Here is a 72,089-nt window from a genome sequence, read left to right as displayed (position 1 = left end):
CAAATTGTGGCAGCAATTTCCATTAAAGGGTTTTTAATTACCACATGGATCGTGCCAAAAAATGATTGCAAAATATGGATAGTTTGATTTCTGTTTCATGTCTCCAGGGTGAATCGTAAGATTAGATTCTGGAATTATTACCTTTGAAAAAGAGTAACTGTCATACGCGAACTAACCCTGGATGCTTGCAGTGCTAGTGATATTTTGACTGGCTAAGAAAAATGGCTGCTGGGACCTTAAAAGTCTAATGTCTTTTATTTTAGTAGATAGAGGGACTTTCTTCTCGTGTGCCAGTTCCATTCTCTTGCAGAAGCCACTTTTTGGAGTCTTTGCTGTAGCAAGATGCAGCCTTCCTCTGAGATGTCTGGTATTTCACTGCCTCACTTTACAAGAAAAATGTAACACATTACACTTTCAAGAGAAGGTAGTCTTCACCCTAGACTGAAGACACATGCATATCAGCAGGGAGGCAGCTGAAATTTCCCAGAAACCAATCCCTATATATTGTCTCCTCCTCCAGTATATAGTCATGGGCAAATACAGCTGGGAAGCTGAGGTATTTTTAAAATTGCATCTTTAAAACTTTTATTGTTCAAAACAGGACTTCATGGAGACTTCTGCGTCTCTTACCACTGGATGAGTCATGGCTCTGTTTTTGTTTTTTTGTTTTTTTTTTTTCAGTGGGAGAATTTTGATTTACTGAGATGTTTTACTCTGTCACAAAACTTTTGAAATGCTAGGGATGTAAATTTAAGGATTATATTGTCAGGGTTTTGTCATTTAGCCTTAGGTTGGGTCCTGTTAAAAGGTTTTAAATGCTTCACATCTGCTGTGCCACAGCAGAGGAAAACAGAACCATGCCTGGAATATAAAGTGTAGTTACAGTTAGAAAAGTGACTGTGTGAAAAAGGCATGTTCTCAGTCAACAGATCTGTTCTCTATGTGTATTACCACTTTGCTATGCATGTTTCACTTGCAAGAGTAGTCTGTCATTACTTTTCAGTCCTTTTGCCAGTGGAGTGCCAGTGGGGCTATGAGAGAGCAAAATATACGCTATCCTGTCTCTCATGTCATAAATGAAGTTGTTAGTGAAATCCCAGTTGCAAAATCTTTGTTACTGGCTATGGAGAGGAGACATGAGCCAGCCTAACTTACAGAGACATGGCCAAGAGCGTAATACTGGTTAACCTTGCTTCCGTCTCCATTCCCCCCCCACATACCCAAAATGAAACAAAACAAAACAAACCCCAGCCCAAAACCAAGCACATATACCATCTTTTTGGTTTCAAACTGGATAAATTTGATCTCATTGAAAACAGTAAACATGAAACCCTACTGTAACATATTTACGGAGTGATATATTCAGAAGATGACTGCACTTAAATAAAATAGGTTCAAAGACTAGTAATCAAAAACAAATACGGTCAATTCATCTTCCAGAAGGGGAAAAAAAAAAAAAAAAAGGTAGCTGAAGCTTGCATTTTAGGGGTTGAATGGATACTCGTATGTAAGCAGTGGTAAATAGATAAATAAGCTGCTATGAATGAATATGAAGTGGAAAAAATAGTATTAGAACAAAAACTGTACATGAGCTAAAAGCCTGAAGCAAATTATTTTCTGTTGGCATCCATTGTTCGTATTATTACTGTCCTAGGAAAACTAAGCAGAGAGCTTCTCCTCTCCTCTTTTCTCCTCCTTGGGCTGCCTTAAGAGTTCATAGAATAGTAGTGAACAAATCATAATGCCAGAATTCAGCCATAGCACTTTTCCACTGCTTCAAATGGCCAGCCAAGCTGGGGTTGCAAACTACTTTTTCATAAGGCATTTTTCTCATATGCATAGTTCTGACCTGCTCTGTCTGACTGAGTAGGGTGAGTGGGTACACATTTCTGCAGTCCCAAATGTAAGTAGGTGTGCTCCTTTTGGGGCTGTCCACAGTTACTGATGTCAGGTAAGGATTTAGTCCCTTGCATTCCTGTGAACTGTGAGCTGTAGCAGAGGTGACGTGTAGGAGGGTGAAAATTCTCTCTGGAAATTTCCAAGTGAATTTCCACATGTGGAAAGGCTGGAAGAGGCTGTAAATCAGAGAAACTTGCATTCACTTAAGCACTTTTAAACTTTCTTCTAAATCCATTTCTATATCCTATTAGGTGATAAAATTCAAAAGCCTCTTCCTTATGCTGACATGCTACTAGTTTATCAACAAGTGCATTTTGGAGTGGATGGGGAAGGGAGACTTACTAGCAAATTTGATTAATAACTTTCATCTTTCTTGCTTTAGAAATTATTGCTCTTTCAGTCGCCATGTGTTCTTTCCTACAATATTTCACTTGCACTTGTTCTGCTTTCTTCCTGGGATGGGAATCTCAGTGGAAACTACCATGCCATGTAAATAATATACACATGACAGTCTATTATTTTGTGTGGTTATTAATCCCTGTGGAGTTGAGAGCTTTCTGATTTCCCTTAATGTAAAATCCATAAGCATGTTCCCATAGAGAAAAAAAAGTCATGCTTTTCAAACTTATATTTCATAACACTTAGAAAATATCTTCCCTGAGATTGCCTGAGAAATTCTAAGAATCTTAAAAGCTTGCTGATAAACCTTGAAATGCAGATTAGGATTCAGACATACAGGCTTAACTTTTCAGCTTTGTAAACCATACTAAGAGAGATTTAAAAAACACATGAAACCCTATTGTTTCTAAGTTTATTGTGAATTAATGAAGGCTTGAAGAAATCAGCTTTAATTGGAGATATCCCCAAAACAATTGTACTTCTCAGCAACATGTAAATACCAAGGTGGGAATAGGACTCAAGTCATCCTGGAGTACAAAAGAGGAGTTCCCAAGGCCTCATATCTGCTCATAGACTTACTAGGCTTACCAGTTCTTCACAAGAAAAGTAGACTTGTTAAATCTTCACAAAGCTGCCATGCTAGAAATGTGTGTGTGTGTACAATCAGAGTTTACCTGGACTTGGAGTTTTCCTGAAAAGAGGTCTAAGTCACATTTCTTTTACTGTCCATACACAAAATAGTATTTTCAAATCACTGTAATTTTGCCAAATCAAAATAAAATGGTACTGATCAAAGGACTTCACTGTGGGCTCTTTTCAGTCCAGTTTCCTAATTTATAGCTTCTTCTAGAAAAACTTACCGTTATAAGAAGGAAATGAGTTTGTTGTGGTTTTATTTATTTTTTTCTTCTTGTAGGGTGGAATTTTCCTGTTTCCCCCTATATTTCTTCTCCTCTCTCTTTTTGTCTGCAGTGGCTGAACTGTTCAGGCTAAAAAAAATTTCAGAGGCTAAGAAAATAAAATCCTAAGTGATAGCTGTCTGAGAAATCAGAAAATAAGAAGCTATGCCATTGACTTCCATTACCAGTTTTCAGACATTTCCCTTTTCTGTAGTTTAAGAATCATAAAGAACATTTTCCACGACCATTATTAGTTAAGGTTGACAATATCTTCCTGGAAAAAGTAACCTGGGAGAAGCACAACGAGAAGACTAAAAAACAGAAAACTACACAGCCCAATAACAGTCATTGAAAAAAAAAAAAAAAAAAAAGCATGACTTGCATAAGGTTGAACAGTAAATATGCAGGATGTGCAACTTTTCTACTTCATATACTAGTACCCCTTAATTCTTCATTTGCAAACATAGAGGTGATTGTTGGGAGGCCTGGGTCCCCCTATGTCTCTCTTGTCCCATGCAGCCCCATGCCCTGTATTTTCTGCAGCTAGGGAGAAGTGGGCAGGGCATGGGGTGCAAAACGCAGAGTGCTCAGCAGCCTTGTTGCTTCAATTCCAAAGAAGCAGTTAATTTAGACAATGAAATGGACATCGGAGACTGACAGCTCTCCTGCTCCCCCAGAGGCTATTCCCGAGGCAGTCACAAGGTTCTCTTGTGGGTACCTGCCCTGTTCTCCTGTGTCCAACACACAGGTAAATAGACTCGGGGCTATTGTATCATCAGGACTTGACAGGCTACCCTGAACATACCTGGCAATCTGTTCAGTGCCACATCTACAGCATGCTGAATCCAACACAAGAAAATAAGCTGGGAAGCTGAACACCAAACACATTCTCGGACTTCAAGACCAGGAGACAAACACCTGGGTGCAAGAAGCGTCCCATTTCCCAGAAATAACAGTGTGAAAGCCATGTCCAAGCTGCTGGCCATGGTCTTTGTAAACACTGCACTTTGCATCCCTGAGTTTCACAAAGATCACACAGTAGCCAACACCACAATAAATCTTAAATACCAAATAAATGTGTGGTTTACCTCCCAAGGTCTCTCCCCTAGTCTTATTATCACCAACAATTGGGCTAGTGTTATAAAAACAGTCAATGTTGGCTAAGTCACTTGAGTGCCATTAAGAAAAATGTTTCCCTCCCTGGATTATAACTGAAAGGGTTTGGGAGATTTGAGTACTTATTTATTTTTATTAAAATTGTGGTAAAATTATAAATGACCCTTAAGGTAGCAGTAGCTCCTATGTGATAGCATGTAAGCCATTAGCTGTGAACAAACAAAAAGGAGACTGAAAAAGTTTTAGAAGAGTACTTACTGTTCTCGTTGATCAGGCTTTTAAATGTCTGCTTGTTTGTTTGGATTTCTTTCACATTGTTTAACCTATCTTATGAGGAGGTAGATGATTTTGAAAATACCATCGTAACACCTGCTCTAGTATAAGTGTATGTGCCTTGCCTATGGACACATACTCACTTTTCTATTGGCAGAAACAGTATGAATTCTGCACTGACCTTCTGGAATTTTGCAATTTTCTTGTCCACAGCATGAGATCTTCAGGAAAGCTTCCTTGGGGAATATTTTTCCCTATTCTCCTTCCCTCCTTTTCTACTTCGGATACCATCTGGTAAATTGAATTTTGGTAATTTTGCGTGGCCACTCTTCTCATACTCTCAGTTTATACTCTCAGTGTTTTTGATTCCAACATTCCCATGTTCTCCAATGCTCATGCAAGCAGGCTGGAGTTATTCTTTTTTTATTGGGTTACTAAGCACACCACTGAGGATGTTTACCAAGGAAGGAAAGCCTGACATGAACCTAATACATGAAGAGAGAACTGGTCCCAGATTTTTTAAGAGAGTCTGGAGGGGTTTATATGCCAGAATTTCATCTCTGGTGAACAATGCACTGAGCTTTAATTGATTCCTGCACAGTGTCTTAGACTGATGAAAGGGACACTTCCCAAAGAAAAGCAACCATCAAAGCTTTCACATATGTATGCATAAACGGCCTTGGCGTGATTGCAGTGAAACTTCAGATCCTGCCCCAGTTCCATGTTGAACTCCAATTAACTGTTTTTTACCAAATCCCATCTCCCATGATAATCATGACATCAGTCAGCTACACCCTGATTAATATTCCTTACCTCAAACTGTATCTGAAACAGGTTTTGAGTAACACAGGGAAAAAGTCCAGTTTCATCCTCAAGTAATATTGAAATCCTTTATTAGTGACTTAAAGCAGATTTGTGGAAAGCTAAATTTTAGCTTTTAGGCTGCAGTGGATGCCTTCTTACTGAACTGGATAGAAATGAATTGCCCTATATTCACTTTTTTTTTTTTTAATGAGAGACAAGGGCTTAATAAATGTGTTTTATCTCTGCTGTGTTATAACTGGCCGCCCATAAGACTGTGGTCTGATTAATATGTATTACAGCATCTTCTGACCCACCCCCTCACTGTTCTAGATTTCTGATTTTTATTTTAATTTGCTTACCCTTTTGAGGAGATAAGAACTACGTACCTGGTCTGTCTGTATCTGTCAGTCTTCAAATCTCTCCACTTCTTCCTCCCCCATCTTTCACCCTTCCTGCTACACTTTTGGACATTTAACTCCTGGTCACATCTAGCCAGACTGGGCAGAAGAATAATGGTCTCAAAGATGGGTCTGTCCGTGCAGATATGTGAGCATGATCAGCTGAACTGGGCAGCAAGCCCTGAAAGAAGTTACAGTGAGGATGAAGAAGGAGGAGCAGGCACTGGAACCACTGTCTGGCAGGGCTTTCAGGCCCTGGTACCACTCTGGAAAAGCAGCAGGACATGCCATCTGTGATGGGTAGGACACACTGTTTAGGATGTGAATGAGAAAATGGTAGGGAAGTGGGTGAATGCAGGGGAGGAGCTTCAAGGAAATGAAAGGGATATATCTGTAGAAAGCAGGTTCCATTAGTTCAGATGCATGAGAATGACTTAAAAGTATCTCTCAAATTGAATTCAGTCATAAGTACTTCAAAGAAATATTTTTTCCAAGCCATTCAATTGCTGTTTCTTCCCTTTGTGCACTGATATCTTTCTTTTCATTAATTTTCATTTACCCATATGAAGGTTATTAGCATAATCAAGTACTGTTGCTCAGTGTTTCCATCTCACTCCTATGTTTTACTGTCAACAAGAAAGATAGTAGAATTCAAAACAGATCAGTTTTTTGGGGATTAATAATCTATTAATTTATGTTTATGTCCGTGTCTTTATTCTTCAAATCTACAATAGGAAGAGATTTTCATCCAGGACAAATTTTCATGGTGCCATTATACTTAAGTTAATGATTGTACACTCTGGATGTGAGGGTATTGTCAATTGTGAAACCGTCTCCCTTACTGATGACCACTTATTCATCGGGTGTTAGTTTACCAGAATGACTGGAATCTGATGTTCACTTTAATGCAGAAATTTATTTCTCTATCTGAACCTTTCAGAACTTCATGTCATTTCTAGTAAAATGGCATCTTTTTTCTTAGAATCATAGAATTGTAGCATACTTTGGCCTGGATGGGACCTTAAAGATCATCTAATTCCAACCCCTCTGCTATGGGCAGGGACACCTTCCACTAGACCAGGTTGTGCAGATTGTTCTTTCTTTTCTGGTAGAAGTCTTAATGATTTTACTTTCTTGTACATTATGAAGTATTTTATGCAGGGAAAATAAAATAAAATAAAATAAAATAAAATAAAATAAAATAAAATAAAATAAAATACCTCAAAGAGCATCATTGCTCTATTTCCTAATATAGGCATGGTACAAGTTATTTAACTAGAAAAGAAAAGGAAAGGAAAGAAAATGAAAAAAAAAAAAAGAGGAAAGAAAAGGAAAGGAAAGAAAAGACAAATTCCTTAGCTGCAACAAGTGACTTTTTGTTTTCTTTTTTACTGAGTGACTGTACTAGTTTTAAGGTTCAGTACTGAATAGACTTAGAAAAATCTCAGTGTTCCAAATGGCTATCAGTAAGCAACCTAAGTTTTAAATGCAGGCTAGTGTGACATTGAGTCATACTTGGGGTACCCAGTTCAAAGCATTCTCAAAGAAGCAGGTTTTTTGGAAGGTATTTTCTCTTAGAAGTTCTCTGTCCTCTGCAAATTAAGCACAAGGCACTAGCTCTTTTGAAAATTAAACCAGTGTTTCCAGTTGCAGCTAGAAGCAGAATTCTCAAAAAGTTCACAAAAGAGCTAGCATTTGTAAGATTTGTTTTGCTGGATGTTGCAGGATCAGGATGTTCTATCTCCTCATAAAAAACTGATTTTGGGGAGTTTTTTCCAAAGTAAGCTTTTAATTCCAAGATTTTGATTTATTTATTTTTTCCCACGTGTATGCTAACCTTTGTGTGAGGTAACGGAGAAACTGCAAGAAAAAAAACAAAAACAAACAAACAACAACAACAAAAAAACACCATATCATTCATTAGGTAGCTACTTCCAGAGTAGATAGGTCATCCTCATTGCTGGAGCCCTACTTTAATGCAGTGGAGCACTGTTTTATTCTGTGCAACGTGATTGTGTGGTGTTTATTCAATCCCTGTGTGTCCACATGAGTTTGACGCTAATCGGCTGTAATTGCATAATTCACAGATGAGTACTGAGAAATCCTCTACTTGTCTAGCAAAGACCTTCTGCATTGCTGGGCTCTGTAGTTTCAGGCCATCATTCTTGCTGTCCTCGGTCTTTCACAATCCCATCAGTTTGGCAAATGCCCAAAACGTATTTAGTCATGAACTCATTACTGATACAACAGGCAACACAGTGCATGAAACACCATGCTGCCCACAGCATTCCTAAATAATATGTTCTGGAATGCTTATCTTAAATTCCATCTTGTTATTACTTTGGCACATTTAAATAAGTGGACTTGTCAACAAATAACAATCAGAAGCAATGGGCAACGTTTCATTCATGTTATGTCATTGCCCTCCAGATTTCATTTTCTATATGTGAAAAGCATTCCATTCCTAGGGAAATAAGAAAGATGGAAGAGATAATGTATTTTTATTATCATTTGACAGCAATTTATGTTTTTTGATGACTAAAGGAGGCAGTGATACCAATCTAACACAGCAGGATTATGATAGTCAAGACCAGTAGTTTCTACCCCGTATATCACCTATGAGTCACTGCCTGATCTTATCCAAGTTGCTGCTTGCCACCACTTCCTTGACCCCAACTTGTCAGAACCACTTACAAAATCAGCAAGAGGTGGCCCTCCAGGATTTCAGAGGCAAAAATTAAGAAGCTCTCATGGAAAGTATGTTTATGATGTCTCCGTGCTTTTTTGTATTCTTTTGTAAAGTATAGAAAACAATCTTTACTCGCGTAACTGTTTTGAAGCCCCTGTTGTTAACTGAAAGAGTTACTGAAACAGAATGTCTGTAATAAGAACTGATGTGCTCTTCAAATACGCTGCTAAACAAGCAGGGTGTTGAAAGTGCTTATTTTCTTTGTGTGTGAAAAGCAGCAGAAATGTATATTGCAAACTGTGACCGTGACATTTTAATATGATTTAGAGATTTAAAGATGTAAGTGAGATTAAAGATCTAAGATTTAAAGTGAGCCTTCGTAATATTTTATGCTTTAGGAAGCAGCTATTCCAGTCATAGGATCTGTGTGTGTGGGAAGAGTGTGGGAGGGGCTGTGTGCACAGCTGAGGGCCTTCTGCAAAGAGCAAGAGCTTTTTCTTGGTTTGCAGGGTTTTAAAGAATACAGTGTGGTTTTAAGTTTTTGGGTTTGAATCCATACAGGAACGTCTACTTTGGGCACTGGGAAAGGCACTAGAAGAGTTAAGTATAACTTTGAATATGGTATGGTGAAAGAGAAGGCATGAGTGGGTAGTAGATAAGGCAGAGGCAATACTGCTGATGGTGTGTGATGTGGAGTGTCATCAGTTATAAGATAAATAAATAAAACAGGCACTCTGTGAGCTATCCCTCTTGTTCTGTGATTAGGAGTTATCTCCAAGTGCAAAAATATTAGAAGCAGGGACTATTCTGGTATATCTAAATAGATGCTATATCGTGATACCTCCAAATAAACTCTTCAGAAATAAAAAATAGTATAATTAAATAATTTATTGTTATGAGGTGCTGTTGCTGCTCACAGAGGCAGTCACCTGCTTTGTGTTGGAGTTTAAGTGTTCCTATGTTGCTGTACTTGAGATTTTGCTTCCAAGTGATAGCAATTTTGCTTCACTGAATCTCTATTTATGGCCAGTCCACTGCTGAAAGGAAGATTGACATTTTCAGCTATGCTGGGTATTTCCCATTGTAACAGCCTACTGTTTCCATAGAAATTCTTCAAAGTGTTTTAATAGAATGTGGGTAAAAAAAGGAGTTTTGTTGACACATTTATTCTGCCAGGTTTTTAACAATCTTATTGATGTCTCTTCAATATTCCCGTCTTTTGAAAAACAAGAACAAAAATGCAGAAAACGTACATGCTGTTTTCAGTATGTATGGCACATTCACCATCCATTTCCAGGACCCTCAAGTTCATTTTTTCCCTTCTCTTTTTTCTTCTCCCCACCACCACTTCACCCCACCATCATTCTGTCCCTGAAAGCCCTCTTCTACATAAAATTAGCACTACAGTGGTGACAGAAAGCCCTTAAATGAGATACTGAACATGTTATGATTCATCAGAAACTCTCTATGCCTCTGAATCAAGTTACTTACTAAATGGTGGCTGCGTTATGGGCAGAGTGAGATGTGAGTAACCCATGCCACGCATTGTCAGAACTTTTGGAGCCCGCTGGAGATACCCACGTTGAGCTGAATACATTTTGTTTTAGGGGGGTGTTGATTTAAATGTTGGATGATTCACTGCCTCCTGCTGTCTCCTGCAGTGTGGGCATAATACTCGTACATTTGAATGCAGGGCTTTTTAATGTTTCATTTGATGTCCATCCTCCTCCTCTTTGCCACCGCACGATACCAGTTACCTTGTGAAATGTTCCAGCTACTCTGTTTCATACTTGCTCCTAGTCAGGCTCCAAAGTTGTACTCCAGCCTTCCAGGGAGTCATAATTCTAGCCTTGGGCATCTTTGCTATTCCCGTAAGTTATTATTACATATATCCATGTGAATCCTTCTCTTGCCTTGCCTGGGTTTGCTCAGTTCACACACACACACGCACGCACACACACCACACACAAAAAAAAAAAAAAAAAAAAAAAAAAAGGATTAGCTGTTTGTTCCTGTCTAATATGAACAGAAATAGATAATGCTGGCAATGACACATATTAACTTCCTTTACAATTAAGAGTTCTGACTTTTAAAAGTAAGTTTTTGGTGAGTCTGGTGAGACTTTTTTAAAAGCAATCAGCAGACCTAGTTCTTAACCACAGCAACAAAATTACTGAGTGACTTTGAAGTGTTCATAAACCTGAAAGGTAATTTGAGTTCTCCTAGCCCAGAGTGAGTGGGTTCTCATTTTTTTTATCCATTATGTAACTTGAGAGAGTTCAAGCTGGTAACCTGCTAAGCACAAATTCCTTGGTCTGCCAGGCCATACAATGTGAAGCCCTACAGCCAGTGAAACAGGAGGAGGGAGATTCCTTAACAAAGCATGTATTTGTTTGCCCTAAAACACCTTATCTAAACAAAATGTTTTTCTGATTTCTGACTGCCTTCAATCACTGAGCATTCTACACATTTTAAGATGAGTTTCTGGGTGTCTCAGTATAGGTATTTAGTGTCTGTATAGATATTTCCTGTAGGTCCTGGGTTGTATCCCCCAGCTCTTTGCCAATGTCTCAGAAAATATGTTGCATTTGAACATTACTGAATGCCTTACGCATCTGAATCCCATCCCTTATTACTCTTTAGCCAATATAAAGTTTCCCTCACTAAACACTTTCTAAATTAGATAAATGCAGGGCTCCTTCACTGGAACTTCAAATGACTCATGGCATGAAGCTGCTTCTGGTGCTTGGATTCCATTTTCCCTGGAGTGAATAAGACCCTTTTTATAGCGTGGGTATCACAGGATCACAAATGCTTTGGATCCTGAACACTTCTTTGACTATCCTGTGTGATTTTCAGTGTTATCAGAATTAATTGGTGCAATTAGAACATAAATCCTTCTGGCCAGAGAGATTGGCCTCTGGCTATCAGTTGCTAAATTCTGTACAGTGTATGTCAGAGACCAAAACTGCAGCTGACGGCCAGTGATGAGGAGTGCCCTGTGCATGTCCCTGGAAAGAGAGGATTTTAATGTCTTTCTGTAACTTGACTAAGGTGTAGCAATTGCCGGGGGAATTCCACAGTGGTTACAAGCTGCAAGACAGTATGCAGTCATTGTGTAAATAGCACCTTCATAGCATTCATTGAGGGTTTTCTCCACATGGCTTGCTTTGGGTGCTCAGCAACAACAAATAAATGTATGGACTGCTGTTTAATTGCTAGTAAACTAAATAGATTTCTGGGGAGGACAAATGGGAGAAAGCACAAAGTAAGAAAGAAAAAAAAAACCACTTGGGGGATAATTGGGAGTAGAAAGTCAATGGAAGAGACTGATGCAGTTCTAGAGAAGGATAAATATGCTGTGATTTCTTATCAGGAAAATCCAGCAAATCTATGCAACGTTTACACTAAGAAAACTGAGAAGCAAATTATTAGGTAAATGATAAGCGACTGTAGTATTGCACCTCTATTCTTGTTAAAGTAGTTGCTACCCATTTATATATTAACCAGCACAATCTTGTCTTGTACATGAACCCAGGCATGCAGCCTTTTTAAGCTCTTAATATCACAAACAATGGTCAATGAATGGCAGCAAATAAATGGTACTGTATGCATGGGTGGTTATGAGAGCCTTCAAAAACCCATCTAGGGTCTTCTGAGTTCTCTTATAGTTTTCCTGCCGCTAAAATTCTTTGCTTAGGAGATAGAAACAGCTCATTAAATTAAATGCAGCTTCGTCAAGATGTGACAGAGTGTAATGAAGTTAATAGTGATTCGGATTAAGGAAATTTTGATACTGATATTTTTGCTCTGACTGTTGGCATATATCAAATGACTGGATAATTCCTTTGCAATGAAAAATGGATCATTTTGTCTAGCATACTGTAACGTTATGCAAATAGATCAAGTGCAGCAGCAGTACAAACTTTTTTATTCCCTCTTGTTACATCTGGCCTGTGCTGAATTAGGAAATGTTGAATTCAAAGAAGAGGGAATAAGGTACTCCTGGGTCACAGATTTTTGTAACAGCTTAGCCATTAAGTGCATACCTAATAAAGAAGTGGTATTATTTCTTGTCAGGTTTTCTGCATTTAGTCAGAACAGCATGGTGTGCAAATTTTGCTGTCTTTTGCTGTTTAAGCAAAATTAAGCTTACGTTTAGTATCAAAGTGTGAAGTTGGTTCAGCTGAACTACAAACACCACGATACTTACACAAGTCTAATGCCTCCTAACACACACTGTGAATCTGAATGTGCCATTAATTTTGCTACGCCTCAGTTAATGTTGCTGTAGAAGTTACACTATAATGCTTACCAGCATGATTACTGAAAAGTGTTTTTATTTCTCAAGTGAAAACACACAATAGAAATGTGGAGGATTGTAGAATTGTACAAAAATATTGGGAGAGGAGAGCGTATTGATTTATCTGTGTTGCCTGGGGAAATAAGATTTTGCACAATTTCAAATGATCTATCCAGAAATGAATAGAAAAAAATAAAGCCTGACTCCAAAAAGCCTGCAGATGAAGGCTGTAATTCAGAAGCTCTGATGAGTGTCAGTAGTGAGTATACTGTGAAAGTGCAAAACTTTCAGGCCTCTACTCTCCTATTCACAGTGTGGGCACTCAAGCTCGGTTGAAGCTATTCCCCACAGAAGGGGAGAAGAATGGATCCAACCACTAACTGAGATAATTAGATCCTTCCCTACACTATTTTATTGACTTACACATTTGACTGACCACATAAATAAGTTTTGCCAAATATGAAAAAATGGCTTCGCCTGTGAATTTGGTGGTTAGCTAAACCATACTGACTTACGGCTAAATGCAGCATATACATTTTCCTATGTGGAACACCACAAAATTCTGAGGGCCTTGCATGAAACAACTGTGATTTAGGCATGCTGCACTCTGCCACCCAAATCAAAGGCGCTGGAGCTGCAGCACTGTTTAAAACAAGCAGATAGGCATGTTAAGTACATCATCTGTGTGCCATGCTAAGAATGGCAATGCTGCAGCTCTATTAGGTGAGGTGAGGACTCAGCAGCTAGAAGGAATATAGGTTAAAAAAATCCTTTGGGGAGGGAGGAGCGTGAGAGAGACCAAAAATATAGGAACCAGGAAATTGTACTGCTTTCTGAAGGAAAGAATACCTGTGTTTGCATAGAACAGGTCGATAGTTGACTTCCAAATTAATCATCCTCTGTTTTATCCTCAAACAGCACAGTAAGAGATCAATTACATATTCACAGCTGTAAGGGATGTGAATCCTGTACCGGAAGGAATGGAGAGAAACACAGGATGAGTTCTGTTCCTAAGAAACCATAGCACTGAAGAGATACCCAACCCTGTAGTACTGGTGTCACTCTTCCAGGAGTGGCAAGGGGTTCCTGGATGGCTGGGGACTGAAGTCCTTGCTGCTAAGAGCTTAGTGTTTGAGAAAGGGTTTGGAAATGGACCAGTAAACTTTGTGTTTGAAATAATACTTAACTGAGTACTGTTCATTGAAATGGAGGCACTCCCGCCACCCTAGGTGTCTCTTCCTATGCTGGGCAGTGCTGGAAAGGCTGCTGGGGGCAGGGGAAAGGCTATGGTTATCCGTTCCCAAAGGGCACTGTCTCTTCAGAGACACCACCTGTAAGATCCTCCAAGGAGTTTATTGCTTTCAGATGCTGTTGCTCACTCTTTAGCACAACTCTGTCCCTTACAGATGTGATTAAGTCCTTATCAAACTTTGTATACTACAAGGGGCCAATACTATTTTAAGAACCTTTTCCCTTTTGTTGAATCCCAGGCTCTACACATGCCTCGGTCTGGCTGCAGGGACTCTGTGGCCTTCTCTGACTGCAAACCAGCTTCAGGTGCTTAACTCTCTTAATCGTCTCTTTACTCTTCTGAGATCGGTATAACTAAAGTTAGCAGCAAGCAGTTATTTTAAATAGATCTGACATGGAGAGCAGCACAAGTTGCAGCAGATTATATTCTCCACGTTTATTGTGGGCTACTGCAAATACATTAGCTTTCCACTATTAGTATCAAATACATATTTGTGCTTTACCTGTTTTGCTTGCCTTGGAGTGGCTGATTTATGTGTTTTAAACAGTTAGTGTAAACAAATGTAGTACACGAGACCTTTTCCACTACTAGTGAAACCCCTCCCAAGTCCATCTGTCCTTTGCAATCATTCCAAGTCACAGAAAGGGATATGTATACTTTTTTTTGTTTGTTTGTTTTTGTTGGTGGTGGTGTTTTTTGTTGTTTGTTTTTTTTTTGGGGGGGGGGGCTTTGTTTTAAGATTATATTTTACCCATTAAATTATACTGGAAAATCTTAGTTTTGTATAAATCATCAAGTTTGAATAATTTTTTAACTTCTTCCCTAAAATTTAAAAATGAGGAAAAAAAGGCTTTATGTACAGTTGCACTGTTACACAGTTTTCTGAAGAACATCTGAAGTGGACATCATAAGGTAATGCAGTGCTTCTTGAGCTGAATTAATTTGTGGGAAGAATAAGGAAATAAACAAGAACTGAAAATTGGGCAACACCTCCTTTTTTTTTTCAGTAACTCGTGATATCAAAAAAGCAGAACAACAAATTCATTTTTACTCCCTTCATCATCTTCTTTTCCTCCCCCTCTAAATTTGCCCCCTCCCTGGCAATTAAAAAAAAAAAAAAGAGTTTTTTAGGTATGTATAATTCAACAAGTGAGCAAGCTTATATTTATATTGTTATCTTTATATTGTAAGAGTTATACTTGTTTGGGAAACAGGGAAAACTTTGCACTCAGATGATTCCCAGTTCCATTCTGAAATTTATAATTTAAATAGCAAAACCTCCTCAGTATTTCAAATATTTTAATCAGAGAGTTGCAGCTGTGATGAAATGTTTATTGAAAATGTGGGCCTTTTTCCCATCGAAATTTTAATGCTGATGAAAAGCTTTGCCACTTTTTTTCAACAGATCTAATGGCATTTTATTTAAAATGAAATGAAACAGCAAATTCATGACTACTTGATGGATTGTTAAAAATAAATTAATGGGTTATCTCAGCTGTTTGGGATTTTGAAGTTCAGGTTTTTTTTCTTCTGCGTGTGTGTGTGTTTAGCATGAGCATAGTAGATCCCTGTTAAGGCCATGCTTTAGCACAGAACTAGTGACATTTGGGGGATGAAATCTGGGCACCATTTAAATTAATACAATTTTGTCATTTCTGTGGATGAGACAGCATTCTTAAATACATTCTTCCACAACTAAGTAGTGTAGTGTCCTCATGTGATACTACAGTATTGGCTCTTTACCACCTACAGAGTGGCGTTTCAATACTTAAATATGAATTAACTTGCAGTTTATTCTTACTGTATGTTCAAACATGCAGTGTAGAAGGTCTATGTAAGACATAATTATTGATAACAATTTAGACCAACTGAATTGAAATACTGTATGTTTTTGGAGAGGTTTTTGACATTTCTTTATGTCTAAATAACATGCTAGGAAATACAGTCACTTTTCCCTGCAGATAAATGATAGAAGTGCAAATAACAATGTTGGGAATTGTTTTAAACAAGTGTTTACAGTATACTCCTTGTTCTGCAAATCTCTACTTAATATGATTTTAGTGATACTTCTAGCTTCACTTTTTTCACATAATGCTATAATTGAACAAAGCTTGGAAATGTAGAGGGAGCATTAGAAGCATTATATAAATAATTAAAGAGATGAATAGAGAAGAGGGAAAGAACACTTTAAAGTCTCCAAGGGGAGGGGGGGGAATCCACAGTCAGTTTAATTTTTAAGGTGAGGTATTCATCTGTTCTTAATTTATCCACATTAATACAACCTTCCCTATTCAGCTCATCAACTCCTGATGAATAATACATGAATAAATATTGCTACCTATATACTCTGTGAATGCAGAAGTAGTTTATAATTCCCCAGAAAGGTTTTATTAATAGTACAGTGTTAACCTCCTTGGTTTGAGTCATAATTAATTGTTACTGTATATTTGTGAAACCCAAGGGAATGAAGACAAGAGGAGGCAGAAGACAGGGGAAAAAATGGAGTTAGTTGCATTAGAAGAATAAATTCTTTTTAGTTTGAGCAGGAAGCTGATAATACTTGCTAATGTAGTCATTCTTTAAAATAATCTTTCAGATGATTCAGTTAGAAATCTTCATTTTGCTCTAGCAATTAACAGAAACCACACGAATTTCTGGATGAATGTCCAGTGGAAAGAGATTTATAATATCCAGAAACCTCTGTGATGGCACACTAAGTTTTCCATTGATTGGTTTCAGCCCTAGTATTCCCTTTTCATTTTTAAAGTATATTTAGTATTAGGGAGGGGCTAGAGAGTGGGTGAGTTTGACATATTATCCATTTGTTGCTTCACAACTTATTAAACAGAAAGATGTCAGTTTAAAATAAATAAATAAATAAATCTCATCCATAACATTAAGTTGTGTCATACACACCCCATTAACCTTATGCTTCAGGCTGTCTCCAAAAAGTCTTCATAGAAACATGGGCACAGGAGGTCTGTAAGAGGACCAAGAGTGCAACCTGAATATGCAAAATATCAGTCCAAGTACCTGTATTTCCTGCATCAGTGTGCAGACTTTGTGGGTGATAAAACCTAGGGGGAGCTCTGGCAGTGAAGCAAAGGGAATTCTCCTCTGAGTATAGCTGCATGGATTGGGCAGGGGAAAAATTCCAGTAAACAGTGGAAAGCACCAGTAAATAAATACTAATGTAATGCTCTGAACTCTTCTGAACCCTGACAGTGGCAATTCATTCCCAAAGAATACCTATTTGTCATTCCACCCACTGCTGTGCTATAGCCAACACTGAAAACATATTAGGAAAGTGTATGTAATGTTCAAGGCATCTTCAGAAGTAGGAAAATCCAGACTGGGTTGCTCAACCACCTTTTCTACCAAAACACCAGCTGGAGAGGAGCTCCTAATTATTTGGAACTCAATGTGCTAGTATGAGCTTGAACAGATGAAGACTACACCGAGCCAAACTGCCCTTTCACACCACCTTTATGCTGGTGTAACATCACTGACTTAAACACCATTTAGCGACAGATGAGTGGGTCTGCACACCCGCACATGGTGCACAAAAGGAAATAAAAACTTCTCCTTTAAAGTGGTATGTGGGAACTGTTGTGGGCAGGGGAAGGAAGGGAAACACAATATGTAAGGTGTTTAGAAAAAAGAAAGCAAGCTCAGAGGGGAGGAGGAAGGCAGCTCACGAGTGTGAGAGTACTCCCATGTCAAGAGACCTCCATGCGTGGTGTGTGTTTCTTACTACCTGGTGCCTGTAGTATGCAGCAAACACAGAAAAGTACTGTCAGTATTCGCGGTCGGTGATTTATCATTCCTGTGCTATGTTATGTCCAGGTTAAGCTGCATGAGCACCAAAAGCACATACTGTAAGTAATTACATTTGCTCAGGAAGATGCAGAGGTTTTGGCAGGCACTTTAAAATTAACACAGATACTTGGACTTTTGAGGGGTACAGACTCATTTTGCTCTTTGTGAGAGCAACACTCACCCTATTATCTCTCAATGCTGTGAAGTGATTTTTGCAAGACTTTTCATGGAATCTATTTGAGGAAATAGGAATTAAAAATATATCTTTCATGAATCGTTCCACTTTTCCTTTAGCCCACTCTAGCGCAGAGCTCACTGGATTGTACCACTTCACTAGAGTAGTATAGCTCTAGGCAAAATCTCAAGTCAGAGAATATGTATATTACCCCTGAAGCTCCTAATAATAATGTTGTAACATAACTTATCAGTCTTCATATTTTCAGCCAGAAAAGCTGAATCAGACCACTTCATTAGCAGAACACAATCGTGAACCTCTGAAGTGTAAATTAAATCTCTCCTTGCTGTCTTTATCTGGCTCAGCAAGCTACAGAAGGAGTGTTATCAAACCATTTCTTTACTCTGCAGAGCAGCACTACTCTTTGGAAGATCTCCAGCAGATGCAGAAACAGGCCCTTGGGGCATGACTCTCTGCAGCTCTTGCTGCTTTCCTCCAAGTGACGTGGTGTCAGAAGAGGGGACCTTGCATAGGCAGAGTTGGTTTGCCTCTATGCAAATGCCTCTAAGTTCCCCTGGGAAGAAGTCCTCTCTCCTCCAAGATGCTTAGGAATGAAAGCCCTAGTTCATTCCATCTTGTTGTTAAATCCCTGCCCCATCAATGGGAAGCTGAAAGAATGGACAGCAAACAGTAGACATGAGATGTTATTGTGGGCTTTTTTTTTTTTTTCAGGCACTGTAAATAAAAATACAGCAATACAATCTCAGTGCTATAAGCCTGACAGCATTGTTTAGTGTATTTGTTGAGTTACATGGAAATGGTATAGACAATGCATTGAATATCCTATTCAGGGCTTAGACTTTGATCTATGGGGAGCTTATATTCCCATGTATGCCAAGAAAAATATATTCTGATACATAGGTCTGCAAGGAAGCTTGTACTATCAAACAGGCAATAGCATGTCATGTATTTCAGTTTGTAAAACTGGCATTTTTAATAAAAGATGTCACTTTAATTTAGAGCTTAAGCAGAGGACATACACAAATATTTTCCAATTCATTAGGCCACAGGCCCAAAGCATGAAAATAAATTCTTCTGATGAGTCCTGTCACCACATTGTAATTCCAACACTGCCATTTTCTGAAATTAAGCAGACCAGTGCCACCCTTTGCTCTACTAATGTAGCTCCAGATGCTTCCCGAGAGTTTCCCAGGGCTGGCTGTGAAGCCGCAACCTAGTGGGAACCATCACACAGGAGGCGCATAGGGGAATGTAAGGGGTGCTTTGCCCTGAGTAACTGGTTTGAGATAAGTTATGAGCTCATGAATCAAGAAAACAAGCTATTTTCAGTTCATGCTCTCTGCCAGGTTATCTTCTAGATGCCCACTGATATAAACAGAATTATTCTGCTTTTATAGCACTGGAACAAGGGCAAGGTTTAAAAATCTGAATATAAGATGTGGAAACCACCTCAATGTAAGGATCAAAAAAGAAGAAACTCACAAAATAAGTGCTGCAGCTTCTTTGTATTTAGGAGGGAGGAGTTCTATCATGTGCTGCCTGTTGGAGGGGTTTCCCTTCTTTATTGTGCCAACTGGCAAACTTCTGTGTCAGTTTTCAATATTACTACCAAAAAGCAGTTGGCAGTTGTAATCCTTTTGTTTAGAAAATTGTGATCCACTGTAGAACAAAAGATTTACGTCATCTGCAAAAGCATGTCAGTTTGTAGAAAGTGCATGGAGTTTGTTTTTTGTTGTTGTTGACATTTTCCTTTCAGCCATTCGTATTTATAAAGATGCAAAATCTCTTTGTGCAGCTTGCCTGGTGATTGCACTCAGGTTAGACATTTAAAACCAAATATTGCTAAGCTCTAGCACAGATGCTTAACGGTAGCTGAAGATTATCTCATGTGTGATGCAAAGTGGTAACAGGGGTGGGCACATACTTTCTGCATTTTTCCTCTGTTTTTATGAAACAATGGATTGTGAATTGGAAAACACTTTGTCTAGCATAAATTGTGCAATAAATGGGTCACCTAAGCAAAATGGAACACACAGCTCCAAACAACAAAGATTAAGAATATTTTTGCTGTTTTTCAGATCGAGCTAATAATTATACAATGAATGGTGTCTTTGTTTCAGCCTCTTATAGATACAGCGTCTGCTTGCAAGTATTTGGGAAAATTAGACTTTTTATTTTATTTCTGCCAATATACTAGGTCAAAAGGGAAACACATATGATGCAGAACTGAGCAGTCATCCTCCTTTCTACTGTCCAGCTGCCTTGACCTTGGTGTCAGTTCAGTCATTTTCTAGTAATATTGATAGAAATGCTTCTTATTTCATATTAAGAAAGGAACTTAAATGAAGTGGAAATAAAAAATTTTGATGCAACAATTAAAGTGTCCCGGAGAGTCAATTTGGTATTAACATTCTTCCAGTGGACTTGTACTGCATCCATAAAAATAATGCCATTTTACACATTGTTTTTTCATTTACTGTATTTTAGCAATCAATAATATAAAAAAAGACTTTGCAAAAATCTGAAAATTTGAGTGTATGTTGCAAGTAAATTCTCTCCCCTGCTTAGGAAATGAAAGTAAGCTTATATATAGGAGTATTGTTTCCCACTATCTTTTAGTAAAAACAGTTCAGATCTGGTTATTGGTAAGAATTTTCAGAACAACAGTGATAGGAGTAGTTTTTTCTTTGTTCCACTCAAGGGAGATTTTTTCTAAGGGTTTGTCGCAAAAGTTTTTTAACCGTCTCCTTAATTTCAGTGCCGTTGCATTAGAGACATGAGCAACAAGGCTGTGTTCCAGTAGTTACTATAGTAGTTACTATAGTAGTTGCTATATTAAATAATGCATTTAGCATCCTCATAATTACTTTGACTTGTCCTCTGACATACAGGTCTAAGTACAAACACTACCCCCACTAGATCCATCAGAAAATATTGAAAATTCAATCAATCAGAATATGTTAGCTAGCGCACGGTAGAATAGTCACTCAACTTTACACTAGTTAGTCTGGTATTATTATTAGTTACCTGTTGATACAGAAGCAATTCCCTATGGCTCCTGGTTAGCAGGATTCTTATGTGCATGCCCAATTCTTGTCATCTGTATTCTCATCAATATTACGGAAAGTATACAAATGTTTAAAGCTTTGCACTTTGAATGCTGAGTCAGATCTGTACACCATAAACAAGTGGAAGTATTTACACTGAAGGTAATAAGAAGTAGATGAGAATTCAAGGTACAACGATATTTTTCCCACCAGTGATATGTTGGGGATCCAGATTTGTCTTAACTGTGTGTGACCTGAATATGCCTATATTTTTTATTTTGTTCAACTCTTTTGCAAAAGACTTGGTTAGCTGTGCTAATATATTTTTTTTTGTGGGAACAGTTCAAAGGAAGGAGATCTTCTTTAATTATTCCCTTTTAGAGCAGTAAATAGTTACTTCCATCACGGAATGAGGAATGTCTGGTTTTGGTTGGTTATATTTTTCTAGCCCTTGGCCAACATACAACCTCAAATATGCATATGTATTATGTAGAGTGATTAAAGTTTACTTGGTAGAAAGCATGAGTTATATACTCAGTTTTGCCACAAAAAACAATTCCTTTCTTCCAAATGAATGTCCACATTTCCGCTATGCCGATCTGGCTAAAAAGGCACATGATTTCCTATAATTTATGCATTTTGATGTTTGTTTGTTGTTTTTTTTTTTTCTTTCATCTTTCTTTGATAGTTTGTGGAGAAGCTTTGCCATTTTCTAATTTTAAAGACTTCCTGGGATAAACTAATGGGATGCAAAAAGGAAGTTTGTCTTATGCACTAGCCAAAAATAAACATAATTGGAAGTTTGTGGAAGGACATCTTGTTGGTCTGAGTCTGGATCCGGATTTGTAGTTGTTGTTAATGTGGTGGTGTCTCCTGCAGCGTCAGGAAAGTAGGTGGAATGGGACAGGTGGTGTAGCTAATTGCCTTCATGTTTATCATGTCTTGCATGAGGTTTTTTTATATCAAGACTCAGGATCGTTAGGAGTTTGGCAAGAGTGTTTTGTGGGAAGAATAGCCTAGAACGAATACCACTGTAATAAGCACTGCATAAAATCTAAAGATAAGCAGAAGAGAGAGCTTACGATGGCAAAACGCACTATTTATATCAGCTTAAATTTCTGAACTCATAGTTTGCAGAACTGAGAGCAGTAGTTACTATCTGTCTGCGATCTGCTTGGGTCACTGAAATCGTGTACCCACAGTCTGCGTGCAGACAAAATTGTCATTGCCTTTTATCTAATAGACAGTAGAATGGAAATTTTAGGCCACCACAGTTTAGTTTGCTTGCTTATATTCACTGAGGTGATTTCCCACCATGTGATATGAAGTGGTTGGTCATTTCAGATCCTTTTTAACCTCCTTTCATTGTCGCTAATAAATAAAGCGGTGATTCACTCATATTGAGGACTTCATCTTCAAAGATTTTGCGCATTTCAAAGTTGTTTCTCAGCTCTCTTTCTCTCTCTTTAGGCAATCAATATAGATGATTTGAAATCAAATCATCTTCTAGATGTTGCAGATGCATTTGGGAATCCCCAGAGTAACAAAATCTGGCAGAACTTAACTTTAGAGCCTTCTTCCCTACCCAGGTGCCCACACATGCACCTCCTCCCATGAGCCTCCACCAAATATCTGCTTGTGCCACAATTTGGCAACAAATATTCATTCTACAGTTTCTGCTAGGAATGTACTGTTTAAACTTTTTTCTAATGGGTGGGTTATGGTTTCCCATTTTTATGAAAGCCACTGTATGGCCATGGTTCTGAAGAAGAACATTGCTTAGATCATACCATTTTTTTGAAGAACATTTTGAAGTACTTCTCAAGTACTTGCTCATTCAGTTTTAAGGTTACATTAGCAGAATATGAAGTATCATACAGTTAAGCTGAATATTTTATCCCCTGAACTGCTTGTTATTTGGAAATATTTAGGAAGTAGGGGTCTGGTTCTCTCTGTTCTTCTACTTCTTCACTCTCTCCACAGTCCCCCAATCTCCTCTTCTAGTTCTGGTTTTGACTAATCATTTCTCTTGAAGACCTTAGTTTGGACTCCCTTTCTCCCTTTTTTTTCTTTTCCTTCCTTTTTTGAATCTTAGCTTTTGTGCTTCTGACACATGTTCTATTAATAACCATCTACTTCATTTCATATTTTTTTAATGAAATCCATCTTGCACTACTATACAGGAGTATCCAGCACTTGTGACATTTTGACTTATTGAGATAATGAGCAGTAACAGAGGTACTTGAAGAAACAGCCCCAAGGAAGATAACTGGAAATAGGAGCAAAAACATGCAATGAACTGAACAACTGACCATCCTCCCCACCCACTGCCCCCAACCTGAGCATTTAGACAGGGAGAAGCAGAGCTAATTCAAAACTGCAGTTGAACAAATAATCTGTGGAAGATAAAAAGCAGCCCTTTGAAGTTATAAAATGTAACTTATGTTCTCTTGTTGTCCTTTTCTGGCTGTCTTGGAGGCAATTCTCGTCTCTGTTCATTAGAAATGGCCAGTCTGTATATTTTGGTATATGAATTACTGGCAGCTATGTCTTATATAGTTATTTAACTGGAGAAAAAGGTTAACTGGGTAATTGAATGTAATAAAATTCTCCAGTGATAGTAAACACAGTGGCCCATAGGCCCCAGCTAAGAGGAAGAATTGACCTTAAAAGCTGTTTTACAGTGTTGGCATAAGAGTGTGGTCTAGCAGATGCTGGGCTCTGCTTCTCATGTTCAGAGGAGGAGAAACAATAAAGCATCGTGTTATCTGGTGTGAAAATAGTCTAATCCAATTTAACTCAGAATAGTTTGATCCTAGTGAACAGAAGTCAGGTCAGATCAATCTGAGACCAAAAATTTTTTTCACAAACCCACCTCAAAATATTAAAGCTGCCTTTGCCCTCACAAGGGTATTTTAAGGATTAATGTCCTGTCAGCACTTTGAAAATGTAAAGTGCTAAGTATATATTATTATAACCCTTTCCATTTATTACTTTTATTGATGGTCTCATGGTTTCCATGACTCTATGTTGATTTGCACGGGATTTTCCTGCAGTGTGCATTTCATCTCATGAAGAGTAAAAAAAACAAATAGTTCTTTTTAGGCCTTGTGCCTTGTTGGATATCCTCCAGTTACTGGGGGACTTGTTTATGACCCACTATCTCTGTGCCGTGAAAGCCTTACTGCAATACATTATGCAGCTGTTTGTTTTCAACTTTGTTTTCTCAACTGTATAAGCCTCTGCTGCTACTGAGATCAGCATGCTGCTTCTGACTGACTCCTAAGAGGTGCCTGAGCAAAAAGCAGGCTCTTACCACCCACTAAACTCCCCAAGTTTTTTACAGTAGGTGCCTTTTTCTGATAGCTGCTTCAGTGCGTTCAAGGAGTGGGGCTGAAGCCAGGTCTGTCAATCTCTGGCAATCAGGGAATATCTTGCTTGCTGAAGTTCAGTCCAGTTTTTTCTGCCTCTTCTGGCACTGGCCTTACAGCCAGACCTCCTGGTGGCTGAGATTTCTGAGGAAAATTCCAAACTTTATTTCAAAATTTTAGATTTACAGTTTGGCTCAGTAACACATCTGTCTAATTCCCAGCCAAGTCCCCAGGCGGCATTTACTTTTGGAGCAATTTGCCTCCTCAGCTCTGCTTTCCTGCAGGCTTCAGGGATCAAGTTAGTCCAAAAAAAGCCAAAGACATATGAAACCACGTGTGCCTTTTGCTTCCTCCTCTGTTGAGAGTCTCAGCAGGCAGGTCGGCCCTGGTCTGTCAACAGTATTCCTGTGGCTGACAACCTCGGCCAGGTGGGTTTTGCTTGGCCCCCATCTCTTCTTAAGAAAAGACATAAAGAGGGTTGGAAGCCATGGCTGCAGGACAGCTAGCCTCTCTCTCACACAGATGGCCACATGACAGGGCACAAGCACTGCAGGTTGTGCCCAAACACTTGGTTGAATTGCAGCACACTGCACAGTTACCAAAGCTGTCTTGTCTGCTTATCACACCTCCGACAACATCTTGAGGATCTCCATCACCTGCCATGCTTCTAGCTGTACCCCTCCCTATGCTCACCCTCACAGTCCCAGGGATCATAGGGGTGGACAAAGACAGAACATGTTGCAAAAGGTCTTGGAGCTGTCATCTCGTGTAACTTTTCAAATTCCTGGGTGAATCATACCTAGAGTGACACCTCCAGGGGAAACAGAGTCTCACCTTTCTCTCATGAAATACAGGGGTTTCCGTATCATAGAGAACAGTGAATGAACGTAGTTTGGACAGACCTCTGCAGTTTCACCTAGTCCAACCTCCTCTTCAAAGCAGGGCTAACATGGCTAACATGGAAGTTAGGTATGGTTTCTGAAGAATGACTCCAGGTGACATTTGAATATCCTCAAAGACACAGATTTCCCAAGCTCTCTGGGCAATTGCACTTCACACTGCACCACCTCATGATGAAGAATTACTTTTTAAAACCAGGCAAAACTTGCTGGATTGTGTAACCCTTGTCTCTTGTCCTTTTGCTTTGCATCTCTGAAAAGCATCTGACTTCATCTTGTCTATAACGATTCATTAGCTACTGTCCATCCCTGTTTCTTCCGTCCCCTTAGGATGTCCTTTCCACAGTTAATCAAAAAAAAAAAAAAAAAAAGCCCTGTGGATCAATCCTCAACATTTTTCTAGAGCTTCTCAGCTTAGTTTTGGTCTGATGTTCAGCTTGAAATAACAAAGAGAGGAGGAAAGAAAAACAAAATGCTTATGATGCAGTCAACAATGTACAACGTTTTGTTTAGCACCTTTGTGTAATAAAGCAGGAGAGATCAACATTGAAACAGCAAGCCCACAGATATGCTGATTCCTGTAGACAGATAGCTCTCCATTTCTACCAAAGCAATTCCTTCTCTTAGTAGGAGAAAAACCAGCTGTCCAAACTGGAGATAGGTGTAAAATATTGTAGCTCCTTATAATGTTGACCAAAAAAAAAAATAATAAAATAAAATGGCAGAAGGCTCAAACATTATGCAACTAAGCTTTGACATTTGTAGCTCCTTCATCTCTACAGGAAAGAATAGTAGGGTTTCCATGACATACCTGAAAGACAAAAGATATCCAGATTATGTGTCTAGTAGCTGATGTACACCCCTCTTGAGCTGTTATTCCAGACTGCTAAGAACTTGTGCCCACGTTACTGGTCCCAGCTTGCTGCCATAGCTACTTCCAGTAGCTTGTCCCTCTCCTGTGTCGGTTCCACATACTGGTGATGTTGGGATGAACAGAAACCGAGACACTGTGATAAAGTGCTGGCAAAAAGGAGCCTCTTCAGCAGAGCATTTTTAGTATCAGAAGGAGAGGGCAGTCATTAGGGCAATGACTGCTCAGAACACAATTCACTGCAATCTTTGGGTAGTGCCTCATCCACAGAAATCTGGTATCTTGTCAGGACATTCAGAGTGCCTGACGCAGTTTTCATTCCGAGTCAGCTGACCAGTCAGGTTTATCTCCAGGAGGAAGTGCCCTGCTTTTGATAGAAAAAAATGTCCTATCTTTGTGTGTACTGTCTGCTAGGAGAGAAGATAAACACCGAGACTTCTACAGAAGAATTGCATGCAGAGGGAGCTTTCTTGCATAGCTTCGTGGGCTGGCGATTGACCTCTTAGGCTATTAGAATAGTGAACAAGAAGAATCATGCAACCTGTCTGCATCTTGTGACCGCAGATATGAGTTGTTAAATGATACAAAGTTCAGGAAGTTTCTTGTCTGTGTGTTCATAGATGATGTTTTCCATCATTCCTCAGCATACTGCTGAAATTGTAAAGAAACACAGAAGTGACAGCAATGCTGTCTCTGGTGCTGTGACTCTTAGGCCAGGTAAAAAAAAATAAAAAGAAATAAAAAATCTTTAAACTTAGAAGAGCCAAAGGAAAGAGGAAGAACCATATTCCCTTCAGCACCAGACAGACTTAACATTAATGTGTAAATGAAGTAGTTATTTCTGTATGGATCCCAGAAGAAAAATCAAGAAGTAGACATTTTTGGGTTTGTTTCTCTGGCTGATTCTAAGGCTATTGTTTAACTAACGTATTATATTGGTGAAACCAGTCTATTGGGATGAATTCTACATGAACAAACACAAATGCTCAAAGAGTAGGCTCAGATCTCTGTAAAAATTCTGTTACTATGTTAAAGAAAAGGAAAATATCAACAACCTACAACATTAAAACCAATATCCTTAGGACATTGTCCGTGTGTATCAAAACCTGCAATGTCAGAACACACAGCATTTGAACTTTCTTTACTGCCTAGAGTGAGACCTCACAAGAGATAACACTGTATTTCATGTGCGCTAAAAACACCTTCCCTAACAAGACTATGCCATGTACTTTTAATTCTGACACCTAATCCTCACAGCTGTCATAGTATTTGTAAATTAACTACAGGAGAAATATTTCTTGAATTTATTTAAATATCTACATTCAGTCTTTTGCAGGACTGTAAATTTTGGGACAACCATGTCTCACAACGTAAGATGTGATAGATAGTCAGCTGGCCATCAACACATTAAATACTTTTAATACTACATGAAGGTCAAGACCACTTTATATTTTTAACATCATTGTTCCCTATTTTCACATTTTACTTTTTTTCCCATAGATTTTCATATAATCTACCTTGATTTGATATACACATATAAAAACAAAGAAACAAAACAAAACAAAACAAAATCTTCTCATTTCCACTCCAGGGATGTGTGAAAATACAGTTATTAAGATCTGTGCATCCTAGCATGAAGAGAATATTTATCCATGCGCATTTTACCATTTTCTTCTTTTAAGAAATAAGATTCTCAAATCTTACCTTTCACTGGAAACAAATCCTAAATAGAAATAGACATTGATGTCCAAGAGCTGACGTTAGTTCTAGAGCAGAAGCAGTAGTTTGTGCTTTTTCCTCATGTTGCTGAAGTATAGCTGACATGATTCATGACCTAGGAAAATATATCTGTTAGCCCGACTGTGTGGATTACATCAACCAGAGGGAACTTTGGGAGGAAGGGAATCCTCTGTGTCAATGTCTGAAAGGTCAAATTTTGTGCCTATATTTCCAGCAGGTTGAAAAAAACAAAACAAAACAAAAAAAACTTTGGAATGCACTTGTATGTCATGCTATTTAATTGCAATACATTTTCAGATGACCAAAGATTAATTTTACTGTATTCTTCTGTGGCAGAAGGGCTAAGATCTCACTTATGCTGCCCCAAATCACTCAGAAGTAGTCAAAGCAGTCATCCTAACCATCTAAACCCGTTGAATTTATTTCTTTAAAATATAACTTTGCTAAATGTTAATAAAAATATTGGGTCTTTGAAAAGGTTTATTCACACTCTGGACTTTAAATAGAATGTAAATCTTTGAGTGTATTCTCAGGTTCTTGCATTATTGAAGCAGTGACTTTAAGCTTCTGTCTTACCCGTTCAATACAGGATAAAATAAAGTGGTAAATGAAAATCAGACCTTCTGCTTTGTGGACTATGTAAAAACATTGGATATGGAGAATGAGAGTGACATATGACAAATGTAAATGAAATTACAAAACGATCATATGCAGTGCAACTTAATTTGCTATTTCTTTCTCAAGGGAATCCAAGCAGTGCAACAGTGCAGACTGTCAAATCTGGATTATAAAATAAATGACATTAAAGGGAGAGGGTAACACTTGCCATTATTTCTGCTTTTGCTATATTTGTTCAGTCTCTGGAGAACAATCAAATCTCCTTCCAAATAATAAAATCTTTCAAACAAAATAGCTTCACTATATGTGCCTGTATATGCCAAGATAGATCAAGTGCTTTATAAAGGAGACACAGAAGTTCAGTATATCTTTCCTTTGGCCTTACACATTGGAATGGTCCCAAGTTATAGGATCATAGACATGGAAAAGACCTATTAAATTGTGTGTTTCCTTGCCAGTGAAAGCGTACTCTCAGTATGTAGTATTTTCCATCTCAGACTATTAGACATCTATACCTTCACTTGAGGACTCTATTCCATGGCACAATAAAATCAGTGTTAGGAATTTTCCCTATTGCTCAGCCTAAAAATGAGTTACTTCATTTCTATTGCCTTACTCACACCTGTGAGCCACCCTTTTCTGTCCTTCATCCTTGAGAGTTCAACCTTCAAATTCTCATAAATTGTCATCATATATACTCTAACCTCTTCAAAGTCAACCAAGTGCAAAAGAAAAGTGGGACATCTGTTTCTCAGCTGACCTTATGGACAGACTGTTATAGTTACTATAGGTGATTTTTTCTCATCATGTCTGAACTGGTTTTCTATGAAAGGAATTCATTGCTTTCACGAAATTTTTTAATTGCATCAATTCACAGCTGTTTGGCCCAGATGTTGTCTTTCTCACTGTGTTCCCCAACACTTAGATGACTCAATATAGTTGTTATACACCTGAATTTATTTCAATAGGATTGCATATTTGGCTTTAGAAATTACTCAAGAGGTGTGTTTCTTTCATGGAAGTATGCTACCTCATTTAACATCAGCTCCACTTCCTCTGTTCATGGGAGTGGAATTAACTTAGCAAGCAGTAGTGATCGTGTAATGTGCTGAGCTGGAAGACGTTCCCCCACAACTCCATCTAGCATACGTACTTCCATGGGCTTTAAAATTTGTTTTTCAAACGGTGCCTTCGGTCACTGTTTTGTTCTTTCTTTTCGTACCTGAACTTAATCTGTTGAAATGCTTTCCTTTAAGCTCTTCATGGTAGGTAAAAGGGACTGTAATCAAATGGTAAAATAAGACGTTTGAAAGGTTCAAAGAAGATAAAGGCTGACCTCCTAAATCCCCCTTTTGGAGAAGGGCTGTGCAGTTAATTAAAGAATAAAATAAAATAAAAATAAACAAAAATAAATAAAAATAGAAGGGGAGAGGAAGCCACCACCGGTTTGCATGAGAGTTTGTGGGATGGTTGCCCATTGTTAAATTAAGTTCATCCATTCATTTCCAAGTATTTTCACCACACTACTTGCTCTACTTTTTGCAGTGGATACCAGCCAGGTTAAGGATTTACAGCCTTCTATGGCTGCTCTTGCCAACACATAGATCTTGAGGAGGTATTCAGTGTGTATAAGGAAGCTTTAAAATAAAACTTGTTTGCTGTAGGCATTCACTGCTCTCTTTTTCTTTCCTTTCTCTCCCTGCTCCCCAGCCCCCACCCACCCCCCACCTTAATTTGTCCACGGGCTTGGCTTCTTTGTTCTTTCATGACTAATATTACCATCTGTGACATTACATATCAAGATAGAAATGCAACATATTAAGTACAGGAAAACCCAGAATGTTTGAGCTCATCCAAGCATTTGTTGCTTAAAGCTCCAGTGTTATTTGTAGCCACCTGAAGCATCCCAAAGTTTCTAAAAACACATTGCAATTAATCAGTAGGTTTCTGTGTTGTTATTGAAATGAAGATAAAAGACCTTATTGGAGCTGCCTCCTTGAAAACAATCTCAGCAACTTGCTTGCAGTTTTATTTCTCACCGAGGGCTCATAAAAAGAGCGTTCACTTTTATGGTGTTAGCCTAACTGCCTCTTTTTCAAGTGCTGTTCACTTTGGGAACTCCCCAATTCACTTTTCTGTCAAGATGCCATATGCTACAAGGGAAACACGAGTCCCAGATCAGATGTGTGACCACTGCCTGTGTGAGTTATGCTCTTGCACAGCAGGCCCTAAACAACCAGGCAGGACTATAAGCAAGTGCTCATCTCTGCCAGCTTCTGTTTTTCCAAGGATGGGGAAGAAGCAGCAGGTGGGGAAAGAAATGTAACAAGTGAAAAACACATTGAAATGGGCACATCTCAAGACGCAAGATCAAAATCAGAATGGAGGTCTCTCCTCCTTCTGCTTCTCATACAGCCCTAGACAGATCCAAATCTTATTTGCCTAAAAGTATTGCAGTAACCACCAAGATCTGATACTCTGAGAGACAGTTCTTCCCCCTCCCTTTGCTGATTCTTCAGACAATGAGTTGCTTCACCGTTTATCTCAAAACCGGTACTCATCTGCAGACATCAACCTGTCCAGCTTTTTTCTATATTAATAATTTTCCACTTCAGATTCCAGTACCTGCATGTAGAACTGAATATTGTATAACTGTACGCTCAACACAACATCTTATTTGTATTACTGTATTTTACTTTTTAGAAGAAGAGGATTAGGAACGTTTCTATATTTCCATATTGGAAAAAGACCGTCCTATCCTTTCTAGATCCAATTTGTCCATCAGCACAAGTGGGGTGGCAGCAAGCTTCCTCCCCTTGTCTGCTCAGCCTGCAGCACCCACAGCTCCTGAGGGTTGAGCAGACTTTGACTTTGGTCCTCAAAGTGATGTGCCACTGGGTTGAGCTTCTGTTGAAGCAATGATGGGAGAGGGAACACCAATCACCTGTCATTATAGTGGATCTAAAGCTGTTGCTTTTCCTCTGTTCCCAAGCTAGATGCAGAGGCAGAAAGGAAGGTTTGACTTTTACATTAACTTAATTTACTTTGATTTGACCTTAGGCTAGGAAAGCGCAGAGATGTATTGCTCCCTATTTAGAAAAACATGTAAACTAACCCTGCTAGAACATTTTTTGCTGTGTTTTGATGCACAAAATATGTGTGGGTATGTGTATTAGAATGTAATATTTGTATATTATTTTTAATTCTCTTATGTCTGGACATTTTTAAGTCTTCTTTCCTGTCCTACATAACAAATATTCTGCTAGTTACCTGGTGAAGAAAAGCAAATAAATATAATTATTCTTTCTGTACAAGTCATGGTAATGAGAGTCACTATAGAAGACAGATATGAAAAGAACTATGGTGATGTTACTAGTTTGATTCTCTGTTATGATTAAACATGACGATAGATTTAGAAAAGTGTGTAACAGTGGTATTATTCAGAAGAAGGAGAATGTCAATTGGAGAAAGGAGGAAACTGGAGGGAGAGGAAGAAAAAGGCAAAGAGAGGGAAAGATTAGGAAAGGGAAAATATCTGCTTCAACAGAAATCTCCTCAGCTTTTGCCATGGGCCTGCAATCAACCTTGTAGGGGCAAAATGCTTGCTAGTGGTGATAGCACTGACCTGTGTTTCACGTGGGTACTGGGTCTTTTATGACCTCTGTGTTGATATGTTATGTGGTGCATCGCTATTGTAGGGTAAATGATCTTCCTCTAAACAGGAATTCAAGCATAAAAAATGTGGAGACTAGACACACACATGTGCACACTTGCACGTGTGCTCAGAGTGCACACTTGACACTCTACAGGAATATCTGTCTGTGTAGAAACCAGTGGAGCTGTAGCTGTTGGCCCAAGCAGGGTTATGTTTTCAGTCTGTAGTGCACATATTTTTGTATATTGCATACACGTGTATTGAAATTAGTGTGTAGTTTACTGTAGTCTTTGCATTACCGTAACAGAGACATAGTACTGTAGAGAATGTCTCCAACATTCAGTTTATTTATGTTATTCAGATTCTGTTTCTTGCAGCTGCTGGTTCAAAACCTCTAGTGTAAGGGAAATACTGATGGTGTAGCTATGGATGACTGAAGAAGATGCATGGGTAACCTCTGGTATGCACCTGTGTGACCCAAAAACAGCTTTGGGCACAGGGCATGGGTAAAGATGATATCAGCTTCTGTTTCCGTGCTGACTTCATCAGGGTGACAGGATCACAACAAGGTCCACGGCACCCCACCAGCTGGGATCTCCCCCAAGGAGAAGGGGCAGGGTGCTTCGTTCAGCAAGGCTAAGCCCTCTCCCCTTGGTTGTTTTCTGCCCCGCCTCTGCCCCTACCCCACAGGCACAGGCACCTCAGGGCCCAGGCGCTGCCTGCAGGAGGTGGCAGATGAGCCACAGGGTTTTTTTCCTGGGCTGCCATCGCTCCTGGCCCCAGGGACCCCTGGAGCAGCAGCAGCCCCTGTGGAGACAGACTGGGGAAGGCAGGTGCTGTTCCCACGGCCAGAGCCTGGCTCCCGGTGGAGAAAAACAGGGGTCAGGAAGTTAGTAAAGGTTGGCCAAGTAACACTGGCTCTTCCTAATCCTCTTTTCCACCCACAGCCCCTTGAAACTCCCCTGATTCCTCCCAGTACAGTGTCTGGGGGAGTTGCTCTACTCCTGCAGAATTGAATTTATTTTGCTTGCTTCCAAACTATGCTTCTGCAGAGTCTCAGTCAGCTTTATTTCAGCTGGTGTCGAGCAACATGCAGGAGAGATGTGGCTCTATTGCACTGGTTTGTTTTTCTTTTCCTTTTTTTTTTTAACCTTTTTTTCAGTTTTACTATTTTGACAGGAAATCTCACTCCCTTTTCTCTTGCATAAGGATGAAGTAACTGTGAAAACAAATGCAGTTACTTGTTTATGTGCATAAAACTGAAAGGACAGTTTTGCTGATCAAGTTGTTTCTATCTGATCTGAAGACTAGAGCTGTGTAAAGTATTTATTTATTTGTATTTGTATGCTGGCCAAACCAAAAAATCAACAACAATAAAAACATTTCTTTTGGTCCACCCAGAATGAAAATTTGTCAGTTTTCTTGCCAAACAGCAACAAACACACAAATTTGAAAGAAATGTCATTTCAGGCCAGAAGACATTTAATTTAGGCTTTTTAACATTCATTGAAACTGAATATAGGTAAATTTCAAGAGAAGCCCTGATTGCAAAATGAGAAGTGGAAAATTTGTTTTGAAAACATCAGTATGATCCTTTTTGACATAACGTTTGTTTTGACCCAAGAGTTTCATTCTGCTCTAATAAAGACTGTTCCAGGTAAGGAAATAAGAGTAGCCTTTTTGACATCGATGGTGCTTCTTTACAGAGAATGGAAAGGTTAAAAAGTGGTTAACTAGCAATCATCTTAGATATAGCTGGAGAATGTACTTTTTATTTTTGGCTTTGTACAAAGCATCTAGGCATTAAACCAAATTAAAATACATAGGCTATAGTGTCAAGGGAAAATTTTATCCAAACAAAATTTAAATAAATTCATGCATCTTACTAGGTTAAAAAATCATATAAAAAAATAATTTTGCACATATGTAATTGTCTCAACATTTTGTCATTTCTCTTCTGCTTTTAAAACGATAAAACCCAAATGTGGATAAAATCATCTTACTCTTCCCACTCAAAGTGAACAACTTTTTCCAAGTTCTTATGCTGAAAAAATGTGTTTCTTAGGAATTAATGATTAAAACTATATAGAATAAGTGTTTTAGTGCTCTAGTTAAGGAAAAATAAACAACTGCATTAGCTAATCTGAGTTGAAATAAACAGATGCATAAGCAGGGCTATTTCAAAGCAATGCAGAGCTGAACAGAGACCATTAACACTCAAAACACTTGATAAGGTTCAACCATAGTTAACCTCTTCAAAACAAAATGTGCCTAGATCTTGTATGGCTGCAGAGAAGGAGTGAGGAGTAACACCCCTACACAGTGGCAAGCTGTAACTGCAAACGTTCCCAGCACGTACACTGGTACAGAAGGCATCTCACATGAACTTAATTTCAAAGATGAAGAGAACAAAAAATATGGTCTCATTTATTGCTCACTGCAGCTAGCAATACTGACCAGAAATGGCAGTGTCCAGTGCTCTTCCGAGTTTTAGAAAAGAATCTAAATTTCCAGAAGCTTTATCTCCCATGTTCCAGAAAAGGCCCTTTTGAGATGTTCCCCAAATTTTGTGACCCTTGCTTATTTGTGTTTGTGGATAAGTGATTTAAAAAATAAATAAATTATGGTTTGTAGGAAAATCTTGGCTATCTACACAGCTTGGTAACAGGTGTAGAAAGCACAAAATCTGTGCTTTGGTGCATCATGGATTTTAAAATAGATCTCTCCACGTTGTCCCAGATCAGTGGACTGTTTCTACAAGAAAACTGCTACGTTTTCAGGTCACAAAATCTGAGGTTCATATTTGGTAAATCTACTTTGAATTTACTATGTGTGTGGAAGGCAGTTAAATACAGAACCATCTGAAGTAGCAAAGGACTAAAAGTGTTACAAATAGGTCTCAAAACAAACAAGAAATATAGAAGGGATTCATTGGGTGCAATGGTGCTGATATTCAGATAGGAAACAAAAGATATGCCAAAGTCTTCATTCAAGCACTGTTTTGAAAATGTTCTAAATTCAAAACAGCATGGATTACCATGTATGAATGTTTGATTGAATCAGCTTTCTCCGTAGCTCTGTAAAATACTTCTAAATTTTTGTTTACTAAAGGAAAGGGGGAGACATTTAATGCTTTCCGAAAAGCAACCAAACAAGAATTTGTTCCTCAGGAGTCCACCCCAGGTTTTACACAGACTTTGAGACAAGCCAAGATAGGATTTTGGTGTTTTAGCTAGCACTGTGTGATTACATATAGGAGCACAGACATGATCAGTAAGGGTTCTAGTTGCAGAGGTCACTATTAAAACCTTTACAATTGCCATTTGCACATAATTAACATTACCACACAATTTACAGTATTCCCCACACTATGAATGCTGCTGTAAAGATAATTAGGTAAAAGTTAGAATTGTAAAGATTTTAATTTGTGTATTCCTTAGTATGGAGTCTCAATGCTGTGATTTAAGGAATTCCCAGAAACTACAGAAACGGGGGGGGCTTTGCATGGGAAAGGAAGAAGAATAATATTTCTTTTAAAAGCTCCTTAAAGCTTTGTTAAACCTACAGAAATCCTCTGTAGTCTAAACTATTATAGCCTAAATAATCTATACTAAAACTGCAAATTTACGTATTACAGTTACTTATTTTTTACTGTATAGACATGTCTGTTTCTTTGTTTAGAAAGATTCCACTTGGAAAATTCAATTTCAGCATGTAATCATAATAGCTGTAAGAACTGCTGACATTTCTGGGGTCAGAGCTTTTGAACAGGCTTTCACATTTGCCGGTTTTTAAAAATATGTCCTAATGTCAGAGAAGCCCAGCTGTGCTGAAATGATAAACGTGACTAGGGAAACCTCAGACTGTGGGTGAACGCTTCAAAGCACAGGAACAAAACTTGATTTTTCAGGCAGTGGGAGAGCAGCACTCCTGGCACTGTAGAGACTTCCTGAATTGTTTTTGGTGGGTACTCACCTGCTTCCAAAATGCAGGCACAGGGTATGGCCACACCGGACAACAAAGCCAGGAGCTACCTCAGTCAAGATGTGGTATCTTTGCATCACCCCGCAGCCTGCAGTGTAGACAAGTCCTGAGTGTGTTTGAGCTGTATAAACATAACCACAAGCTAAACAGTCCCATTGTTCAATACAGATTTCCACTGTGCTTGGAAAATGAATTATAAATGCCTTTTCATAAAAACATCCTAAGGGTAATGGATGCCTAAAATACATCGGCTCCATTATCAAGGAGTAGATTATCCCAGCTGAATACACAGTATCAGAGTTTCCTGATTTGTATATAATCTACATTCTTAACATTTTCCTGAAGTGCTGTGAGTTTGGGTTAGTAGGACTTACTGTACTCTCAGTGTTGAAAGATGAATAGGCCTATCAGTCGAACAGCATAATAAATTTGTTAGGCCGTGTATGTCATGCTCCACCTCTCCCTCGTTCTTCATCATGTATAATGTAGCCTAATACAATATGACAGCTGTTACCAGAAAAATGGTGCAGCTGCCATAAAAAAGTGATTTATTCCCTATTACTGAAGCATCTAAAATTAAGAGGCTGGTGTTTGGGAGAGCAGCAAATAAGCAAAATGTGAAATACAGCATATATATGTATGTATATATTCATGAAATATAGGAAGCTGTGAAATGCTTAGACTGACAGTGAAATTCTCCCTGGGTATCCACCGCAAGGTCAGACTAATAAAGGAGGTAATTGGTGGTGATGGTTGTGGATGTTCAGAATTGCCTACATGTCACAGCTGCTTACACTGGAGTATCAGAAGCGTGTTAAATGCATCTCCTGACATGAACCCAAAGATCCTTACTACCAAACGACATACAAGAGCCTAATTTAAGGTGGCAGCTGGCAGAAAGAACAACATATCAAGCAGAAAAGTTATTGTTAGCAGCCACAATGTAGAGAGGAAACTGTGGGATGGGAGAAATAATGTGGGCCTGATTCCCGGCTTCATTTTTCTGCTGGTGTAAATCTACCTATTTAAGGCTACAGTCATGGATTAGGGACTTCTCCCTGGATGCTGAAAATATGAGCATCAGGGAAAATTCTGTATTTGGCTTACAACACGCCTAGTGTAAGTAAATGTGATCATGTAACATCTTGTCAGTTTTGCCACTGAACGATGTAACACATTAGTCTGAGACACAGTGAATTATAACCACGTCAGATCACTCTTTGGTTTCTGTTCACCATAATGTGTACATATACTATAAACACACATATGGCTATGTACGTATATACTCAGGCTGCTGCTAAGTGTGATGTTTTTGATTCGGTGGGTGGCACTCTTTTTCTGAATCAGTACTAAATGAGTTCTTCCCCCATGGTACTTGATGAATAGCGGAATATGGTCAGGTCAGAGAGGTTAATAGCTCTACTTTTGTGGAAAGTGCCAGGGGATCTCTCTTAGCAAGCAGTGAGAACCTCACATTAAATACCATCTGAAAGAGAGCCCATGCCCTGCTCAGAGTCACAGGCTGGGGCGTTGCAGTAATGTAGAAATAGGGGGAACCATGCTATGTATTTAACTAACTGAGTTGCCTTGCCCCCATATATATTTACTGGATGTAGTGAAACTTTGCTTATGCAAAGTAATAAAATAATGACCAATGACAGTGTGGCTAGAAAGACCCTAGAGCAGTTTTTTGGCATTTTGTCTTGAAGAAATACCAAAGAAGATTTTACCTGGTAGCATGTTCATGTTTTCAGATAATCCGGGATGGGATCTTTCAGCCTTTTCCTGTCTTACTATGGGTGCGATAGTGCAATAAGCATTGACTAAGTTAGAGCAAGAGAAACCTATGGAAAAAAAAAAAAAAAAAAAAAAAAAAACCTTGTCTTGGACAACAATTCCATCAGGGACAGGCTATGAAGTCTTGGTTCCTATGCATTATATGTCCTGAGTGGCTTTTTAGACACTGAATAACAGGGATAGAGTAGAGGCTATTTTAACAGGAAGTTTTATGTTTGCATCATGTCCATGGCAAAGTGAGACAGCTAGGAGGTATTTTGTGAAGCCATGTTGAGCTTTTGCCCCTGGCAACTCAGTGTGGCTAGAAGCTCAGGGGCTGCACACTGGCAGCTGTATGAGCTCCTGTGAGATGACAGCCAGTAAAATTTAGCCATCCAAGAAGTTTGGATGACTACAGAATTAGGTACAGCTTTTGCAAATGCCAGCAATGCCTCAAGATTGCCCTAGTGAGGCATTTGTAACCACAGAGTATTTCTGTACCTAACTGTAGAGATCTAGTAGGTCACTGCTACCACACTGGATTTTTCATTCACAATTCAAATCACATCCAGGTCCTCCGCTAACCAATTCCCAAGGGCATTCATGACACATGGGCCTCTTGCATGCTGCTGACCAGTTTCTTCAGGGTTCAGCTTCATACATGGCTCCTCTCCCCTCCCCAGCATTTCTCTCCAACGCACAAGGGAGACCCTTTTACATGTGCAGAGGAACCCAAACCTAGCTAGCCCACCGGTGGTGGCTTCTGCCTCCACAAATCACTTGGGGACTGACATACCAATCCCCAATCCACGCTCAGGTCTTAGAAGAGCATATATGAATTTCTGCAGCACTGCTGCATGCCTGGGGGAAAGAGCATTGCCTCATGCTGGGACAGACAGGCTCGTTGCAGCCTCATGCCAAGGAGCCCGTGCTGCTTCTGTGTTCGTGTCTGGCTTTGGCTCTGCCCCAAGCACAGGCCCCAGGGAGCCTGGAGCTGCTAAATGTGGCAAAATGGTTTAAGAATGCTCTTGGCCAGCTAAGGCAAGAGGGCCAAAGGCATGAGAAACATTTACCTTGCTCTGTGGGAATTCATAGCGAAAAGACTTAGCAAGGACAGCGGGATTCATCCCACTGCCTTTGGAGGACTGAGATGCCTCATAATTGTGTCCCTTTTTACTGCAAATATTTTCACAAGCTACATGATTAAATTCTATTGTGTAATTAGGGTACTTTAATATCAAACATAAACTTTTTCATCAGTTTCCCTGCAATCTCACTATTACAAAATACAAAACAGAGCATGGTAAAAAATTTTTTGGTAAAAAATATTTGTAAGTCATTCTTTTAGTCAATACTGAATTAATATTATGTTTGTCCTAAACACTGTTCACTCCTTTGTTGTCTCCTAAAAAGTGTGATTGTTTCAGATGTCCAAGCTAGATATTCAGACTACTTCCAAGCATACAGTAGTTTGTCAGATAATAAGATCTCATGATATGTTACGTGAATAGACTTCAGAAACTGAGTGCAAACCATGTTAGGAATCATTTCAGCTGTCATTGCTTAGTGGTATTTAAGGTGAAATGAGGCAACTTCTAAATAGTGCAAAGAAAGATTGCATAATAATTTAGGTCAAAAAGTGAATAACATGTCACGTAACCAAGATGAAAAATGTAGAACAGCAAATACCGTGCATCACTGTCATCATTCAAGATCCTTGACTAACCGCTTGTTGCAGTCCAAGTAAAGAAAAATGTTAGCACTGCTGCCAGAAAGGGTTTCTGCAAAGAGGAAATTTAATGGCAAAGGATGTTTTGTATTTTGATGGGCACTGTCTAAAACATGTTTAGAGAAGTGCAATGACTGTAGGTGTGCTGGAAAGCTAAAGAACATAATCTGTCTCGAAGTGTAACAGCTTTAATAACTTCAATAGAAAGAAGTGATCTTGCCCATTACTGGAAGCTTTTTAGCCCCATTATAATAGGACATTTGGTATCAGAAATTGAAACAGTGCAGGCAGTTTGAAGCAGGCTATACTTCTTTGTGTCTCCTTTCTGGAATGGTTTTGCAGCATGCATGGGTTAAAGCAAAGGGTTGTGTGCATGGATTTGGTTGTGTGAAATCTCTATCATTTCTTTTTTATCCTAAATCATACAAACGTGTTACAAAACCGAGCAAATTCTGCCAAATACTCCTAATCATAAGGAATTATGGTGAACTTGTTATTCTGTATAATGTTTTTACTGAGCCATCTTTTTTTTATTAAGTGGATGTTACACATCAGCTTGGCCATGTGTGCTGTTGAAAGAGTGTATGTATCTAGCTGTTATCTTTTGGTGGCCACCTGTGCTTTGTTTTGTGTCCTTCCAGCTTTACACAGAAATCCTTTACATTTTAACAACTGTCTTAATGGATGCAAGGCTTCCTTTGAGGAATGCACCACTGCCACCTTGTTTACAAAGACTACTCATAGAGCTATGTGTAATTTTGCATCTAGGGAGGTAAATATTAATTTTATAAGCAGCTTCAGTTCCAGTTCAGAACTGTTATGCTGGTCTTCGAAGGTTTTTTGTTCTGTTTGCTGTACCTTACTATACTTCTCCAGCCTACTGTCTCTTTACTCTCTGGCGTGATAACTGTACAGACATGCATTGCCAGGATCAGACTGAGAAGTAGATTTAAGTGTTCTTTCAACCCCAGAGCTTTCTTCAACATCACCCTGAACAGAATCACAGAATCACAGAATCATCTAGGTTGGAAGAGACCTCCAAGATCACCTAGTCCAACCTCTGACCTAACACTAACAAGACCTCCACTAAACCATATCACCAAGCTCTACATCTAAACATCTTTTAAAGACCTTCAGGGATGGTGACTCAACCACTTCCCTGGGCAGCCCATTCCAATGCCTAACAACCCTTTCAGTAAAGAAGTTCTTCCTAATATCCAACCTAAGCCTCCCCTGGTGCAACTTTAGCCCATTCCTCCCCCCTCCCCCCCCCCAAAAAAAAAGCGATGCACTCACACAACCCCTGAGAATCGGAAAGAGCTGTTTATTGCCGGGACATCTTGCAGGTAAGCCTGCAGGATGTCCATGGTGTTTGGTGGCTCCAAGCTAATGCATGCGATGGAGCCTGAGCAACGAGTAGGGGGCTTGCCGGGCACTACTGCGATGCTGTTGGTGCTCTCGGATGGCAGAGCACAAAGACATGCCGCAGTAGTCCCAAGTCTGTTCTGGCAGAGGTGGATCCACTTCCATCCATTCCTCCACATCTGATGGATCCAGCTCCATGGGCTCCATGGTGTTTGACAGAAGGCTAAGCCAGTCGTTGCCCAGGACTGCCCAAACGGTATGTCTTCCATCCGGAACGTTCTCAGGCCAGGGTGCCGAACCAGAGGGTCATCCAGTTCCACACCTTGGTCCCATGCCACTGTTGGCTTGATTTTCATACATGGGTCCAACACAGCCATCTGGTTTATGGCCATTACTGGGTCCTGCACTGTGCTCCGGACTATGGGCCTCTGCTCCCCGCGGCTCTCTGCCTGATGTTCCCACCTTCTCCCCCCATCACCATTGCTCCTAAGGTAAGGCCCAGGCCCCCTGGTGCTGGATGTTTGAGGGGCCGGCCTGTTCCCCGCATCATTGCGGTGCCGATGGTACCTCCTGTATGTGTCTGTGGGCTGGGCGCCAGAGGTCCCTTGGGCACTGGTGTCTCTTGTGCCACTGGCACCATCCCTCCACCCACGACACATCTCCTTCTGGTCAGGTGCATTCCTCCTTGGTGCTTCACCGGACTGCATCGCTGTCCTCACACACCAAGGAGGCCTGCCGCTTGCCTTGCTGCTTCTAGTCTTCTTCCTGCCTCACAAGCTGGCAGTCAGAGGGCCTAGATGCTCAGCGAGTGGTGGGCCAGCTGCAGGGGGCCTGTTTCATAGGGCCCGCAGCAAAAGCATGGCAGTGGTGGCCACTGTGACCTCAGCAAGCCTCTGTGATGGAGTGGCCCATGCGTGGCCAAAGGTGGCTGTGTTGGGAGCAGCCTGGAAGAAGCCCTCACATGGACAAGGAGGAGGGTTGGGGGGGGTTGAGGGACCCTTTTCTGGGGCTGGCTCCCCCAGGCCATTTGGCTTGCCAGAGAGAAAGGCTGCCCCTCGGCCACAGGGACTGCCCTGCACCTCCCATCCTGTGCCCTGGGTTTATTTTTAACACTGGTTTTTAGGTAATTTCATTCTATTCTTTATGGAAAAGAACAGAAGCAAGGTGCATCTTCAGCCCTGATTCCCATGTGCACTTTGTGCTCCGAGTGAAGAATTTCTTCCTCACATCACATCTAATCTAAATCTCCCCTCCATCTGTTCAAAACTGTTATTCCTGGTTCCATGGCTACGCTCCCTGACAGAGTCCCTCTCCAGCTTTCCTGTAGGCCACTTTTATGGGTAAGGTTAGGTGGCAGAAATGTAGGACCTAACAAACTGCAGCCTTGTCTACCTTGTTCCACACGTTCCACATGACATTTTCCAACTCAGGCTCTAGCCTCTCATCAGTGTAACGTAGAATCATTAAGGTTGGAAAAGACCTTCAAGGTCATCTGGTCCAACCATCACCCTGCTACCAATGTCACCCACTAAACCACATCCCTATGCACCAGCTCCAACCTTCTCCTTGAACACCCCCAGGGACAGTGACGCCACCACTTCCCTGGGCAACCCATTCCAATGCCTGACTGCTCTTTCTGAGAAGAAATGTCTCCTACTTGTTTTAATTGTTGCAGAGCAGTGTTTACACTGAGTCAAGGACTTTTCAGCTTCTCACACTGCCCTGCCAGCGAGGAGGCTGGGGGCGCAGCAGGAGCTGGGAGGGGACAGAAGCAGGACAGAAGCAGGACAGGTGACCCAAACTGGCCAAAGGGGTATTCCGTACCATATGGCGTCATGCTGGACAATTAATGTGGGGTGGCTGGCTGGGGGATGGGAGGGATACCGGCTGCTCGGGGATAGGCTGGGCATCTTTCTTCATTTTCTACATGACAACCACAGGCTCACCAATTCTTATCTGGCAGTTCTTCACTCTTCCTTCTAAATGGGTTCTGCTGTGCCATGCTCACACGTCATTTTGACAGCTCTGCACTTGGTGTTTTCCCAAGCAGCATCATAACCCAGGGCATGGCACCGCATCCACCAGCCGGCTGCGGGAAGGGAAGGAGAAGTGGTTCACTAGCATAATAACTAACATAATCACTCCTGGGCCAGAACAGCCTCGCAGCAAACCAAAATCAGGGAATTTCATCAACAGACAGATCTGAGTCATAGTTCCTCTGTTCTCTGCTGGCTGAAACTACCCAGGCTTGGGTCTGAACTCCAGGAAGATTTCTGAAGAGTGCCATGCCTGCACTTATGTACCTTTTTGCTCAGGTGGTAGCTGTTTTCAAGTCCTCTTTAGAGAAGGACATTTCTGCATTTGGTTATTCTGGGGTTTGCTATATCCTGATTTCAGTTATAATTCATCAGAAGTACTCATCATGCTTAACTCCATCCCCTCTCCAGATCTCCTCTGGTTTCCCTGAGATCAGGTCTGACTCACTTCACCTATACCTAGTCTTTAAAATCAAATCTGTTCTTTTTCTCTTTAAAACTGTCATTAAGCTCTACTGTACATTAAAGTGTAGTATTACTTTAAAAAGAGAGCGTAAAAATGTCATTTCAGGGTTCTATATTTGTCTGACAGGTTTTTTTCTGTTGCAGAATTGCTCATTTTATAAGTTAAAAAGCTGTCTTTCTGAACACCTAGCCCTGCAAAATGCACAGAGCGTTATGATTTGAGCTGTTGACACACACCATGAGATCCTGCAACCACTGGCCATGTTATGTTGGGAAGCCTCTGTTTGTGCCACTCAGTCTTCTTCAAACCATGCCCTTGGTGATACTGCCAGGCCCTTTGCATTGTGTGAGCTTGTCACAGGTCTGAACAATCACCTTATTGAGGAAAATATACACCACAGAATAAAATGCAGCTCCACTTTGGTCTTAGAATGGCAGGAGAAAGAAGTGTTGGTAACAGCAAAACCTTACTTCTCTTACCGGATACAAACTGAGACATGTTGGAGGTCATTCTCTGGGGGCCAGGCTTGAGGCACAGCACTTTTATAGCACGGAGATCTGGTCACCATTCTGCTAAGTGCACCAGGCAAGCCTTAATTTGATCTCAAAGGAGTGTCTAAGAAATTTAAAGCAGTACCTCTCAGTTTTGCAGAAATGGTGTTTGTTTGGCTGCTGTGGCAGGAAATGTGTTGATCAAAGTTCATAGACAGCAGCTGGCTGAGGAAGGGGTTAACTGAAAATGGTGGATGTAGCACATTATGGCACCAAACAAACTTCCACATCTCCTTGCAGTCAAAGGTCTGTCTTTCATTTTCTTTTATAAAATGTATCAAACAATTTGGCATAAAAAGTACAACTTTTGTCATATTGAGAATAACAACGTGTTATAAGACAAAGGAACAAAGGCTGGAAGTTGAGGGAAATTTAAAAAAAAAAAAAAAGGAAGAAACAAAGAAAAAAATGAAGATGTGAAACAGTTGTGTTTAGTTTGGGGGAAAAAAAAAAAAGAAAAACTTCTTGTTTCCCATTCCTCCTTGTCTTTTTTTTTTTTTTTTTTAACATACTTGAAAATGCAACATTTGGAAAAATCTACATGTGTCTATATTTAGGCCCTGTGTTACTTTACTCTGCATTTCTTTATCACGCTCTAGTCATCCATATATCATTTTGTAGAAAGTGTATGTGTATGTGGCAGGCTGATGCATGTCTTATTTTACAAATATTTATTACCCACTGGTGTGTTCCTATCTTTGAAGTTACACCCACTTCTCATTTTTGGTCTATTTTCTCTCCTTTTCCTATTATGAAAAATCTTGTCAAACAATTGTGTTTATGTGGAAATAACATAAAGACTATTTTAATTTCGTTTTTAGCCTCATCATTGTTTTAGTTTGCCTTGCTGCCCCTCAGCTTTCCCTTTTTTTTTAGGTAGCATAGGCCAGGAATAATTATGTAAACAGCAAAAATCTCTCTTGCTGTTGCATGAATTTAGCAGGGAAAACCTGGCCATTCATAGCCCATCGGGCTGTCTCCCTGGGGATGAATGGATTTTGAGCAACTAAAAAAGACTTGAACTTGAGCTTGAAGGCAATAGTGACTGGCCTTTGAAGAACACTTGCAGATAATCATCACAGGCTGTAGCTGCTCAGCCATGAGAGTTATACTGGTTTGTGTTTTAACAGGAAGGGATCTTTAAAAAAATGTATTAAAAAATCAAAATAACCGGCTGCATCAGGAGGATAACCAAGCTGTCCAATCTGCTGCAGCATTGCTGTATTTTTGTCTTGTGGTGTTGGGCGACCTCTGTGTACACCTGGGATCAGTGTCTGCTCATGTCCCGATCCTCCATGTTGTTCTACCAGAAGGAGCATGGATTTATACTAAGACAAAAGTGACAGAACTAATGGGGAGTCAACAACAACCTGATCAGCAACACAATGACATAAAAATAATGTCTTATTCTTCCTCCCTCAGTCTGTCCCTATAAGGGACTTGTATGAGGAGAGTCTGAGTGAGCTGGACTTTCTCAGCGTGGAGGAGAGAAATCAAAAGGGAGGCCTGACTGCTATCTTCAGCTATCTAATGGGAGGTTTTGTTTCACCCTCAAGTCTGTCATTCCCTTTCAATACCCCAAAACATGTCTACATTTTCCGGGTATACCAATAAGCAACAAATCCTGTCTTGCCTAATAATCCCTAATGTTCACTTTGCTTTTCTTACTGATGATAAAAACTTTGTTATAATGCTCAAGTCTCCTACCTGAGGGGCAGCTCATTTCTGTACATGCAAGTCAGGATTGTTTCCTCCTACATGTCACGTGTTACCTGTCTTACTTTATCGATGCTGAATTCCAGCTGCCGTTTTGTTATTTTGTGAAGTTCTTCAGCAATTTTTTGCAATCAGCCACGTCTATTTTAATTAACTTCATATGTCAGAAAACTTTGTCATCTGACTTTTCATCCTGTTGGTCAGATTTTTAACCTCATAGCCCATACCTGACTGCAGAGCTGGACACTGATGACACCTCTCCATTTCTTTCATCTCTTCTCACAATAACTATTAATTGTATGTGTTGCTTTCTTTATCCCATGATGGGTTAATTTCTCTAGGAAATTTTAGTGAGGGTCTTTGTAAATACTACTTGGAAAATCCAAGCTGACTATATCAATGTTATTCCTTGTTGATCACTTCAGAGAAATGTAACAGGTTTTCCATCAACAAAGCACACATTGACTGGTCCTGCATTTATCTTATTTGAACTTTTAACTCATTCTTAGCTATTATGGATTTTGTAGAGTACTCAGATTCTTTTCTAATTTTCTGTATTGTGTTTTTATAATTAACTTGCTGGCTTTTCTATTGTTTTCTATTTTTCTCGCTTAAATATGACTTTATCCTGCTGATCCACCACACTAGCTCTTCAGGTCTTTTTTCAATACTGTGCCTCTAATACAGTATCCTGAAATAGTCTGCAAGCTGCTTTGAAATCCCTTTTAGTTCCTTGAAGTTTTCATAGGGTTTTACAGTTTCTCTTTCTGAAATCAGACTCTGCTGCAGTGGAGGTAGATAGATAGGAAGATGGACAAGTATGTTGTTTCTGTAACAGAGGTAAGTGTAGTATAGCTACAGTTTCAAAGTAATATGTTAGTAATAGAGTCTTGAGCCTGGTTCTGCATAGTCGTTTGCTGTTTCTCAAGTGGAGAAGCTACTCACTGAAGAGGTCCTTCGTGAGCAAAAAATTTCATCTCTGCATCATGACCAGATGTGACAGCGACTGCACGGGAGTAACTGAAACCATCCCCATTAATACATTTCCTCTCTCTGCAGTCCCTCTGCTCTTCCCCAGGTGCTGCAGACCTTCTTGGTACCATGCTGAGTGGTTGGCAGGGCAGGTCTGGTGCTAGGCTTCTCTTTTTGGGCCTGGAGTTTCTTTCCATAGGGAATGTCTCTTAGTTGTTATAATTAACTTATCTGATTCCTCTCCTTCCTGCCCAGACATGTGGGGTTGGTATAAAACTCCTGTGCTTGAGAATATTTTCTTAGGATGTGGAAATATGAATGGAGAAGTGAGGCTTGGAGCCTAAGCCTAGAGCCAATTTCGCCACAACAGCTGTGTACAAATGACCAGGCTGTCCACTGAAAGCATGAGAAGGGAGTAGGATTTGCACAAAAAGGTATGCATTTGAAAGCATGACAAATTTGAACCTGATTCATACCAAGGTAATTTGCCAGTGCTGGGACAGGCCTGAATTGCTTCTGAGGGTTGGGTCATGTGTTAGAAATTTAAAAAAAAAAAAAATCATGGTTTGATTTGTCACTTATTTACCAATCTGTCTGCCTGGACTTCATATAGGTTAGTGGCATTCTGTGCATTCTCAGAGTGGTAAAAGGAATGAGCGTATGATGCCTGAATGTGGTGCCACATCTTCTTCTTGCATTGCCCTACTTCTGAGGCTGGCATGACCCCAGGAAGGGTGGTATCAGTGAAGCGGGAGACACACAGCTTATCTGAGAAGAGCTAAGAAGATTTAAACCTTAAAACGGGTTTCTTACATAGAAAGATCTAGTGAAAGTACATTCTGTACCTAGAAAATTTTCTACCTCTACCCCAATTTAGGTTATCTTTACATTTTTTCAAAGTTATGCAACTCTGATTGCTCTCATACACGGCTCATTAAAGTGTCCATGTCATCTCCGTCTTACTCTTTGCACTTTTATACTCAGTGATTTTACTGAAACAATAGGACTTCGTTTTACTTTCAGCTAAGCTGTCCAGGTCTGCAATACCCTGCTGACTTCATTAAGATCAAGCCCAGGACTATAAACTGCATCCTAATGCAGCCATAAGAGGTATTCTTGTGTACACAAAACTTGTCGAGGAGCAGTCTGCTCAAAAGCCCCTCGAGGGACCTCTGCTCTGCCAACTTTCCTCTGAATGTTTTTCTTGTTTGAATAGAGCTGCTATGTTGTTTTTGTCTGCTGCTATATGAAATTGTGGAGGCCATAACTCTGGTGATATACATTTCTGTCTTCTCAGAGTCAGAGAAACTTTCTCGTGCAGTAGAGACTGGATGATTCAGATGTGTAAAATCATTGTTATGCTGCTTCCAGATGTGGTGTTGTAAAGTGTACAATGAATTTGCCGCTGCATCTGTAAGCTGCAGTGTTGCTGTTCAAAGACAAAATAACCCCATTCCCTCTCACAGCCCTCATAAGGAAATGATGCATAGGTAGTGTCAACTCATGTGCACCTTCCAACCCTTCCACTTCAAGTGTTTGGAGTTGCTGGTTATCAGAAGGGAAAGGGAAACCTTGCCGTTCAGTTATATCTGGCCCGCAGAGAGGATTTGGGATGCTCTAGCAGCTGATGATTTTCTGCGCTGTTTTTCCAGTCAATGCAATTCCAACGAAGCTGATGAGTAGACAGTAGAAAGGTGATCAAATGGTGACAATGTTTGAGATGACTAGATAACTCTTTTGAAACCAAGGAAGGCCCAGAGGTCATAGCAGCTGGGTGGCAGGTATCTGCAAGCCAATGGATTTGATCACCATGGTGATAACAGTGCCATATTTCTATCAGTAGCATAAGAGAGGATAGTGACCCTGAGCCCTGGGTAGTACTTTAAATCAGTCTGTGGTTGTATTTCAGGGAGACAGCCAAACTTAAGTAAGAAGGGGATCACAGAGGGCAGCCACTGAGACTACCAAAACACAGGCTTTGATAGCCCTGTGACAAGCATGTAAAAAAATCATGATATGCACTGAGACTAGCACAGCAACTCAATAACCCAAGTAGCAACATGAAAATCCACCTCAAAGGTAGGAAATGCACACTGAGTAGACACTATCTGTGTATCTGTTTCACAAAATCATTTGGTGTTATCTGCCTTTGTCTGTATATTATTAGCATGGTCTAATTTGTTTGGGGCAGTTTTTTTTGGCTTTAACAGATTGTTCAGCTCATACAAAAGGCAGCTCTTAGCTCTCCACTGTTCTTTGAGCTGGGGCTTTTCAACAAGCCCATACAATAGCAACAGTTCTCAATAGCATTCTTAAACTAAAAAGAAAATCAAACAGCTGTGTAATGGAAAAAATCTGGATTACACCATCCAGTGTTGCACTTCATGTCGTGCCAGAGAAAGGATAACTCCCCATTTTACACCTGAAGTGTAAGCTTCATTTTTAGCAGGTTAATATGTTAGTGGTTTGAATCAAATAGGCCTCATGATTTTGTTTTATTGCTAGTGCAACTTCCAAAGCCAATTGGGTTTGTCCTTGATGGCAATAATAGTAATAGTGATCATAACAAAGGAAAGAAAGCAAATATTCAATCATGTCTTAATTTTCTCTGAAACAAAAGCTTTCTGTAGCCACGATTACACTGATTTATTGAAAACTTATTCTCAGTTAGAGGAAAGCAACTCACTTCTTCAGACTTTGCAGAATGGCCTTCAATGTCTGATTATTAAAAGGCCTGCTAATAGCTGTGGTGGCCCATGCTTAAGCACTGTGCAAGTAATCCATTTAAAGATCAACCTTGAGATTCTTGTTTCCTGATTCTCAGCCCACTGGAATGTAGCATGGGTCCATTTATCACCCTAGGAATGCAAAGACTGGTGAAAACCCCTCATAAGTACACTTTACTTTCAAATACGAGAGTACTCAGATGATTTCTCACTATGGCTGCCTGTGAACTGATTATAAATGAGCACATGTGAACTGACAGTTTTGCAAGTTTGTCTGGGTAATGCAAATTCTCTTTTTATCAGGGTAAGCATCTAATTCTGGGTTATTCAAGGGAATTGTGGTGATGGTAGCTGAACACCTAACAGCCTGTGGGCAAAGGGGAGCTGACACTGGCTGTGGCGTTGGTACTGTCTCTGTTTCCTAAGAAGGGAACAACCTAAAATTGCATTACATGTAGGGGTGTGAGTCTGAATGCAGAGATAGGATGGTGACACTGAAAAGAAAGGCATTGCACTGCTTGATCCAAAGAGGCACCCGCATTTCACCTCTGGTATTTTCTGGTATTTCCCCAGGTCCCATGTATTTTCCAACCAGGAATGCATATTAAGGGACGATTACACAATGCTTGGTGAAACTCCCTTTATTTATTTCACTTGTGTTGTTGCTGTTGTTGTATAAGAAAGAGCAAAATAACAAAAAGAACAAAGTAAAATAAAATAGTAGCTGACCCAAACATTTTTAACACGTTGAAATCCTCTTTCAAATGCAAAGACGCTTGCTTGCTTGCTTGCTTGCTTGTTTTCTGTCCTTTCTTTGCATTGATTTGTACAAGCAATTTCTCGGTGAGCCAAATACATCTCTGGTGTAACTTCACTGAAGTCACCAGACTTACACCAGAGGTGGTTTTGGTCCTCTGTCCTGGGTAAATACAGTAGGAATAAATTGGTCACGCAGGCAGGGTGTCTGGCAGTAAGTGCACTGAGTGGTCCTGGCAAACCAATAAGAAAGATCTAAAATAGAAATCCCAAACATGTCTTTTATTTAACACAGGGCCTAAAAATCTACTGGGAGCTGCTGAATACTGCCCACTAACTGTACAAAGTATAGGTAGCATGCCTTCCAAATATCAAAATACCAGACGGAATGCCGTGAAAATAAATAACTTCTAATATAAACAAATGAGAACATATCAAACTGTTACCTCTTTAAACATAATGTAAATAAAAAAAATACCAGTCCTTCTACACAATAAATATTAAGAAACCATTGACATAGTTGAAATGTACTCATATAAATTAACAACTTTAATTACATTAGCCGAACAGACATTGGTTAAAGCACTGCATGTAGTATGCAAAATAATAATAATAACAATAATAATAATAATATCAACAACAAAACACAAAATGATAAAAACAAAATAGGCTTCATAATATCTTGGCTTTCATAATTTATATATATATATGTATATACATATATATATAGTTGTGTGTGTATATATATTGTAGATATATATATAATATGTATATATACATACATATATATATATCTTCAACCCATCGTCAATGTATTGTTTCTGAAAGTATTTAAATATAAAGAAACCCATTGAGAATTAACACAGATTCACTGTATCTCAAAAAATAAATAGCTATATAACCCAGAAGTGTTGTTTGTTTCTACCTATGAAAACATTGCTTATAATTGTTCATGAAAGGTCAAATTACAGTTTTTATTACTCTAACTGAAAACCTTTTTACTCCACATGTAATGCAATGAGAGCAGATGGGGAGTAAAGCTCTTCAGTGTCAGAAAGTTAGCATCTGATTCTTATACTGATGCACAGTATTGACATGAGGTTTAACTTCAAGGAATTACTAATTTCCATCACCTCTCTTCTACCTACACTCCAGAAATAGATTCTGCTCACTTTATTCATGCTGACTGGTAACTTTCTAGGAAAGGAGACCCTCTGGAATCAACAGCATTGCTTACAGAGTAAGGCACTATTCCACGAGTAACTATAGTGCATAAAAATTCTCATTTTGCACATAGACATTACAGATGCCTGAACTTCTCTAATTCAGAGATATTGCTGCCAGCCTCTGCATGGCCTTGTGGTGTCACAGTTATATGAACCTGGTAACTTGAATCTCAAGTAAATACAAAAGAGTAGGTATTTATAACAGAGTCCTAGTCTGCAACGATGTGGTAAAAGGCTGCTTCTATTCAAGTCAATGACAAAACTCCCATTTCATTCAGTTCTGCAGTTTCAGGCCCTAGATCTGTATTCTGCTGTGACATATAAGTGCAGAATAATTATAAGCATCTGTTAGCATTTCCTTTTGCTAAACCCCAAGAATACAAATACATTCAGCCCTCCCAAAGAAACATCTTAATGTGCACTTCTGCCAGTTTGTTAGGCCTTGGATACAGTGAGCATCTGACATGAAGAGGGGGAAAGACCACTGAATGTCATCAGCTCTGAAACATGAAGACTGTGGACGTACTAAACAAATACATTTCTGTGATCAAATATATACTGAAAATACATTTTCAATATAAAACGGAAATGGGTTATACAGAAAGGAATGTGTTAGTAGTTAAAAGCTTTTTTTTTTTCTTTTTGGTATAGTAGTACCTGAAGGGAGAAGTAATTTTTGAGACTGCATGCCCTTGAACAACTGTTTAAATATGGTAACAATTTCTAATGCTATTTTAAGTACATGCAGATTTAATTAAGCCAAATTATCAGGGGTGGGGTGTTTTGCTGGAATCAGTCAGTCTTGATTAACATCCCGATTTCTTATTTTATTTTATCATATAGTTTTTCATTTCCCCCTGCTTTAAATAACTCTGACCACAAATCAAAACCCCATGACTGAATCTAGAGATCAGAGGGAGAAACCTTTAAAATTTGTGTATAGTAAAAATAAAATAGTATAAACACACAAATGAAAGCTAAAAAGCGGGGCTTAGGAACAGTTGCTTCTTGCTTTGAAAAACCTTCTTCTGTTTTTGGTGTACCTATCATGCAACCCACTCACCACATGTAAAAATCCTCTTTTCTTTCCTCACTTGGAAATTGTCTCAGGCTAGTTTCACGTTTTCCAGGGCCAGCCCCTGTGCACCACATAAAAGCTGGTATCAAACTCAGTATCAGACTTCTTTTTAAAGGCTCTGTCAGCTTTGACCAGGAAAACCATGAGCCTAAACTTACTCTGCTTACAGTCAATGGGAGTTTTGCCATTGTCACTTTTGGGAAGGTGCTGGGATTTCAGGACTCCGATGCTCTTAATTAATCACATGTGAGAATAATTTTTGCCAACATGAGCCATCTCACCTGCTTCCCTTGCCACTACATTCAGAGATCAACCGTGATACAAGCAGCCTGTTTTTGAACAATTAATTGAATTAAATGTTGTCGGATATGGTGCCACTCATTCAAAATCCGTTCTCTCCCTTCACACTGCCTATAGCATGAGGAACCTGTGGTTCAGCCTGCCTTGCCTTTAGTCATGTAAGTAGTTTTACTACTCTTGTAAGGAGATCTGTAGACATCAATGAGCCTGTGGACATAAGTAAGGGTAGAAGGGCAATATACATCTAATTTTAAGTCCAGGTCCAAAGTTCAGTGAAATAAAAGGTACTGTCCTTAGCTGTCACAGGCTATGTTCCTGCCACAGCAATTCCAGAGCCTGGCCCTACTTCTAGGAAAATCAACAATACTTCTGCCACTTGCTTCAAATGAAGCAGGGTCAGGAACTTGGTTTGTTTAAATTATGAAGATAGATTATTTGTGCATCTTTTTTTTTTTTTTTCCCCTACTACCATTTGGTATCCCTCCCTCTCCCCAGGAAGAAAATACTAAAAAAAAAAATAAAATAAAATAAAATCTGCAATAATTTAAATCAGAAAGCCTTGATATTTTACAGAATACTTTAGTGACAAATTTAGTGTTCACCCAATTGTTACAATTTTTTAATCTTTTTTTTTTTTGCAAACTGCAAACAAGTCTGTAAAAATGCATTGTATAAAAAGTACATAAATGTATAACCCATTAGCTGTACTATGCAACCTAAATACTGTGGAATAAATTAGATAGAAAACTTAGCTATAAGCATGTATGTTGATATCTATTCAACGGAGGAAAGGGCTTTTTTTTTCTTTTCTTTCTTTTTTCTTTTTTTCCTCTTTTTCTTTTTTAATCTCTATCAATACATACACATACAGACACGCTCCCATGCACACATACATCTACACACACACAGACACAGAGCAAACCCCCCCACACACACAAACAGTTTTGGCTGACAAAAATGAAGGCCCTGATTACACTGCTTAAACATGGTTCTCGCCATGAAGGTGCTAACACGCTATCCCTAGCCAATGTGACCAGGTTAAATTGTGCTATCTTTTTTTTTCTTTTTTTTTTTTTTTTTACTTTTTTTTTTTTTTTAAACAGACTGTGCTCTCAGCAAGGTGGGGAGCCATGTTAGCGCTGCTTTCTGTGAGAGGTGTTTTGAAGCCCTTCCTGTCAGAAGGCAGCTAACAGGGGCTTGGTCCTGCAAACCTCTAAGAGTCTGAAGATTCAGGCTCAGGGTTATCAAACTCAGTGTAAACAGGGCCTAAAGGTTTCTCCCATTCCCTCTTCTCATCTCCCCCTACCCAAAGACACACGTTGTAACTTTAACATTCTTTTAAATACAACAGCGATAGATTTTTTTTTTTAAACCTATCTACCTATGCCCTATGGGTTGGACCCTTCAGGTTAGGTGTTGACACTGAAAATTAGGTTTTACTGGTAACGCGCAAACCCATTAAGAGTTGTCGTGCTAGAGGGTGGTGGTTGAGACGGCCAGCCTTTTGCTTAAGACTGCTTTTCAAACAGAAATCCTACCACAAGTGCCATTTTCTTTGTATTTGCAGGGGTGATGGTGGGCATGGCCCAAAGCTGCTTGCAATTTTACATCAATATTTTCTAAGTGTACACCAGCACTTTAGGTTCCTCTCACACAAATACCATTTTGAACGCTCATGCTTGTTAGTAACAAACAAGCTTTTAACATACTGTGCTTTGCACACAAACATTCATTGTTTTAAGAACATTAAAGTGAAGCCAGAAGTGCTTATACCTCAAGTATACATACATATATACATACAGAAATATATACATATATATATATGTATGTCCCTTGTATAAAGTTGTTTCCCAATGATGCACAGTTGCTGTGCATCAGGGATAAGTCTTAAGTGTTGTATATGCAAAACAAGTACAGTTATGCTTAGATGGACCTTGGATCCAAGCACCTTGGATACACATCCCAGGGCTTTTGAGGGCTTTCTTCAAATTACAATTTTCTGTTTAGGGCAGAATTTGAATTTAACTGGTTAGCAGATATACTAGCCTGAATGTAATCAACCCACTGACCCTTAATTCAAACCATAACTTATTACAGGTGAATGATACCAACCACAAACAGACTTTTTAGAGGCTTGCACAAATGTCTTTGGTGTATGTGTCTATTCAGTTTAAGGTACAAAATAATAATAATAATTATAATAATAAAAATAGCTATTTTGTGTGCTGTAGCAGTTCTTGTATAGCTCACAATAAGTGCAGCTCTCAACCCCTCCCACACCCAACCACCCTCCCTTGCAAATGTTTGTTAAATAAGGATTAGACAGGTCAGACACCATTGTAGTGCAAATAGTAAACGATTAAAATTTTTTTTTACAAAATATAGAAATGTTTGGCTCCAGTATCTGGACAAACATATTCCTTTCAAGTATCTCTCACTGAAGATTATTTTTTTTTAAACAAGTTACTTCCATTTAAAAAAAAAGTCTTTCTTTTTTTTGTTTTTGTTTTTTTTTCTTTCTCTTGCAGGTAAACAGTTTCAAACCAACTAGGTTGCATAGTTCTAACGTTGTAAGCACCTTTACAATATGTAACTTTTATTCTTTCATTCATTCTTTTTAATCATTTTTTCTTCATTTTTCTTTTCTTTTTTCTTTTTTTTTTTGTAAATGTAGTGCAGAAGATGAAGGTGTATACACCTGCACAATATTGTCTCTTTACCAATGTAAGTATACGTAAGCGTGTAGTGTCTGTATGTATAAAGGTATGTATATAAATACATAGCCACATGTATATATATCCACACAAACACTACACACCTACTCAGTTCCTCGGTAAATTTTGGGGGAAAGTGCCAGTGAATGTAGTGTTCATACACATGGCTTTTCAAGGAATTTCAATGACATTTTGGACTTAGTCCAAACTGCTGCAGGTTAGATGAGCTGCTACCATGGCTTGAACTGATGGGTAACTAGGGGAGGGAACATAACTCCCCTAGTAATGCTTAACATACTATCTAATAAGATAAGGAGCATACTGAAAGGAAGGGGAAATCCCCAACCCATACCGTCATTCAAACGTATCTCATTCAAGCCTGGGTTCATGAAGCTTTCCTCCTCTTTATAGCTGTAGTCTTTTCTGATCCTCAGTATGTCTTTTTCTTTTTTTTTTTTTTTTACTTTCCCCTCTTTTTTTGTGTTGTTGTGTTTTTGTTTTTTTGTTTGTTTGTTTGTTTTTGTTTTTAATTTGCTTGTTCTTGTTTTTATTTCAGATGATTGTTTCATTCAAAAAGGATTTTATACCATGTCAGGTCTTTCCTCTTCTTGGGCTTTTAAAACGTTCTCTTCTCAACTTAAAGAGAAGAGTCTTGTGCACATATGTGTCTATGAACAGCCACACTCCTCCACAATCATATTCTGTATATCTTTCTTGATGATGTTCTGGCCATCGTCATAGTAGAGCATGGACATGGGCCGCAGCTTGGTGGGCACACAACATGACTTGAGGTTGGCAAAGGGGCTATGGCCCCGCATGCGGTAATGGTTGATGACAGTGGAGTGGAAAGATAATGACGAACCAGATGTGCCTGCTATATGGCTGGGGCACTCTCCTTCGCAGTAGTTGGCATGATAACCTGTAGGTGCAATGATCCAGTCACTCCATCCTATGTCCTTGAAGCTGACAAAGAACTGCTTCTTGCAGCAGATGTTGACTTTGCCATCACACTCCAGGCCCCGTCTCCGCCGCCTGTGCTGACGGTCCTCCGAGTGCCGGGCAAGCATCATCAGGAAGGGCCGGTGCGATTGCTCCTTCTCCTCTTCTCCTGGGACTTCTCCAGCATCCTTTTCTTTCCCCTCCCCATCATCTTCCTTTTTCTTCTTCTTGCCCAGTAGCACCAGGCTTGCCCCAGTCTCTTGGCACAGGTCACAGGCAATCCGCACGTCCAAGGAGTTCTTGCCTTGGTCCAGGAGTCTCTGGACACTGCTGGAGACAGGAAAGATGTGCCAAGTGCTCTTTCGGGTGTCCACTGCCTTTTCTGAAATCAGAGTCTCACTCCTTTCACCTTTCAGCCCTCCATCCTCCATATCTTCTGCTCCTTCAGAGTTGCCTTTTGGCTGCCGCTGCTGTTGAAACAGGCGGATGGTGACTTTTGTCCTGCTCCGGTTGGCCTTGGAGACCTTCAGGAAGAGCCACACTTCAGCATGTTCCACCACTGATAACTCACTGCCTTCCTTGGAAATCTCAAAGTGCAACGTTTTCTTGGGTGTGCCTGATTTGGTAAATGAAAATAGACAGGAAGAGCTAGTTAGTATGTCAGTTTGCGTTCTGTTAGAGAGACCTTATTGTCATCGCAGACATGGAGTTCCCTAGGTTTCCTATTTGGCTCTTTACATTTTTACGATTCTTCTGTTCTAACTTCTCTTCACCTAATCCCCTTCTCAGATGCTTTTGTGAAAATTCTTTAGAAAACTACTTGTTTGTCTGTTGCTTTCCAGTACCATATTTTAACACTTCCAGTAATGTATTTTAAGCTTTTTGTTATAGCAATGATATCTTTATGTTCATTTATGCATTTATGCAACGCATGGCAAATAAGCATCAGTAGCTACTAAGAGTTCACTTCCTAGAGCTGCCTTTGTGATCACTATTAACTGAAAGGCAAAAATGAGTTTGTGACGACAGTCCATGACTATGTGTATCATACACATTCAAATCTGAGCCTAATAGCTAAAGTTGGGGAATGAGTTCTTTGGAAATGAGGTGGGAATGAGGTCTGTCCTTTCTCCCTCTGTAAAACACCATTCTTCATATGCATCTTAAAATGAGTTGTAAATGTCAATTGTCTCAAAAACAAAAAAATATTAACACATAAGCCTCAGCTTTCAGAGGGTTGCAGAGCTTTATTGTAAAGAATTGCAGAATTGCAGCAGGCAGACTCTTCATCCTGTGAGATGTTAGCTGTAAATCCTGTTCTTAATTTAACACACTGTACTCGCTGTGATTATAGTAATGGTGAATACACTGAAAAAATGAGCTAAAGAACTGTATAATTATGAGGATGGTTCTCTGGCATAATTGTATCAACTTGCTGAGATGTCATGATGATGATTATGATGGTGAGGGGGTGTTTCTCTGATACAGAGCTCATATCCCTGGCAGAAGTTGGAATGAATAATGAGGACTGTTTAATGATTTGATCACTGGAGCATGAAAAAGTTAAGAGAGAATGAATTTGCTGTGGGGAAGGGGTATTATTTTTTAAGAGAGGTCCTTTTCTATTTTCTTGACAAAAGAAAAGTCCCCACTTGGATCTTTTGTTCTTTCTCAGGATGGAGGCCAGGGGTCACAGATCTGAAATGCACAGATATCTGACCTTAGTTGACAGACACAATATTCATAATTACCAGTTTGTCACTGATATTATTCTTGAAGTACCCACAGCTGTTGACCTGTTTCTCTGTGCAATGGTTCTGCTTGTCAGGGAAGCATGTCTCTGTCCAATGGCTCTGCTTGTCGTCCTGAAAAGGACGAGTGGTGAAGAAAACTGAAGTGGTAGGAATCATACAGGAAAAACTGCCCTTGTGGAAGCGAGGCTCTCCTCCTTGCTTCCCGTTGCCTCTGAACTCCACTTAATATGACCTCCCTGACTATCTTGCCGCTCCTGGTTTCTAAAATCTGTACACAGGCTGTATTGCCCTTTGAGCTACCTGTTGCTTTTCCCCTCTGTGAAGTCCTGGCACTGACACATTCAGCTTTCCCTGGTGGCATTCCCAGGTCAAAGAGACAGACATGTCTGAATTAGTGTGGCCAAAGGGCGCAGTGTTTTGTTTTTGTTTTCCCTCTAAGTGAGAGTGTGAAATTGTAGACTTTAACTGTCACTGAGATAGGAAAACACATGGTTTGTGTTAACTGTTTCTCACAGACTTTGCCTGTCTCCAAAGCGAGCTCCATTAATTTCTAAGAGAGCCATGTGAACCCGTGGGACTGTACCTTAGAAAAGGAAGTGGATTATAGAAAAGACAGAGCAAGCTGACCAGTACTATGGGGAGTGGCAGAGTTACTGTTTTTCTAGTATTTTTTAAATGAGAGTCATTCAATAATGACTGAAGGCTAACGCCAGTTTTTCCATTCTGGAAGTGAAACCCTGGCTAAGCTGCCAGCTATATTGGAACAGAGGGTAGCTGATAGGCATTAATCCCTTACTGGCCTGGGTTTCAGAGCGTGAGGAGTTATACAGCGACATTCCTCCAGTCCGAAGGAAACCTGGTCCAAGAGGCTGGCTGCATACTATGTAGGGATGTTATAAAGACTGTGCTCTATGAGAATGGTTACTTCTAAGGCCTGTGGGGACCTCTGATAGAGCCTGCACCTTCAACCCCCTGACCATGTCTCACAAACTTATACCATGTTCCTGAGGTACTAGGCTGGACACAGACAGCAGTTCTGGTGCTAGGAGGGATCCTGTGCATGAGCAGATCAGCAGTGCTGGACATGGACATGGAAAACTGGCCCCATTGTGTGCTCTGAAGAGAGCAGCTGAGGTGTGCAGCCCTGGCCTGACTGCGGAAGAAGCTGTGTGGCCCTTCAGACCAGAAAAGCTGGGCAGCTCTGTGTTACAAAATAACTTAAAGCTGTTAAGTGCTAATGCATGGTATTTCACATTCTGTTATTTCCATTCCAGTGGGAACTGAAATAGTTACGAAGTGACATATCTCCAACAGTAAATATTCATATTACTTTATGCACTGGCCTGGAAGTGTACCCATGCAACCACTCTTTTTGACAGATATTACATGAAAGAAACAAGATCTCAAGAACTCTGATAATTGTTTTTTCATATGCTCCTGTATGTGTGGAAGTTGATTTTTTCCTCATTACTAAAGATATGAGAAAGTGAAAGTACAGGAGTACATCTGCGTTGCTTTTTTTCACTGGAGAAAAGTGAGTTAGAGCAAGGTAGCATATGACCCATCCTTACGCAGGGATAACAGCTTCCCTGTAGGTTGTTATTGTACTGGATATTAATGTTAGCTACATTTTCACACACAAATGGTTGATTCAGCTTCTAAACAAAGAAGATGCAGGAAGCTTATATGAGACTAATATTCCTGCATGACACAAAATACTGAGTCCTGAAACCTGCATAACTAATAAGAGGTTTTAAAACAATTTTAAAAATCATTCCCATTCTCAGATCCTATTTAGACGGAAACTGGGAACGGTGGAAGGCTGGGGATAAAAAGCATGCTTTTATATTAGGAAAAAAATGAGCTTTTCTGAATTCTCTACACATTCACAATTAGTGTGTTGTGATCACACAGCACAAAGAGTATGAATGCTCCAATCTTTGCAAGGTCAATTATGGTCAGACCAGCTCATTTTGAAATTGGGGTTTGGCCTGGGCTAGAACTGAACTGAGATCTCTGGATCGGGCTTATGATGATTATACATTCACTTTATAACAGGATCTTTATATTTCCAAAAAGTTCTGTGCTACGATAAAATACATTCTTCAGGTGTTCCAAGACAAAATTCTGCTGTATTTCATTTTTTCCATGTTTTGCTTAGGGATTTAGCAGTCTTTCCTTTCTGGTCTGAGTTAATGACCTTGTTCAAGCTCTCAGAAATACATGCTGTTCATCTAACTAAAGTTAAGAGGAGACCTTCCTGCAAGTTGGGGGTAGTATCACTTCCGTAATTACACTCTGTTTATCCCTTTGTCCTGACTTCTTATCTGCCACAACTGATTTGCAAGGGTCTTTTTTCATTTCTAATCATCCTGCTCCTCCTGCCTGACTCCTGTGGAAAGACCCACAGCACAACAGTGGCAATGCCTTCATCACTTCAGTGCTCATATAAGCGGCAACAGCAACAGGCTGGATTGTTACCGTGGCAGAAAGCAGCTGAAAAAGGAGACGAGGGATTACTTTAGCCCCCTTTGATTGCTTTTCCTCATCTCCCCTTTCAACAGCCTTGGAGAGGCCACCTCTCTGCTTTGCTGCTAGGCAGAAGTCCCTTCCAGGAAGAGGGCTGGGACGCCGAGGGAACCCTCTAGCAGCACTGGGGACACGGCAAACGCCATGAAAAATGGTTAAAAATACAAGCCCTACAAAGTAGTGCATATATGGTAAAAGGTTTAATGGAGGGAGTTACTGAATGGAAAGAAAGCGTAGCATCTGTATACGCAGCATGAGAGTTTGCTCGTATCTGTTTTTCTCTTCAGTGGTGCTCGCACACCCTTTTAGGACAGAAACATGAACCTGCCCACACAGGTGCCCTGCTCCCTGCCTCCAGAAGGGCTGACGCAAGGGACTCTGCCCACTGCCCAGTGCAGGACAGCATGGAGGACTGGCAGGGCCCAGGCTCTGAGGCTCAGGGTCCCTCCTGGCTGCAGCTGCGCAGCCAAAGCTCATTGATTTGCAATTTGCAGCCTGATTCAAGATCAGGCCCTGTTAGTTCAAGCTATGTGCACATACCAGAGAGGGCTTAAGCTATACAGTTAAGAGGATTTTTTTTTTTGAATAAAATGTTAACATACTTAACATGACGTTCCCCCCTCCCCCCAACCATATGCTGTTAAATGATTGACTGATTTTTTTTCAGAATGAAAGTGATTATGCTTCCTGACTTATCATGTGACTTATTCTTAATTTCTCTTAATATGCAGTATTTAAAATTTCCATTCAGAAATGCTCACTGAGTAAGAAGGTGCTGTTACTTTAAATTTCCATTCTTCACCGCTGCTTAATTTTGAACCATTTTTACGTTATACTGTAAGTGAACTGTTTTTCCATACAAAGCAAGCTTTTTTTTCCTTTTTTAGTTGCTAACTTTACTACTGCCTATGTTTAGATTTGGGGGAATTTGTGCTGCGTGCCAATCTGTAATTACATTCAAAAGCATCCTTCTCTTCACTTCTCATTTCCGTTCCCCAGGAGACAGAAAAAAAAATAGGTTACTAGAAAGGTTCCTCTAAAGAGAGCAAAGAGAAGAGCATGGTTATTGAGAGATAATTGCTCAAAATGTTTACTAATGAGTGACCACTAGAGTTAGATGAATTGTTCACAGTGCAGAATTTATTCAGTGAATTTAGCACTGTTATCGTCTGGCAATTATCCCCTGGGCAGACTGATTATTACAAATGTGTTATTACTGCGATTAGGCAGTGGCCGTTTCTGTGAATGCATTTCAGCTTATGGATCACTGACAAACGATTTATTCTAACTATTCACCACCCCGCGTATGTGACTGGTCATCTGGGTTGCACAGTTTTGTTTCTGCTCCCTGACTGGGTGACGGTTGCCTCTTGAAAAGGGAGGAGGAATTATGACACAAATAGCAAACACCTTATCTCTATGTTCACATCCCCTTTGCTGCCAGCAAAATGGGATTTTTGTTGTGGGAGAGAAAAAAAAAAAAAAAAAAAGAAACAACTATTCCCCACTATTCCCCAAGCATTCATAGGGGAGAAAAATAAAATAAAAAAGCAGCAACAACCTTATTTAAATACCTTTTCTTGAAAAATTAACCCAAAGGGGCATTGACAAGGTCATTCAGAATGTGAAATAATTCAGTTCTGGTGAACCTTGACTGTCCCCTGCTATTTTGTCAGGAGAGAAGCACTTTACATCCACAACCTAGAGTTCCTTCCAAATTGAAAGCCCTTCCCCCACATGGCCTTAAATATTTAGAAACAAAAAAGGTGTTTGTTTGGTTGTGTTTTTGTTGTTGTTGTTGTTACTTGAGTTTTGCATTTACATCTAAAATATCTCAAGGAAAGCTTAGGGTCACTTGTACCAATAGCATATTTCAAGATACAAATAATATCAAGTCTTTGTCTTTCACAAAAGAGATAAGTTTTTGCACATACTTGTAATACTTTAAGTTCTAAAATTAAGTGGATCAGAAGCTGTCACTGTTTTAATTACAATACTTGATTTCTGTGCAGTAAGGCCCAAATAGCAAGTATACTGAAATGAATAGCAAAACTTCCAATTACTTTCAGAATACTAAGGTTCAGTTCAAAATTACATCTTGCAACACTCAGTTGTGTGACATGAGATTGCTTTTTCACACTCATAGAGATGTAAGTAGGTAGAAGGACTGCCCAGCATGAATCTGTGCAGGAATGTACACATGAGCAGTGTAGGTATATCCCGCACACAGGAGGGCACATGAAGGCACATACTTACAAGCAGGAATCTGACCACATTACAGTGTTGCAGGTACAGCCGCATGGGTATATAAGCGTGCCTCCTCTGGCATACCCATGTCTCTGGACATACATCCACTTACACGTGCATACAAACAAATGCATATCCATATATTTCCAGCTAGATTTGCATACCAAACTGTATGCATGACTACCCAAAGAGGGACACATACAGTACTTTCTGTCCCTCTCTCTGTCTCTCAGGTATCTTTTTATAAACTGGTTCCCACCTTCTCAGATTCGTCTGTGCTTTCTCAAATTGTTCTCAAAGCAACCAACCTCCTTCAATTCTCACATTTTGTTACAATGAAACAGATTAATTCAGAATGGCTTTCTTCTTCTGGAAGTAACTTGCTTTCATTTGCTAAACTTCAAATCTTCGATAAAGTATGCCAAAGCCAAGAAAAAAAAATGAAAAAAAAAAAGGCAACACCAAAACTGGGGGGAATGAGGCTTGTTTTCTGAAAGCCAAGGAGACTGCATTAGAAAAAAAGATGTGAGAAAATCAGCTCAGATGATGATTCATGGTCAAATTTCTCAGTATCTTGTAAAAAATAGTAATGACCATTTCTGATCTCTCCAGATATCCAGAACTTCCAGCATCCATCAGTTTATCAATTTTATCTTTTTCCCCTTTGCCTATTTCCTTCCACTGCATTTTTTTTCCTTGCAGTCTTCCACTCCAGTGAATCTCTGTCTTTTAAATAACCGAGAAGAGAGAAACAAGAGCTCCACTCAGAGAAGCTACAGATAAGCATAAAGATCTCTGGGATTCAGGATTCAATTAGGTAAAATAGAAGCTTGCAGGAAGGTTGCCTTGCATGGAGTAAAAAGCCTTTGGCGTGTGCCCTCTCGTGGCCATTCTTTATTCAGCACAGATATCCATACCATTAAACACATCTCCTTTCAAAAGAAAATTGATGAAATTATTTAGAGTCATAAGTGGCCCATTCTTTTCCTCCTCCTGAGCTGCCAGACTGGCTATATAAGAGTAGGTATCATGCTAAGAAAGGTGTGAGTGTGTATATACACATATCTGCTTATAAAAAAAGTTTGTATCACCTGATTAAGCCAGTTCACCTTGAATTCAGTAGGAAGGGAGACAGAAAGGTAAAAGCAGTGTAAATAGCTGTGACACTTGTTGTGGTTTTGTGTGCATGTGTATTGTTTTTTTTGTTTTGTTTTGTTTTTGTCTGTTTGTTTTTTCCCCCCTGACAGTTCTCCTAACGATAAGGCTTTGGATTTTAGTATTTCTACCCAGAAATTCCCATTGCCTTCTCGGGTGCTGACGTTAGCAACCCATTTCATTGGTAGTTTAGTTGCCAGGATCAAATTCACTTGGAAAAATCCCAGGTCTGCCTAATAAGCTATCTACTTAAAATAATGAACAAGTTAGTAGCCAAACATATTTTATGAGCACTCGCTATCTCAGTTATAGAACCTGTTGGATTTGCTCGTCGTGAATTTATATGACCCCTCTCCTCAAAAGACAATTTTTAAGTCCTTGAAATAACCCACAGAGCTCTGGCACAGCTACCCTCCTAGCAGAACTAATCGAGGTTAGTAATCTTAGTTTGATATGCAAGTAGAAAATCATTTTCGTGTTTTACTTGTAAGAGTGCCAAAGGACAGTAGGGTGCATTTGTAAACTTTTGCCCAATACTCATGGTCATTAGTTTTGCAAAGATTTGCCTGGATTTGTTAGCTGTGAAAACTACCTGCCAACTATTTTGCTGATTTCCTGGACGTAACTACACCTGTGCTTCAAACAAGTTCCCTGCATTTAGTTTCCCCTCTAATTGTCTGTAGCCTATGCTTGCTTGAATTATGGTCTCTTATAAAAGAGCAGTCTCAAGCCAGAGCCACGTGCACAGGGCACTGTTTGTTCATTCACTCCGTTTCATTGTATGTCTGAGGATACGGCTGATGAAGGATGGAAATAGTATTTTTTTTATGAAGGCAAGTAGTAAATGTGGCTTCTGAAAGGTAAAGGGAATGGCTGGTTTATGTCAAGTCATATGCAAAGGAGCAAAAAGCCTGAAGTATTATTTCTCTTTCCATAGACATTTATTTGATACAACGTGAGATGTTTCCATTCATTTTCATTGATTTCCTATTCCCCTCTTTTGAGACAGAGTGAGTTTCACATTAAAAGCAGAAAGAATATTAACCTGACTGTGAGAGTAACATGTTCATTCTCCTGCTTGGTGCTTTAAACTTATCCATACTCCTCCCAGATACTACAGACCAAACACTGGGGACTGTCCATGTGGCTATATTCTGTTCCTGTCTTTTTTTTTTTTTCCTTTTAATTCCTACCCAGCATGTCATTTGCCTTCTTTTTGCCTCAATTTCTTCAACAGCAAAAATAATACTGCTTTAATATTTGACACACAATACTGCTGGTGTGGGAGTGGAAGAGAGCCCAGGTGAAGTTCACTCATGCGTTGCAGCACTGGCACATGTAAAGCATGGTGGATTCACCAGTGTTAGCAAGACAACAGCTACAAGCGGCTCCAGGTGAAAAATATATGTATCAGCAGTTTGAAGTCCACAGACTGGAGCCAACATTTCCATTATAAGCCCAAACCCTGGAACTCGGTTTCTAGGTTGCTGAGAGCTCCTCCCAAATAAAAGCCTGGCAGATATGGGATGCAGGACTGGAGCAGCCCTCCTGCCTCAGCTTCCAGGATGGGCTTAGGTGGAGGAGAAAGCAGGGAAGAAAAGGCATGGGTACACAACTTGTGCCCTGGGCATGCGGCCGTGCAGCTCCATAGCATGTCTTCTTCAATTAATTTGGCTAGCAGTGGTAGGACAACGCTATGTAAGTCAAAGTAAGCGACGTGCTAGCATTGGGTATTTTGTAGCAGGGGATCGGTGGCTGGACTATTGGCCAGCGTGTGGGCCATGGCACGATTTTCATTGCTCACGTGAGCCCAAGAGCCAATGGCTTCAGGAGTTGCCGTTGGAGGGTGTCGTACTGAGTAGGCATATATCAAATTCCAAATTCCTTTGTGTCAGAGCTCAGGAGAGACAATAATGTGTTTACAAATGATTGGGACTCACACAGTGAAGAGAAACCACTGCTCATGCCATATGTGTTTCACTGTGCTCAGAGCGAGCTGCTGAATACCAGGTGGGGAATCTGACTCGTAGATCGCCTAGGGATTTCATTGCATTTAAAAACTCATTTCTGAACTAAGGTTGAGCCACTCCTGCTTCTAGGGACCACTGGCATTGACATCTGCCTGCTTTCTGAAGTGGGGGGGGATGAAAAAAACTGAAGAGCCCGCGCTTGCATACTGAAGGGACTGATAATGTGTGTATTGACAAGGACGCCAAAGGCAAGGGCTCCTTGTACAGTTGGAAATCGGACAGCCAGCAGGAATGTCTGCTCTTAAAAGCATGCACACTTCTTGTGCATGGCTTCCCTGCAAACAGAACATCTGAGTCAACAGGTTTTCAGGACTGGAAACTCTGAGTGTTGTCTTAATTGTTTATACTGCTGCAGCAAACTTTTAAACAAAAATGCTTGGTGTTCCTTTGCATACTTTGCCTACCATATGCTGTACCAAACAAAACAATGACATTCTTTTAAAACCGTCTTGGCAACAGGAAAAATGCTTTGGCTAGACAGCATCATAAAAAGTTGCTGTTAGTTAGATGATAGAGTTATTGCAAGATATTGACATTGTTGCATGCATAAACATTCACACATATAAACAGATATATATGCACATACATATACATTGAATTAAAATGAGTTCTGGTCCTATTCATGTAGGAACAAGACAGTAAAGTGCAACTTTAGAGTGGTTTCCTGTAGGCAGTTGATGTGAGCCTGAAGCTATTAGTTAGTAAATATCAATTGTCTTAGCTCTTACTACATAACAGTTAGGGAAAACAGTGCTGTAAAAGAGTTCAAAATGCACCCTATCAAGGTTGCATTTTTTTGGCAGGAGAGGTTTAGGAGCGGAACCTTTTTTCCAGTATGCAGAAGCCTGCATTACAAATTGGATCAGCTACAGCAACTTGTCCAGTTCTATTGAAGTCATCTGACAGTCCCTGCAACTCTTTACTGCCGAAGATGCTGCATTAAATCAGAAAACAAAAATGCCCTCTCGCTTCTAAAAGTTAAAGCTGCTTCCTCTGATTTTATAACTTCCACTATAATTTTTACAAGAAAGGGCAGTTTCTCAAGTAGTTTGCAGCTCACTTTCTGTCTTTAGAAAGTCCCCAAAAGGCTTCAGCCCTTTTTCTTTCACCATCAGCCCTGCGATCCACTACTTTAGTGCAAGTACTCTGGCTTCACAAGCAGTTTGGAGGACCCCTTTGCAGCCTGACTTTCTGCTCGAGATTGGTTAAAGAGCTTCCTCCCTGTGTGGCTGCCTGTGCTTAGCAAGTGTAATCTGTAGCCAAGACTAAGTCAGAGAAATCAAATTCCTTCAGAGACACCCCCCCCCCCATCCCGTTCCTCCTTCTCCCTTCCCCCAGGTCTCATCCCACAACCTTGGAGAAAACAGTACTGCTGAGGAGAAGAAAAGAAGTTAATTGCAGTTCTGGCAAGCAGGCTATTTTACTGTTTTGTTTTTTAAGCACTCACCTGATTCCGCAAAAGTGATGATTTCTGAGGTTTGCTCCACAACTTCATTCATTTCGGCTCTTCTTCCAACATCATCCTCTATTTCCACATAGCCATCCTCTCCCACCTTTCCCACGTGGAGTTTCTTGATGGCATTTAAAAGTGCTGCCTTGGGCACCGGCTGGGTGATATTAGGTCTGTCCCTCAAGTGCAACATGTTCAGTATGTGCTTCTTTACTGCTTCCACCATCTCAGGCTGTGAGCTGGGCACATCCTTTGAGAGCGTGGCAAGGGCACATGATGGACAGTCAGTGACTGAACTGTGCCCCTCGGATCCTGGGGTTGGGGAACTCCTCACTATAATCCAGCAAAGCACCAACAAAAATCCTCTCTTCCAAAGCAAAGGCATCCTGGCAGCAAAAGTTGTTGTGATTCCCTTTTTAAAAGGCCCTGCTTTTCCTCCCCCTTCACGCACAGTTTTTTTGGGGCTGGTTTGGTTTGTTTGTTTGTTTGTTTGTTTTTCCTTCTCTTCAGCAAATTCTCTGGAACAAGAACCAAAAGTTTTCTGTGAAGTTTTGTTTGCAGGTTCCCTCTCTGAATGCAATAAGTGCTGTAGATGTTTGTGGCTGTCAGGGAGAAGAGTTCTGACTCTGTCTCAGAGTAGGAGAGAGACACAGAGAGAGGGAGAGAGAGGGAGAGGACGGATTGGCCTAAAGTGAGTGAGTGAATGGGAGAGGGAGGGAGTTTTGTCTGTGAGTAAAGGCTATGATTAGGAAGGGGGAGGAACAGGCAGGCTGGCTTCCTTATGCTCATTGCTCCCCTAACACACACCTCTCTTCAAATATCACTACTCGGGTTTTCTGCCCTCCCCCCTTTCTAAAATCTCTTTTAATTCTTGTAAATTTACTCTCTTTTTTTACAGTTTGACCCTCCTGGCTCCCTCCTGGCTGTCATCCTCCCCCCACCCCCACCCTTTTTTTTCTTTCTTTTTTTTTTTTTTGTTTGTTTTATTCCTTCAACAGTATCACTGGCTTAACTAAACAGAGGAAACATGAATGAATGAAAAGAGTGAAACCTTTTATTAATGAGCACCTTGCTCTTGTCCTGTCTGGTATTGTTAGGGATGGCAGGAGATCTTAAATAGCTTGCGAACAAGAGGGCGCTAAGGGCAGGGGCTGAGAGTATGCTGGGCAGAATGTTATTCTGCCTTGAGTAGAAGAGAAAAGAGCTTTTCTACTCACTTGTAAATGCTGGAGGTTATCAACACTGGCAAGAGATCTGACGGGAGCAAAATAACACTGTTGTTTGGAGGGCTATATAATGCATGATACACTTTACAGCTGCAGTACGTGGTCAGGCACTGAGAGCCTAAGCCAGAGTTGGTACGGCACATATCTGTGACATGCTAAGGTACTGCCCTGGCACCAGAAATATCCCTGCTTCTATGCTAGTCTGTGCCTAGAAGTTCTCAGGCAGATATATTTAGGTTTGGGGTTAATCAAGTAACGTCTGAAAAATGCTTTGAAGATGGAAAGTGTTACATGTCATCTGGCCAAATCATACTTGCTCCTGACTCAGGCAAATCCCTCATCGAAGCCAATAATAATTCTGTCTGAGTGAAGGCTGAGTAAGATCTTCTACATTTGGCCCATTGTTATTAGAAGTCACTTTTTGTTTCATTCATTTAAACGACACAATCATAATATTAGAATAAGACATCATGAATAAAACACAGTTGAAAACACTGCTAGGACCCAGAGTTTCAGCCACTGTTGGTAGACCCTTGGCAGTTTATACTGACGAGGGTTTTGCCCAGCAGTGGAAAGGCATTTGCTATGTTACTGTCATGACTTCGTATCGCCTTTATGTTCTGCAGCATCTCTGTTCTGTTCCTTACCTAGCAAGGGTGAAGCTAGCAAACTCCCTCATGTTTGGACTTGGTAACTGAAAATGAGAATACTAAAAGCTAATGGAGTTTAACTTTTGAGTTTTTTCTGCACCAGACTTTAACTTTTGCTGATTTTCTTAGAGCTTCTGCCTTTTTTAGTAATAGCCCTCTTTCTTTTCCTTCCTTTCATACTCTCTCTCTCTCAAGCACTTCTGCCTTCTTCTCAGGTGTGGTTACCTCCTACCCAGCAAAAATTCCACTTTCACTATATTACCGTCAACCATTGTATTTTAGTGGGAAGGAGTAATTTATAAATATAAGCATTGTAAGGTCTCTAGTTTCCATGAGATGATTACAGGCACATGGGCTGAGAGACAGGCACAGGATTATAGTTAAATGAAACATACAGAAGTAACTGAACAATCAACCAAAGTTTTACAAATGTTATATATTGCAAGTCCTTTTCAATTAAGGTCTTTTATAAGTCTTTCACTGTTATAAGGCATCCACAGTACACCCTCATCTGTGTTTTACTGACCTCAGTTGCTATACTGTTATATACTGTTACACTTACGGGTCTGTCAGCATTATAAACCCTGCAGCCATTCTTATAAACACATCTTTGTAACACAAACCTCGCTATAATACATCTAAATTTCTTGGATCTCATGAACAGCCCAAAGTCTGTTGTAATTATATGAAGTCTGAAAGTCAGCTTGAAATAGAACTAAAAGTTTAATTGGATGAAAAAATAATTTCAGATGAAAATATGCATTCATGATTAGATGTACTAACAGATGACATAATTAAAAGGGTTATTTATAGTTCTAATATAGCACCTATCCCAACAGTGTCTGATGAAAAGTAAGGGATAGGCATATTTCAGTTTAAAAGACAGATAAGTATGTTTGAGTTCTTGTTGTGAGGTGTACATTGCGTGCCATATATAACAGGTACACTTATCACAGACAATCTATTACATATAGGTATAGCATATTATACTTGCATGCCATGGTGATGACAGATTTAACATTAAAGCATAACTTTCCAAAAAGCATTGTTTTCTAAAAGCGAGTCTGCTAGTACCACAGATAGATAGTTCAACAGTACTTACATACATACGCATATATATATATGTTCATGTCTAAAAATACATAGTGTTTGGATAAATATAGAAATGATGGTTCAGATTCTTTCCATAAAATTACCTGAGCTGCAAAGCTCTGTATATACATTCATTCAATATATCCGTAACAATACGCAACAGCATGCACATGAATTAAAAGTTTTAGTTTTAAAAGAAAAAAGCTGGTTTAAAGTTTTACCTCTCTAGTCCTCACTCTCAGAAGGAGACTGCTGTATTGTGCATTAAGAACTGCTGAAGTTCCTCTTTGTGGTACTTATAATGCGAAGCTTTATACTGTACTTCTCATGTGTACACTCACATATAGCGTCTGTCAAAAATAAGTGGGCCGGATCAGTGTGCTGGATTGGTTAATCCTGTTACATCAGCAATTGACTGTTTTTCCTGTATGAGACATACTTCTGGTAATTATCTAATGGAAACTCCTAATTGTCTAGCATGACAAAATATCGTGGATTCAACTTGTAGTGGTGATCTCTGTATCCATTTAAAGAATAGAACCTAAAATGAGACTGAAAGCAAACATTATGAGTCAGGAAGACACACTCCAACTTGTTTTATTGCATAGCTAGATATAGATATTATTAGATGTAGATATCACTGATTTAGTTCAAATACAGTATTTGCCAGATACTTAATTACTAGTTAGCAAATTGTTTTAGTCTTCTATCATGCTGAGGATATATCAGATAATCTATCTACAAATTTGGATTATTTTCAAATTCAGGAAAATGCATTTGATTAAGAATCCTTTTGCAGAGAATATAATTTTTAGCTCAATCTTTGTATAAATGTATCTTTCTGTTAACTTAGGGATAGTTTTAAAGCTCTCCAAAACTGAACTATATTGCTCATGTCCAAGTCTCAGAGCTCCTTGACATGCAGATTGCATCACTATTAAAAACTATTTAGACACATAAAAATAAGTTACAATGAATGACAGGGGTTTTTTTTGTTGTTGTTGTTGTTTTTCAGGTATGACATTAACTCCTGTGAAATAAAATCAACTTAAATTTTCATTTCAGTTTATAGTAGTGAAACTCAAAAATAACTATGCCTATTAGGCAGTACGTAATTAATATATATATATATATAAGGTCAAAAGTAAAGCCAAAATCAATCTCCTTTCTTAAACACACATAATAGCTGGCTTTATGTGGTACCATTTATGACAAATGGCATGATCATGCAGTCTTTACTCATTCAAAACACCCACTGATTACCAGAAAATCCCCATCCTTCAGATTTTTTTTTTTTGGCCTGAATCGTACTTATAATTGTATTTTTATGTCCTGTTGGTAACGTAAATTTAATCTGTCTTGGAATATGGCTGG

The 72,089-nt window shown here is 39.7% G+C and overlaps 1 protein-coding gene across 1 annotated transcript; it reads right to left on the bottom strand.

Moving 5' to 3' along the window:
• Positions 1 to 50,586: 50,586 nt before the first annotated feature.
• INHBA (inhibin subunit beta A) lies at positions 50,587 to 68,446 on the bottom strand. The gene is made up of 2 exons (XM_035552538.2): positions 67,745 to 68,446; positions 50,587 to 57,198 (listed from the first exon to the last, which is right to left on the bottom strand). The coding sequence occupies exons 1-2, from the start codon at positions 68,130 to 68,132 to the stop codon at positions 56,312 to 56,314; spliced, it is 1,275 nt and encodes a 424-aa protein (XP_035408431.1). The 5' UTR covers positions 68,133 to 68,446; the 3' UTR covers positions 50,587 to 56,311.
• Positions 68,447 to 72,089: the final 3,643 nt, after the last annotated feature.

Source organism: Cygnus atratus, chromosome 2 (genome assembly GCF_013377495.2).
Source record: "Cygnus atratus isolate AKBS03 ecotype Queensland, Australia chromosome 2, CAtr_DNAZoo_HiC_assembly, whole genome shotgun sequence".
Lineage (NCBI taxonomy): Eukaryota > Metazoa > Chordata > Aves > Anseriformes > Anatidae > Cygnus > Cygnus atratus.
The sequence above is the reverse complement of the archived record's forward strand: the minus strand, read 5'-3'. Positions and strand labels throughout refer to the sequence as shown.

Coding starts and splice junctions, on each gene's coding strand:
- INHBA (XM_035552538.2), bottom strand. CDS start 68,132: ATGCCTTTGCTTTGGAAGAGAGGATTTTTGTTGGTGCTTTGCTGGATT. Junction 57,199..67,744: donor CATCACTTTTGCGGAATCAG/GTGAGTGCTTAA, acceptor TTACCAAATCAG/GCACACCCAAGAAAACGTTG.